The following is a 72,089-nucleotide window of genomic DNA, read 5'->3' on the forward strand; positions in this document are numbered from 1 at the left end:
TAAGCCTTTAGTGTCAAGAGCCAAGAGGTTTTTTTTCCACCTTTCTTTTTTGAACTGATCTGATAGAGAATTTGTCCTATAAATTATTTCTCATCGTATGTATGAACCCTATATTCACCTCTTGTGTAAAAAGAAACAAATTGTTCTTTCTTCTAATTAATATGTGTGTTTTATTAAATGGTTAATAGGATGCATGCAAGTATACACAGAAATACACACAAGAACACACACAAAGCAGTGCCTGATTTTGTAGTGATTTTCACATTGGAAAGTCTTGCATGTTTAATAAGCCTCACTGTAGAAAAAAAAACCACCTAGCTTTCGTAGTCTTCCTATGCTTTCTTACTGATGAGTTATAATCCTTTGTGTCATCTCTTTCTATTCCATCTTGGAAGATTGAAATAACAATGAGAAAGCAGAGGATTATAGCTAGTTTATTAGAATGGTCTTATGGGGAGACCTATTTCCACAGTGATTACAACCATTTTATTTTTAATAGTTATACACTGATTGAAAGAGCAATAGAAAAGTGGCAAGCACAAGAAAGCTATCTTAGCATATCTAAATGATTTGTTTCTAACTTGACAGAGTCTATGGAAAATTGATATTTAAATATTTATTGGTAACAAAAGCGGCTGGGGATATTTTATTAAGGCCAGCTGTCATTAATTTTGACTGTTCCAGTGTTTTGTGCAAAATATATTCAAGTATCTGAAGGGAAACTTTTCAGTGACATGTTTATTTAAGAATAAACATTAAGTAGCATTTCATTGAATTATATGTATTTAATCCCAAATTGCTCACTTAGAAGAAGAATTAGAAGCAGTCAGTCTTCTATAAACCAGCCTTAGCTAGAAGGTAATGAATCACAATTGGTGTGGGAGACCCCATGATCTAGGTGTGCATTAGATAAGCTTATGAAATAGTGTAATTAAATTAAGTAGGTATTATTACAACAGTGGTGGTGACAAACACCACTGTTGTAGTCTTCTTGGCAGCTGAAATGATGGGTTTCGAGACCCCTTGGAAATATGAGATCACAGGAAGTTGGCAGACACTGTCCAAACATTGGACATTATTATTTACAAGGCTGGAGGAACCCTAGAAGGGATACTGGCCAACTTGTGAAGCCCTTCTCCCACTATGTCACTTTGGAGCTCTCTTAGGAGACTTTCCAGAAGCCATAACATTATTGCTGGAAGGAACCTTGGAGGTTTTCTAGTCCAATCCCCTGCTCAAGCAGAGGACCCTATACCTGTGATGGCGAACCTATGGCACGCGTGCCACAGGTTGCACTCGGGGTCATATTTTCTGGCATGCGAGCCGTCAGCTCTGGCACACATGCGTGTGGCAGACAGCTGATTTTGGGCCTTCTGGAGAGCCGGGGGAGGTCATTTTTGCCTTCCCAAGGCTTCAGGAAAGTCTCCAGAGCCTGGAGAAGGCAAAAAAATGGGTCCAACAGACCTACCGGAAGTTTGGAAATGATTCAAAGGGTGGGACGCAGTGAATTGTGTGTGGGGGCACAATAGCAAGCACACACACAATTTTGGCACGCCTTTACAAAAAGGTTCGCCATCACTACCATTTCAGACAAGTGGATGTCCAGTCTCTTCTTTAAAAACCTCCAGAGATGAAGTACCCACAACTTTTGAAGGCAAGCTGTTCCACAGGTTAATTGTTCAAGTTTAGAGGAAAACTAGGAAATGCAGCCATGCCGGGAGATGGGAGGAGGAAAGAATTCATTGTTTCTTTTCTTCCTCTTTTTTACAGCCAGGAAGAGGTTTGGGGCTTGCTTGGTTTCTTGCTGTGAGAGAGAGGTGGGGGACTTTGATCTTTGATTGGCCTTCAAATTTTACTTTCCATTCACTGTCCACTTCTAGCCTCTGATACATTCACTCTCTGGAAAAAGTGCTTAAGCTAGAATCAAACCTCAGTGGATTCATGCTGCTACCCTATCAATGTATGCAAAGCTACAGCTACATCTCAAATGTACCAAGAGTGGAAAAGTGATCACGCTGATGAGTTAGATAATTATATAAGCAATCTATCATATCTCTGGCACCAGAACATGCAAATAATGCCCTACCTTGCAATATCTTGCAGAGATCCATCTTTTCCAGCACTCTATTCTCATTTGTACTGACCTGCTGTGTGAATCCTCATGCAAATTGTGGCAGGTTTTTTCATGTGACCCATGGCCTGGCATTATGAGAAACAGAGCTAATCCTCCTGCAATAATGAGGATGAAAGCCAATATGAATATAAGAAGAAGTCAATAGGCATTTTCTCACACTTCCAAACCTGTTCTACTAACTATTTCTACTATATCCAAATGCACAACCTGGCACAAGGCAGGTACTCATTATATTTCCTCTATAAGCAGTTGCTATCAACTTTATTTACTGGCAATCACAGCAATTCATATTGTATCTGATTTTCTCTTTATACGTATTTGATCTAGTATTAATCCAAAGCCGCGACAGGAGGGATGAAAGTTTCAGACGCTGTAATGATTCCTTTCCTCTTATTTAAGTTAATTTATGGAATCAGGAGCCTATTTCAAATGTCAAAGTGCAAAACAAGTACAGGAGCATGTGTGACAGTCTTGCTCTCTCAGCACACTTTAAACTTTCCTTTGCTGAATTAAAGCTATTATAGTCACGCTCAGTGGAACCTGGGTTCCGTCTTACCTATGAACTAGACGTCTGGTTGGGCAGGAATCCCGATCACACTGAGGATTCTAGTTGCAATCTTTCTTCAGACATCCAGGTTTAACATGAAATTTCAGGTAGGTAGAAGAGGCTGCACAGTATGTGCATCCTTCTATCTTCATCCGTCCCGACACAATCTTTTTTCAATCATAAATATACATGTTATTATATGACAATAAAATATAAAGAAAAAAATATTACTCAATACCAGGTGAAACTAAAATACAAAATTCATCAATATTAAATAAATATCAACTTTTAGTATAATTGTTTGTGCTTTTGGTTTTTTTAATGTAGATAATTTCAATTTCTTTCTCCAATCACTTATTCAATTAGTCTGTTTTCTAGGTTCATATATACTAATGAACAACTAATTGAATAGGCTGGATTCAGACAAACATGCTAAGAATGGGGAACCTAAGCTTGCCACATTTTTTGAATGTAGCTCCTAAATTTGCAATTGGCCTGGTTAAGTTGTTGTTTAGTATCCAACAGGGCTACATGAAGACTATTACTTTCTAAGGGTAGAGCAAATGGTTATATCATTTCTTTATGCACAATTTTATAAAACATATTAATAAATCCATTCATTAAGCAAAAAGTTTTCAACATAAGTACAGTAAAGCTGTTATAGTAACTATAATAGCACTATGTTTTTCACAATTAAAAACTGTGAGTCTTCCCATTGGAAATGTAACAGGTTTATACAAACAATTGTTCCCCAAAGTAGTCCAGAATCAACAAAATATGTATTTTATGCTCATGGTACTCATAGCAATGAACTGTCCATGTAAAATTAGGTTTGTTTTATGCATATAACTAGACTAGTACACTCTTCTTATTGTGTCCATGGATAAAATGATATGCACTGCTTTTGCTTTCTGTCTCCTAGGGGGCCTAAATGTGGTTTATTAGGCAAGGATTACTGGCCTAAAGTGATGTGCAAATGTGGCCACTGTGCTTGTGTTCCAGAACAACTTCCATTTTTATCGCATGCAGTTATACATTCCTGGACAAACAAAACATCTGTTCCCTGTCTATTGCTGGAACAGTGGCACATTCCCTCAAATGAAAGCTTTTTCTATTCAAAATAATCCTGAGCAAAGACCCTTAATAGTTTAAAGCCAGTTATTGCATCTGACATTTTCAAGCACACTGTGGGTACTCAAAGAAAATAGCAACAGAGCCAATCACAAAAGACTAGTTTACAAGAAAGCAAATTGATAGGAGTGTTCTCAGTGCACACAGAAATATACCCTTTGCCTCCAAGTTTCCAGATTTTTCAATCCCCAGTTTACACATTTTTATTTGTTTCTGAGCAGGTGAACATAACTATAGACCAGACATGGGCTGCAGCCACCTTCTAAGAACACAATGGGACCTATACCACTTTATAATGCCTTGGTAAAATCACACTTGGAATACTGCATCCAGCTTTGGTCACCACAATGTAAAAAAAGATGTTGACACTCTGGAAATAGTACAGAAAAGAGCAACAAAGATGATTAGGGGACTGGAGACAAAAACATAAAAAACTGTTTCTGGAATTGGGTATGACTAGTTTGATGAAAAGAAGGACTAGAAGTGACATGATATGAGTGTTCCAATATCTAAGAGTGATAAAGAAGAGGGAGTCAAGCTATTCTCCAAAGCACCCAAGGGTAGGTCAAGAAGCAATGGATGGGAACTAATCAAGGAGAGAAGCAACCTAGAACTAAGGAAAACAATTAATAAGTGGAACAACTTGCCCCCAGAAGTTTTGAATGCTCCCACACTGGAAGTGTTTAAAAAGAGATTGGACAACCATTTGTCTGAAATGGTATAGGGTTTCCTGCCTGAGCAGGGAGTTGGACTAGAAGACCTCCAAGGTCCTGTCCAACTCTATTGTTCAGTATTCTATATGGAATACAAGAACACTCTGGATCTTCTTGCTTTTTTATTTTTTTTATGTGTTACATATTTAAAAATCAAACCCATCTGCCATGGGTTAGCCAGCTATGGCAATTATCTAGATCGATTAGTTCTGAGATAATTGCCAAAAACTTAACTTTCAACCTTGGTCCATATTTTTTAAAAAATTTAAAAGTACAACAGCAATAGCACTGAGTCTTATATACCACTTTACAATGCTTTACAGTCCTCTTAAAGCAGTTTACAGAGTCAGCATATTGCCCCCAACAATTTGGATCCTCATTTTACCCACCTCAGAATGATGGAAGGCTGAGTCAACCTTGAGCCTTGGTAAGATTTGAACTACCAAATTGCAGGCAACAGTAGTAGCCCGCAGTACTGCACTCTAACCACTGCGCCACCACAGGGTAAATGATCTATCAGATGCCAAAAGAGTCATCTTCCAGCGCTTTGATACCCTTGGGAATCACATGAGATATTCCAAGTTCAAGAAGAACTCTATAAATATTTCCAGTGGCTATTACTTTCTATTTTCTGGCATTTCCATGATCACCCTGACCCATTTATTAGTAATTTGTTAATCAAACAAATATTCCAAACTTGTTCCTATGACAATATCATGAGGTCCTTTGGCATTAAAACATCCAAGAACAGTAACTTTAAGCTCTATAGGTTAACTTCATAAGCACTGTAAAGGAGCTGGGAACTTTACTCCAGTTGCAGAGATGCATCTGGCAGTTTTAATTTTTAAAACTTTTTTTTCCTCCAATAGTCACAAGAGATGTAACAGGAGATGTAACAGTGGTGATGATGACAGTGATGACACCAGAGGGAATAGGACTACATTGCATTGCAGGAGACTTTTTATTTTGTGTTTTGAAGTCTTGGGGTTTAATTGAATCATGTACAGTCTGTTCAAATGACTAATGTTGTATATGTAGCTTTCCCATAATGAATCAGAATATTTAACTTTCTTTGAGCCAGTTTCTCAGCTCATCTAGAATATATATGATGCTGTCTTGTGTATTTCCCCTATTCTCATAAGAAATTATAATCACTTCCTCTTCCAAAGTAGTGCCGACAGGTAAACAAAGAAGGCTCGGCCATTTGTACTTAATGTTGTCTCTCATACACAGTAGCAATCTTTGATAGAATAAATTGTGCTTGTTAAATTATGTTTAACTATTTTCCAATGCATAATCAAATTGAACAGGATGCAGAGCTGGCAATCTTTAAACTAGTTTTTATATACCTAGTTATATTTACTTTCCTCTAGAGTATCAGCCAGAATCAATGCACATAAAGCACAACACTACAACATCACGTGAGGAATGTTAGCTCCTATGTAGCAATGGTACCAGCAAAAATCAGGATGGTTGCTCTCACACTGTCTTGTCATTCTGCAATGACTTTGACTTCGGCCCACAGTGGAAATAAGTTTGCAAGTTAAATTCACTTAATTAGAAATGAATGAGTTAGACAATAATCATCATTTTGCCTTGACAGATTAACCATAGTTCCATGACTCTATTTGCAGTATTTCCTTCTTCGAATTCAACAACTATATTTACATGATGTAGCTGCACAATCCTTCTTTACATATACCTTGTCAATAGCAGTAGACTTATATACCGCTTCATAGGGCTTTCAGCCCTCTCTAAGAGGTTTACAGAGAGTCAGCATATTGCCCCCAACAATCTGGGTCCTCATTTTACCCACCTCGGAAGGATGGAAGGCTGAGTCAACCCTGAGCCGGTGAGATTTGAACCGCTGAACTGCTGATCTAGCAGTAGCCTGCAGTGCTGCATTTAACCACTGCGCCACCTTGGCTCTTTCAAGGGGTTTCCCTTCCCCTTTTGCCTATGGAGATTCTCAGTCATCCAGGTCATGGTTGTCCCAAGGGTGCTTTTTCAAGAGGCAACTGGACTTTCTGGTTTTTCTTTGAAGTTTTTCTTTCTGATCCAAGAAGCTTCATCAGTCTCTATTCTATATTCCAGAAATATCTCCTGTGTTTTTTAACTGTTCTCATTCAATGTAATAAAAGAGAATTAGCCACAAAGATTCTTCTTCTTTGAAAAATATCATTTTGACTTGTCCACAGATTCTGTAAAGAATTTCAAATTTAGTCTCAAGTCTGCTAGATATAAACAAATATTAGCTAAGACTAAAGCTATGAGATACCCCCAACTTGGCAAAATATGTGGGAAAATAACTCCAGGAAGTTGGATTAGAATGCAGATAGAAACCTGGCCAGACAAATTGACAAGGAAGCTGAGCTGACCAATGGGAAGATGTAAGCAGACAGATAGACATCAGGTGCAAAATACAAGTAGGCCAAGAATTCTGCTTTTCTCTAAGAAAAGAACCAAGTCAGAAAAATTATAGCAATAGCAATAGCAGTTAGACTTATATACCGCTTCATAGGGCTTTCAGCCCTCTCTAAGCGGTTTACAGAGTCAGCATATTGCCCCCAACAATCTGGGTCCTCATTTCACCCACCTCGGAAGGATGGAAGGCTGAGTCAATCTTGAGCCGGTGAGATTTGAACTGCTGAACTGCAGAGAACAGTCAGCTGAAGTGGCCTGCAGTACTGCACCCTAACCACTGCGCCACCTCGGTCACCATCTTAATGGTCTGGGCTGAGGCCTACAGTAATCTTTGAGGAAAGGATGGTCAATTTTCCTCATGTGGTTGCTCAGCACTTGTCCATTTCATGCCAGTGTTATCAATACTGACTGGCAACAATTCTTCAAGGTTTCAGGAAAGAGTTATTTCAATCTCACTTGAAGATCCCAGACATTTCAAAGATGAATTAGTGTGTTCTTTTCTCCTTTATCAGAAACCCTCTTTCATTTGTTTCATTTCCAGCATGAGGATCACCCTCCCTGCTATTATCTTCCAACTTGAAATTTGCATGCAAATTATGCTTATTTTGGAAACCTCTCTTGGATTTGTACAGCCTCACCTATTCTGGGTCTCCTACTAATTAATCCATCTTCATTACTGCTTTATCAGGGCCTTTCCTGTCCCTTCTTGTTCGTCCTCTCTTAACATCTCTCAGGAAGATATAGCTGAAACAGCACAAGTAGTAATTTGCGCCTCAGCAGAAATATGGTTCAGCAATCCCTTTTCTCACACACTCACTTTTGCTCATGTGCATCTATCTCCACATCCTTGCATAATATTTAATGTTTGGTCAACCATAATTTACTGTTCTATACTTCTTCAGTCTTTTGGGGGGGGGGGATCTTATTTGACCCATGTGTCAAGAAGACATGTCAAAAATGTGGTTTTCGTGTCCATTATTTCAATATCTATTTTAGGTTATTCTAGATGACTGTTACTGGATATAATTACCAAGTTATATTGAACAGAGCCAAAAGGCCTCACTTTAAATTCCAGGAGCCATTATATTTTTAAATTGAAAAGGGTTTTCCCTATCACCACAAGAATAAACTGCTTGCAATGTTCTGCATCTAGATCTTCATCATGCTTATTTAATATTGCTTTGATTATTGGTGAGATCAAAAACCAGTACAATCCAATCTGTTTCATCCGAATGAGTTTGGAAACATGAAAACTTTGCAGAAAACCAGGCAGTTCTATGAAAGTATGCACACATAATTGAACCCACATATTATGCCTATGACAGATATATAGTTATTACCAAGTATTATTTGGCATTGGGGGATGGTGGGAAAATATTAATAATCTGCTACAGGATGACAGTGCTTTTCCATTACTGACTACCTATGAGAGTTGTGTAACAGGGAAGTAAGTTTCTCTGTTTTTTGTCTAGCAAAATTACATTCTTGGCACATTAAATTTAACTTTCCTTTGCCAATTACCTTGAGGGCGGTAGCTTAAAATTACTACATTTGTTCAAAATGGAGCCTATCAGCACCACTCCCTCCTATCAGGTAACTTTACTTTCTAGTTTTATTGGGACATTTACATGGGAGTTGCCCTGGAAGATCCCTTTATCATAGCTGGACATCTCCATTCCAGCTTTTCTGAATGGTTGGCAATGGCATTAGCAATAAGGGATTGTTGAATGTTCTGTCTTCTTTCATTTATGATGAGAAGCAGAACTAGTGACAGGAATAAGGGAGATTATTATCTACTTATTGTGTAAACAAAGGTAGACTTATAAAGTTTCTACTCCTCTTGTCAGAAAGGTAGGGCTTCCACTGTCACCAACAACATAGTAAAGCCAGGTACTGTAACATTTCTACAAGTTGAAAAGACTGATAGAGATAATGTAGGCAACTGCTTAAGGCAGGAATCCCCAACCCCCAGTCTATGGACTGGCACCGGTTTGCAGCATGCCAGCAACCAGGCCATGCAGACAAGTGGAGATCCATCCATGGGATGGAGGCAGCATGCAAAACTAGGCCCCCTTTGGTCTGTGGAAAAACCTTTCTCCATGAAACTGGGCCCCGGTGCCCAAAAGGTTAGGGGCCATTGACTTAAGATATCATGTTTTGCCAAAAATAAGATATGGCCTTATTTTCTTTTGATCCCCGAAATAAGCATTTGGCCTTATTTCAGGGAGATATTATTATTTTTGAGGTGCAGGAGGCGGCAAGCGTGGTCATCTCATGGCTGCTGCTGTCTTGCAATATTTTGTGGGAGCGCCTATTTTTGGGGGAGCGCTTATTTTAGCGCATGCACTCAAAAGCCCGATTGGGCTTATTATCTGGGGAGGTCTTATTTTCAGGAAACAGGATATCAACCTGTATGACAATATACTGTACATGTTGCATCCAATTCAGAATATAGGCAGGGTCTCAGGAAAATTGACTTTGGCACTAGTATACTCATATTTTCCCCTGCAATTAATCAAATATATTATGGTGAAATAAGTTTGTCTCAACTTCTAAGTTTTCCTTGGGTCTTCAGGAAAATGAACATGCAACTAGATGGAGACAAATGGCCCTATTATATTCTCATCTAAATTTATAGCTACAGTGATGGATAAATGAGTTTGCAGAATTTCTCCAGGTGAACAAGGAATTCCCCAACAGGTATGAGAGTATGAAGATCCTCAAAATGTCTTCCTTTTGGAATGGAAGGAGGCCATTCATTGTCTTCCCTTGGGATTGAATGGAAGCATAGGAAAGCAGGAGATTTGAAAACTGCTGGGAATATATTATGTAAGACAGGATGTTGGTACATATGCCTTGATAATTAAAGAAGTGTAAAAACTTCCCACTCCTTCCCATGAAAATATCGCCAATTTTTTTTGTCTCCTTTGCAAGAAATTTCAGAAGCAAATTTTGTTTCGTCAAATTGAAACAGAACTGATAGGAAATATTCAGGTAAATTTCTCTGTTCAACATCTGCCATGGGTTAAGCAGCTGTGGCAATTCTCTGGATTGATCAGCCCTGAGATAACTACTAGGAATCTAATTTTTAGCCATGGTCAATTCAGTAGAAAAGTATTTTTAGATTTCACCTTTCAGTTGCAATTAATATTCTCAAGATCCTGAACTGGACAGCATGCCAACTGGGGTATGTCCCTGAAAGTATGGGTGTGAATAAAGAACTGCATAACTGTATTAAACACTCTACCATCAAGTCCATATAGCCCCTGTCTTTTGTTTTCTTTAACACCCAACATTTGAGTGAGGAAGTCTAAAGAAAAGTTTTACATGTGATTACTTCAGAAAGAGTGCAGTTCCTTGGAAGATTCAGGAGCCTGTTCTATTTGGATCCCTGCTGAGTTATAGTTAGGCTTAAGACCTAAGAAAAAAAGCTATAGCTGTTAATTCATTTCCCATCCATCTTACCATGAGGTGACTTTAATTGAGTGTTCTCATTATCATATACAAGAATGTGATTCATAGGTTTTAAAACATGCAAATGATAAGGATATCAAGGATATTCTTGATGACCACTTTAAAAATGCCATGGCCCACTCAATTCTATTGAAAACAATATAAGGCCATCCAGAATTTAAATCTCATTTGATTTTCTTGATGTTTTTATGATCAATGGAACATCATCACTCCACCAAATAATTTGCATAACAATTATATTTTTTATAAAATAGAATATTTGTAGTTCAGGATTGAAATGAGGGGTCCTTGGTACTCTGTGACCTTGGTTGTTTTCCTGCAGCTCTTTCTTTCTTTCTTTCTTTCTTTTATTATTTATTTATTTATACATTTTATCGACTGCCCACCTTCCACAGGGGCAGAGGGAGAGGGAGAGGGAGGAGAGAGAGAGATAGAATACATGAAGTTTATGTTTATATATAAAACATCAAGTTTAAAATCCAACTAAAGATAGGGAAGGCAAGAGTAGATGGGTTCTATTATTACTCGATCAACCACCTCCACTGTGATACTCTCCCATTGAGGTTCCAAGCTAAGTGGCACACCCAGGATGGTCGGGGCTGACCTCACATTGGGGGTGGGGGGCAAGATGTTCCAGAGGGCAGGTGGAATGACAGAGAAGGCCCTTCTCTCAGACCCCACTAGCTGGAATAATCAGGCCAACAGGTATTACAGCATGTCTCCTCTGCCAGCCCAGATGGAATGGGTCAATTCTAGTGGGATGATATATTCCCTCAAGTAGCATGGATTCATGCCATAAAGGTCTTTAAAGGTTATTACCAACATCTTGAATTGCACCCAGAAGCAGACTACCAATGTACCCATGGATCAGTGGTGTTACATGGGCCATTCTTCAGGCCCCAAGAACTGCCCACAGTGTTGCACTCTGAACCAGCTGTAGCTTCCAAATGATCTTCAAGGGTAGCCTCATGTAGTCTAACCAAGAGATGACTAGGGCTGAATGACTTAGCATAGGGAATCCTGATCCAGTCATAACAGGTGCACAACCCAAAGTTGTGCAAAGATTCTCCTAGCAACAATGACTTCTTTGAACTGAAGTCATGAGTCTGGGAGAACCCCCAGGTTGTGGACCAGATCTGTCTGGGTTAGTGTCATCCCATCCAGAGGCAAAGATGACAAAGTCCCAGATCACAAGACCACAAATCATTTGATCTGGCCAGGATTCAATTGAAGCCTGTTGTCCCCGATCCAGGTCCTTACAGCCTTCAGCAATCATGAGAGGGCAACCATGGAATCACTTGGTCACCAGGAGTGGAAATATTATCCCAACCAGGCAACATCATCAATGGTAGGCTGGGGTTTGCGTCCAATTTTTTTATTTATTTTTTATTTATTATTTATTATTTTTGAAATAAATAATTTACTTAAGAGCCTAGGTAGTGCAGTGGCGAGGTGGTGCAATGGCTAGAGTGCAGTACTGCAGGTTACTTCAGCTGACTGCTAGCTGCAGTTCAGCAGTTCAAATCTCAACGGCTCAAGATTGACTCAGCCTTCCATCCTTCCAAGGTCAGTAAAATGAGGACCCAGACTGTTTGGGAGCCATATGCTGACTCTGTAAACTATTTAAAGAGAGATGTAAAAGCACTATGAAACACTATAAGTCTAAGTGCTAGTGCTAGTGCTATTATATTGTAATGACTTGCCCTGTCTGTGTTAATGGGAGTGGCCTTGGTGATTCTTTGGTTGGGCTGTTTATTGTACTGATTTCAGACCTCCACTACAAATCCTTAAAGAGGTGATCCCATAGGTGTACCTTTGATTTATTGATAGGTTTGTTCATTGAATTAAAAGTATGTGGTTAGGCAGAGATTGATAAAGTTTATTATTCTGGGTGTTTAATTTTGGTTTTAAAAACTTCTGTCAGAATTGACATCTCAAAAGCCTGTGTCATTGAAATTTACATGCCAATTTACATGTCAATTTCATTTTTTTTTTAGCAATGCTTCTGAGGCTGGGAAAAGAATGACTGTATTAGAAATAGCCTTCAACTTACAACTATTCCTTTATCGAGGGATTGAAGTTACGATGGTGCTGAAGAAAGTGATTTATGACCATTGTATGCTTCTCCTCCTCCTCCTCCTCCTCCTCCTTCTCCTCCCCCTCCTCCTCCTCTCCCTGCTTTTCCAGCCATTAGATGGAGTAGGAAAGTAGTAAAGGGAAGTAGAAGACAATGGCTCTTTGCTGCTTGTTGACCTATTCTATGAGAACTAACATCAGACCCCCTTCCTCCCTTCTTCCTTCTATTGGCAAGTGAGTCTTTTCAGTAAAAGTAGCTATCCCAAAGACCCGCTTCTCCTCTTTGTCTCTCACTGCTTGAGAAATGGGCGAGATTTTCTGGTGTGCTGGGAGAGCCTCAATTCACTAGCTGCCAAAAGGTAAAAATCCAGGAGCAGTAACCTTAGGTAGCCTTGGGAGCTGGGGCAATCCCATTTCATATTATTTTCCACAAGGCTGACCACTCAACACGACCTGTAGCCTGCAGAGATTTCCCCAGTTTAGTTGCTTACCATTTTTAAATGATCCTTTTGGGGATATAATCTTTTCCCCCTTTTCTTTCTTGCCATTTTATATGGGTCACTTTCACAACTGCCTTTTCTCCTCCCAGGTGTGTTGGTCATCATCATTGTTGTTGTTGCTGCTGCTGCTTTTGTTATGGAATTTTTCGTAGCTAGGGCCACAACAGTTTTTCTCCCTCATTCAGTTCTGTAGTTGATTTTTGTACCTTTCTTAATTTTTCTGAGTTTCATTTCTGCCTCTCTATTGCCAGGATATATTTCTTCCTTGTTGGGAGGTACCATATCCTTATCTTCTGCTTCATAAATTCCAAAGTGTCTAATCATTTTATCTTCTCTTCAAAGCTCCCCTCTCAACTTTTTTAATAGAATGTCTTATATAGTACTGCCTTCCCCCATTTATAACTTTTTTACAATTGAAGATCTTTGTAGCCAGTCTATTACTCTCTGCCTGTTTGTACCAACCTTTAATTCCATCATGACCATTCAAGTTCCAATAAATGGTAGCTTGTCCACGATGATGGCAATAGGAACTTAAAGACCTTGGTCTGATTAGGGTTCTTCCCTCCATTCAAATAAATGGATAGATTTAAAATGGGTTTAAAACTTTGACTTTTTAAAAATACCCACCACTCACGCTGAATGTTTTTATGCTGTGCTATGATTTTTGAGCTGTTTCATATTCCTTTTGAATACCTGACTTTTAAATATTTGTGCTTTTCATTGACTGTTTCCCATTTCTTGTTTTTAATTCCGCCTTCAGTGCTTTTTGACCTCATAATCTTTCCATGCATGACATCACAATTGATTGCTGTGGAAAGGCCCTCAATATCAAACAAGTGTCATGGGCAAAGGTTACCTGCAGAAGAGAGATAGACATTTCATGGGGAAAAATCCATTAATACATAAATATAGTCTGATAGGAAATACCATAGTATCTTTTTTCAAAATCAGCTGCATAACTTTAAAGGGAAATATTCAAGTTAGATGAGACCCTATCTATTTCCCTTATCTTCCCTTTCAGTAGTAATTGAAGATTTATACACACAAAGAGAGTTTATGCACATAGACACACACACACACATACACACACAAACACACGTATTGCCTTATAGAGTCTATTGTGCATTTCAAAAACTAATCTGAACTAATCCAATCCAATTCTGTTTGCAATTCTCCCAATTCTTTACAAACATTTTTTTAAAATTTAAGCACCCTATCCCCAGTGATATGGAAAGATATGCAATCCTTTCATAAGATGGAGACATTTTACTTGTCTCACCTCGGGGATCAGGGACAGTAACCAAATGTTGTGCATTGCCACTTCATAATCCTGTCAAAATCTGTCCTTTTGCATTGACCTAACTATGTTTCTTTTTGCATAGGGAAGCAATAATGGTATTCTTCCAATTTCAGTCATAGGCTGAATACAAACAGGCTGAATACAAAGATGTAGTAATTCCCACAGCTGCTGCATGCCTTTAGTTACACCATGTACTTGCTATTTGTTTCTCCTCCATCCTTCAACATATAGCAATAGCAATAGCACTTAGACTTATATACCACTTCATAGTGCTTTACAGCCCTCTCTAAGTGGTTTACAGTGTCAGCATATTGCCCCCAACAATTTGGGTCCTCATTTTACCAACCTCAGAAGGATGGGAAGGCTGAGCCAACATTGAGCCATTCAAAATTGACTTCCTGGAGTCAGCAGTGAGTTAGCCTGCAGTACTACATTCTAACCAACTATTCTCCAAAGCACTTGAGAGTAGAACAAGAAGCAATGGGTAGAAACTAATCAAGGAGAGACGAAATCTAGGACTAAGGATAAATTTCCTGACACTTAAAACAATTAATCAGTGGAACAACTTGCCTCCAGAAGTTGTAAATACTCCAACACTGGAAATTTTAAAATAAATATTAGATAACCATTTGTCTGAAGTGGTGTAGGGCTTCCTGCCTAAGCAAAGGGTTGGACTAGAAGACCTCCAAGATCCCTTCCAATTATGTTATTCTAACCATTGTGCCACCTCGGCAGGTCCAGTTTGCTTCATGTGCATGCTCAGTTGAGTGTAAATGAGAAATGATTCAAACCCAAGCTGGCAATGGCAGCGGCAACCAGGGAACTGGTTCAGGGGCATGGCCAGCCTGCCATCCCTACCAGTTCCAATTTCTACCTCTGCACCCACCTCTGTACCTCGGCTCTTATATCACTATAATTTTCATTCAAGTCCCTAAATTCCCTTTCTAACTCTCACTCAAATTTTTTATCCAAAATCATTTTATCACTCTTATTCCATTCACTCTCTGGAGATGCCCTGTTCAGCTCTCTTCATTCACTTCCATTTTTGTAAATTCCACCAAAATCAGTATTTTCCCTCTCCTTTTAAACCTCCTTGCTCTCTTTGGCAGTACTTTTTTTTTGCAACTATCTCGTTCTTTCCATACATCTGCTTCAGTGTCTTTTTCTCATCCTAATTTTTTTCCGCATTCTATTATATGCATCTTTCTCAACTACTATTAGTTACTATTTTTCACATCATCATTCAAGGGAGCGGGAGGCGGGGAGATAGGACGGATGCCTCCTGCAGCAATGGAGTGCGAGGAGCCCATATTTTCAACCTAAATTGCCTCCTGCAGAACCCTGCTGGCCATAATGGGGCGTAGGGGAGCTCCGTTCCCTGTTTTAGTTAGCAGAGTGCTGCAGGAGGCCATTCAGGGTGAGAATGGGGTGAGGGGGTTGAATGTGCCCCCCCGCATGCCCCATAATGGCTGCCAGAGGCACTGCGGGCCAGTCTTTTGCTATTTCCAGGCCAGTCCCCACAGGCCAGATTTAAGCACCCCATAGGCTGGATGCAGCCTGTGGGCCTTGAATTTGACACCCCTGATCAAGAAGTAGTTGTGACTTTAGAAGGACCTCTAAGCCCTCCTCTTTCAGGGAAAGCATGTCCCCCCATTCAGAGTCCTATTGAAGCTGACAATCAATCAAAGGGAGTGAAAGGTTACAAAGTGCAAGGTGCAAAATGTGGTAACTACATAAACTCCACGTGAATAAGTAGCTGAGACCATGTGGCACTGACTGTGATTCATTCACAGAAGATTAATAGACATGTCTTAGGTGTTGCTTATTACCTCTGCAGTGGTAAATTCTCTCATATTTCTGCACAGATTCTTCCTTTTAATCACCTTCCCCAATCTGGTGAATCTGACTGTAGGTGAATCTGCTACAATATCCAGAATTGAGGACAAGCATCTCCTAAGATAATGGATAGAGGAAAGATTGGAATCAGCATAGGTGTCTTCATTACTGAATCACAACTTGGTATAAGAAGAGACTAAGAAGAATACAGTCTTGAGTTTTCTTGGTAGAACTTACTCTCCAGAGAAGCCCAGCTAAAGCCTTCCTTGCAGGCATTTAAGAGGCAACTGAAAACCTTTTCAACTTAGTTTTAGATATTGCACGCTAGTTTACTGCTTGCTGTGCCAGCTCTGCCTCTTAGCTTTTGTTGGTGTTTTTTTTTCCTGTTCCCATTCTATATTATTGATATGCTGCCTTGGGCAGAATCTTTCTCTGAAGAGCAACTAATACATTCGAAAATAAAACGAAGTTTTTAATGCACTAGCTATTAACAAAGCCCCAAGAAAACTACAAAGCCGAAGCAGAGTAGTGAAATAAGAAGGACATCTGCCAATTGTGTTTGCCTGATTAGAATCTTAAAACAAGATGAAATGGATGAGTTTTGCCCTGCACAATAGCTAAGGGATGCTTCCAAAATTCTTCCCATCTGAATTTTCCTCCAATTTTTCAATTCTGATTTAAAAGAATCAGAATCAGATGGGAACTATGGATTTAAAATAGTCTCATAGTCAAATAATTAATTCCATTATTCTTAACATATATTTTGTCAACTTTGCCAACAAATGGTTACAGAGAATTTTGTCACAAGACTCTAACTATTGTAACTCCATATAAAGTTCTGCATGAAGCCCATTTAAATATTTTAAACATTACATCTCCATGATCACTAGTCCAAAGATAATTTCCTTTTTATTTAACACATCAACCATTCATCTATTAAATGAGTCTTTTGGGCATCTTTCTAATCATTCCGCTATAATGAACTGAGCCTGATATAACATGGCTGGACTGCAGGTACAAGCTTGATACCTTGCCATTTTGCTTTGTGGCCAATGGCCACCTTGGAACTGATCAGAGTGAGAATTTCACACTGAATGCAGAAAATCAGTCCTTGTTGTTTTGCATGTTTTGCATGTCACATTTTCTATTATTAAAAAAAAAATAAAGGAAATCTGTGCTCTCCTTAATATATGATTTTTAGTGTCATTATACCTACAATATAACCTTTCCAGTAAGACATATTTTAAACAGAATATGGATAATACACTCATTTTCCCAAAGGTATACTACCTGGCAAGGAATTCTTAGGTCAGGTATTAGCAAAATGCATGCAAGTGCACTGTTGAGATCACCATGGGACTCCTATAAGTAAATCATACAACATTGTTCTAAAAGGAATTTTAACGCCTATGGATAATAATAAGAAACAACTACTCCTCTATTACTAAACTAGTAATCGTTTCATCTGGCAAATTGTTTTATCAGTCATCCCTGCTGTGATAGTAATTAAATTCCACTGTGGTTGTTACAGAAGGGCAGTGGAAGATACAGGAGAATTATATCAAAGAAAGAAAAAGAGAAAGTGGTATATCTCTGAAAAAACTGAGAAAGACCATCATCAATGGTCACATGTCTATTATAGAAATAGAAATAGCACTTAGACTTATATACCACTTCACAGTGCTTTTACAGCTCTCTCTAAGTGGTTTACAGAGTCAGCATATTGCCCCCAACAATCTGGGTCTTCATTTTACTCACCTCAGAAGGATGGAAGGCTAAGATAGACATAGATATAAGCACATAGGCAGATCATAATCCAATAACAATGACTTGGAAGGGATAGAGGAAAAAGGGGAGATGGACTTTAAATTCAAGAATATTGAAGGAAAAAAGTTTCCAGTAATATATGGAAAAAGAATTGACATATTTCTTCCAGGAAAATAGAAAGGAAGACACATCATTACAGAACATAAGGGATACTTGTAAAGCATATATCAGAGGCCTTGCAATGACATACTTAGGGAAAAAGAATTGGCAGAACAGACAAATTCAAAAGAAATTGCAATCAGAGTACAAAAGTTTGGAGATGGAGCTGCAGAAAAACCCACAAAATAAAAAAATAAAAAATATGATGGAACTGCAAAAACATAAATTGAACCTGATAGAAAATGAGGACTTGGCAAATAAAACAAAATCAGCAAAACAAAACTTTTTTGAAAATGCAAATAAACCAGGATGTTTGCTGGCTTACAAGATGAAAAGGGGAGGAGAAAAAAGACTGATAAGTCAATTGGTGAATGAAGAAAGGAACATACAACATTTAAATGAAAAAAAAAGAAAAATAATTGAGAACTTCTACAATAAGTTGTATCAACCTAAAAGGATTCCAGAAGGGAAAATAAGACAATTTTTAGAGAAAACTAGAATAACCAAAATCCCAGAAAAATTTAAGAAGGCACTAGAAGAAAGAATTACAATGATGGAAGTAACAGAAGGCATCAAAAGGCAAAGGAAGAGGAAAACACCAGGACCAGATGGATTACCGGCAGAACTGTACCAAACATTACAAGAAGTGGAGACTCTAGAAAGAGTGCAGAGAAGAGCAACCAGGATGTTTAGGAGACTGGAGACCAAAACATATGAAGAACGGTTGCAGGAACTGGGTATGTCTAGTTTAATGAAAAGAAGGGGAGACATGATAGTAGTGTTCCAATATCTCAAGGGTTGCCACAAGAAGAGGGAGTCGAACTGTTCTCCAGGGCATCTGAGTGTAGAACAAGAAGCAATAGGTGGAACCTAATCAAGGAGAGAAGCAACTTAGAACTAAGGAGAAATTTCCTGACAATTAATCAGTGGAACAGAAATTGCCTCCAGAAGTTGTGAATACCCCAACACTGGAAGTCTTTAAGAAGATGTTGGATAGCCATTTGTCTGGAACGGTATAGGGGTTTCTGCCTAGACAGGGACTAGAAGACCTCCAAGGTCCCTTCCAACCCTGCTATTGTATTGTATTGTATATTAAGCAATGTAATATTGGAACTATTCAATTACTTACTAAGGGAGGCAAAGATGCCAGAAATATCGACGGAGGCATATATAATGCTTATGCTAAAAGAAGAGTCAGATCCACAACAAATAAAGAACTATAGACCTATTTCACTATTAAATGCGGACTATAAAAATTTTCATCAATAATGGCAGAAAGAATGAAGAGACTTTTAAATGAATTTATACACATAGACCAAAATGGATTTCTCCTCAAGAGACAGATCAGAGATAACATGCAAATTGTATTAAATACACTAGAGTACTTTGAAGCCCACCCCAAAAAGCAAATTGCATTGTTGTTTCTGGATGCTCAAAAGGAGTTTGATAATGTGAACTGGCAATTTATGATAATGCAACTTCAAATGATGAGATTTGGTAATGGATTTATAAATATGATTAAAACAATATATAATAACCAATAGGCAAAGGTAATGGTAAATGGTGATATGACAGGAAAGATAGTGATTACGAAGAGAACTAGACAAGGATGTCCATTATCACCATTATTATTTATGTTGACACTAGAGATTTTGAATAGAGAAATACGACAAAATAAAGAGGTAAAAGGTATGAGGGTCAAGAAAGAAGAGTATAAATTACAAGCATTTGCAGATAATTTGGTGTTTATTATGGAGGATCCAATAGAAACAGGGCCAAAACTAGTTAAAATAATAGAAGAATATGGAGAGGTAGCGGGCTTGAAAATTAATAAAGATAAAACAAAAATTCTGGTGAAAAATATGACAGAAAAACAGAAAAAGAGTTGATGGGGAAACTGGATATACAGGTGGTGAAAAAAAGTGAAATATTTGGGTATTCAATTGACATCAAGGTGTGTAACACTAACGGAGGATAGATGAGAAAACAAATAGAAATAAATCTGGAAAGATGGAAAAACCTACAATTATCATTGATGGGAAGAATAGCAGTAGTAAAGATGAATATATTATCAAGATTGCTATACCTATTTCAAACAATACCGATACAATTAGACAAAAAAATCTTTTAAAGTATGAATAAAATAGTGGAGAAATATATATGGCGGGGGGGGAGCAAGAATTAGTATAAAAATGTTGCAAGATGCAAGGATTCAGGGTGGATTTGGATCACCAAACTGGGAATTGTACTATCAAGCAGTGGGACTACCTTGGATGAAAGAATGGATTTTACTGAGAAATACAAGATTATTGACATTGGAGGGTCATGATTTGCAACTGGTTTGGTATGCTTTTTTGTGGTATGATAAAAGTAGGGCACATGGCTATTTTCAAAGACATTATGTATGGAATGGATTATTAACAATATGGGAAAGAGTGAAAGGGAAACATTATATAAAAATACCAATGTGGCTTTCAACAAATATTGAAATATCCAAATATTAGTGGTATGAAAAATATTATTAGATATAAAGGTATCTTAACAGAAAAGGGGGAACTAAAACAAAAATAAGAATTAGAAAAACAAGGGATTGATATAGGATGTTTTTCACAATTGCAAATACAATCAAGATATGAAGAGATAATAAAAAAGATATTAGATTGTGCAGAGATGAATAGGTTGACAATGAAAATAAAGGATAAAGAGCAATCGGAGTACTTCAAGACATGGGGAAGATCTTATGATTGGCTAGAGAAAGCAAGCTAGAAAATAAAGTAGGGAGAAGATAAAGTACCCAGACAATGCACTATTAAATGGAAAAGGTGGGGAGGAAGAAGGGGAAAACAGAAAAGAAAATATTAAATATATAAGTATATATTTAAGAATGAGATATAAAGGAGGGGGAAACATAACTAGGATAGACTAGCTAAGGTAAGGGAATATGAAATGATATTAAACTCTTTCTGGGTTGGCGGAAATACCATCCCAATGAAACATAAACTGAGTTTTGAAATATACACCAACAACAATTGAAAAAAAGGGAGAGAGGAGGAGAGAATGAAAGGAAGATGGCGGAAAGAAGAAAGAGGTAAGGAAAGGATGATGGAAGAGAGAAACAGAAGGAGAGAGGGTAGGAAGAGGAGAGGAAAAGTAGGAGTAGGAAAAAGGTAAGGGAAGAAGACGGGGAAGGAGAGGAGAAAGGAAGGAAGTAGAGAAGGGAGGGAGAAAAGAAAGGGGAAACAAGGTGGTGTTACAACAGGAAGAAGGGATGGTAAATAAAGCAACCCAAACTGTATATTATAATGTATTAAATGAAATAATAAATGTATAAGAATGATAAATGTAAAGAAGAATAACAATCATGTGAATGTATACTTAAAATGGTATGTAAGAGAATAAAATATAAAAAAAATCTTTGAAAAAAAAAGAAGGCTGGAAGGCTGAGTCAAACTTGACCCTGGTGATCTTTGAACTGCCAAATTACAGGCAGCCGGCAGTTAGCAGAAGTAGCCTGCAGTACTGCATTCTAACCACTGAGTAACCATGGCACTAGTGAAGTTATTGGTGTTGCCTTATATTGAGTGCTAATTTCTTAGCTCTATTACAATACCACTGGAGTGCAGCTCAGTTCATATTCAATCATAAGTGCACCTGAAAACCAGGATCTTATCCATACAACCCTAGGATTAAGTTTAAAGTTTAACTTTACTAAATTCAATACAATTTATTTTGGGTCAAGCATGCCCAGAAATTTGTACCAAACCATCACAATCCAGGGGTGTCGAAACTTTTCGCAAGGAAGGACAGATTTGGTGAGGTGAAAATATGTGGGGCCAACCATTCAGCCTCACATTCTTTGAACCATTAACATTAAATGCAAATGAACTATTTTATGAAATACTAAACAAACAACTCTGGTGGGGAGAAGAGGCTGCGGGCTGCACGAAATTTGAAAACGGGCCTCAATTGGCCCCCGGGCCAGACTTTGGACATGCCTGATTAAATCCATTAAAATTTAAGATGATGAAAACATGTTTAGCATGATGCTGGGCAGGGAAAAGTTAACAGTGCTTATCAAGCAACAAACACTGCAGTTTTAAAAGCACAATGGAAAACCAGGAATTCAGAGGATCAAAGAGTTGCTATCCATTCCTCATAAATGCTGCAGTTACTAAGTTGCCATGAATGGAAACCCATACATAGTACATAAACATAATGTTGTTTACCTCTTTCACTTATGATGATATTTTGAATAAATATAGTTATAAACTTGCATAGCTTTTGCACAGGGCCGTAAAAATGGAAGCATATATATTACATTAAGGAGGAAGGAGCTGTATCTCATTTAAAACACATAACCACATAATTTTGTAGATATGTATCTATGGAGAGATATATCTATCCATGAACAATGAAATTGCCCCAAAATTAAAAAACCTTCTGGCAATGTATCTGTAAACACAATCAGCCTATAATCCAATAAAGAGATTCTGTTTTGAATTAATGTGAATTACTTTTCTGTTCGGCTTTATACATCTAGAACTTTTCATTTAAACTATTATATATATATATATGAATGAAAATGCAATTTTAGTTGACTCTCCACTCTAACTTGGACTCTTTGGAGGGAGGGAAAAGAATGTATGGAATTGCAGAATGAACAAATATATTCATACACATACCTGCAAATATAAAGAAAAGAAAAGAAAAAAGAGAGCAAGAGAAGAGAAACCATTTATCTTGTCCGAAATACATAGCATTTTTAAAAGAATCCATTACTTCAATACTTTTTTATGATTCTGATAATGAGATTAAAAGCTGTGTGGTTAAATGGAAAGTGCAATGATTTTATATACTAATAAAAAGTAGAATGAGCCATTTGTTAAATTTAGATAATTTAAAACAAAAGTCTGCCAATGACAACCTTTTATTTATAATACATTAATTTACTATTTAACAAGGATTTTTTTCCTCACGTAAAAGCTGTTATAAGACAAATTCAATTCTTTGAAATGTATCCAGAAAAAGGTATAGATTTGAAGGTATATTGAATTCGTAATATTTATTGTTTGTTTGTTTATTGGATTTATATGCCGCCCTTCTCCCAAAGGACTCAGGGCAGCACACAACAAAAAAAAAAAACCACATATTACAAAAGTCAAAAAGGAAATTAAATAAAGTATCCAAAAACCAACCCAATTAATATTAACAATAAAATTGTAAAAATTAGATTAAAATTAACAATTAAATTAATCATTTATTTTATTCTGTTCAGGACAGACCAGCTTGCTGGAAAAGCCAATTTTTTAGGGCGCTTCAGAAGGACCGGAGGTCACGGATTATATGAAGCTCTGGGGGCAGCTCGGGAGGGAAGGTACTCCCACAGAGAAGGTTCTCCCCCTGGGGGTCGCTAGCTGACACTGTCTGGCCAATGGCACCTTGAGGAGGCAACTCTGTGGGATCACACTGGAAGGTGGGAGGCTATTGGTGGCAGTAGGTAGTCTCGCAGGTACCCTGGGCTTAAGCCATGGAGCACTTTAAAGGTCATAATTAATACCTTGAATCGCACCTGGAAAACAACCGGCAACCAGTGCAGGCCGCCTAAAAGGGGTGCAACATGGGAGCACCTAGGTACCCCCATGATAATCCGCACGGCCATATTCTGGACCAGCTGAAGCATCTGGGTGCTCTTCAAGGGGAGCCCCATGTAGAGGGCATTGCAGTAGTCCAGGTGAGAAAGGACGAGGACATGAGTGACTGTGCAGAGAGCATCTCGATCCAGGAAGGGGCGCAACTGACGTACCAGGTGAACCTGGTAAAACCCCCCTGGTCACGGCTATCAGGTGTTCTTCTAAACTAAGACACGTATCCAGGAGGACTCCCAGATTGCGGGCCCTCTCTGAGGGGGCTAAAAATTTTCCCCCTATCATCAAAGATGGAACAAGATACACAAATCGGGATGACGGAAACCACAGCCACTCAGTCTTGGAGGGATTGAGCTTCAGCCTGTTCCTCCCCATCCATATCCGCACAGCCTCCAGGCATCGGGACATCATGTTGAGGGCATCATTTGGATAAGATCCAAGAGCCAAGGTGGCACAGTGGTTAAATGCAGCACTGCAGGCTACTGCTAGATCAGCAGGTCAGCGGTTCAAATCTCACCGGCTCAGGGTTGACTCAGCCTTCCATCCTTCCGAGGTGGGTAAAATGAGGACCCAGATTGTTGGGGGCAATATGCTGACTCTCTGTAAACCGCTTAGAGAGGCCTGAAAGGCCTATGAAGCGGTATATAAGTCTACTGCTATTGCTATTGCTATTGGATAGAGATGAAAAGTTGGGTATCATCAGCATATTGATTATACCAAAACCCCAGATGATCTCGCCCAGCAGGAGAACAGGAGGGGTGAGAGAACAGACCCCTGGGGCACCCCACAAGTGACCCGCCACGAGGTCGATCCCTGTCCTCCAGTCAACCTGAACTGTGACCAATCCGACAGGTAGGAGGAGAACCACCATAAAATGTTGCCCCCCACTCCCAACCCCCCGAGTTGTCACAGTAGAATACCATGGTCAATGGTATCAAAAGCCACCAAGAGGTCTAATAGAACCAGGACAGAGGAGCAGCCCCTGTCCCGGGCCCATCAGAGATCATCAACCAACACGACCAATGCCATCTCCGTGCTGTACCCGTGCCTGAAACAGAACCAGGTAGGCAGCTTCATTCAGGTACTGGGAAAGCTGATGTACTACCACACTCTTGACAACCTTCACTACAAAGCGAAGGTTGGCGACCGGACGATAGTTGGCTAAAGAAGCTGGGTCCAGGGAAGGATTCTTAGGGAGGGACCTCACTACCGCCTCCTTCAAGGCGGTGGGAAAGAATCCCTCTCTCAATGAAGCATTGGTAATTGCCTGGAGCCAGCCTCGTGTCACCTCCCTGGAAGCCTAAACTAACCAAGAGGGACATGGGTCCAGCACACAAGTGGCAGCACTGAGTCTCCCCATAATCCTGTCCATGTCCTAATGGTCACAGGGTCAAACTCATCCCAGATAGTCTCCACAAGATTCATCCCCATCGACTCGCCCAAATCTACCCAGTCAGAGTCCATCCTGTCCGGATCTGAGCGATTTTATCCTGAAGATACAGAACAAATTCTTCAGCCCTACCCTGCAAGGGGTCTTTCCCAGTTCCTTGGTTAAGTCAGGAACGGGTCACCCTAAACAGGGCGGCTGGGCAGTTATCTGCAGACGCGATAAGAGCGGAAAAATGTTGCCATTTTGCTGCTTTTATCACCACTAAGTAGGATTTAATATGAATTCTTACTAGTGTTCAATCAGATTCGGACCGGCTGGCCCTCCAACCACTTTGTAGGTGTCTTTTCCGGTGTTTCATCTCCCGGAGCTCCTTGGTAAACCAGGGAACTACCCGGGATTGACACCGAGTCAGAGGCCGCAAAGGCACAATGTGATCCAAGGCCCCAGTGGCTGCCCTATCCCAGGCTTCTGCTAGGGCTTTGGTCGAACTGTGAGCAAGGGATTCAGGAAAAGTCCCAAGCTCCATCAGGAACCTTTCGGGGTCCATCAGGTGCCTGGGGTGGAACCATCTAGTCGGTTCCGCCTCCCTGCAGCAAGGGGTAGCAGTATGGAAGTCAAGCCTGATGAGGAAATGATCAGACCATGACAAGGGTTGGATAGAAATATCCCCTAAATCTAGATCATTCATCCACTGCCCAGAGACAAAAATCAGGTTGAGCGTGTGTCCCCTGTTATGGGTGGGGCCTTGAATTAACTGAGTTAGGTCCATAGCCATCATGGAAGCCATGACCTCTCGAGCTGACTCGGATGTCTCGCCAATGGAAGACGGATTGAAATTAACCGCCAATCTGGCTAACACATTCAGCAGCTCCGGCAGGGCCGATGAAATGTAGCAGGGGGACAGGTTCATAACAAAAAGGCCCACCTGAACTCCAAGGCCCCATTTCACAAAAAGGGACTCACACCCACCTATCTGAGACACAGTGACCTCCTGAGGTCCAAGACTTTCCCTAATAACCACCGCCACACAAACACACACCCCTGCCCTGGCCTCTCAGCTCGTGAAACACCTGGAAGCCTGGTGGGCATAATTCACTAAGGGGAACACCCCCCTCATGGCCCAACCAGGTCTCCATAATGCTCATTATTGAAGGAACAGGTTTAAAGTCACATTTTTCAGGATGGTTGATTATTTGTCACAATAATCTTTGTTGTGTAGTTGTCAGTGCCACAAATTTCATTCATATCCCAGCCCAAATTATCAAACCTAAAGACTGTTTTTAAAAAAAATATTTTAAAGTAATATAATTTAAAGAAGTTTTTTCTCAACCAGTAATTTTAAGGCTTGTGGACTTCATGCTAAGGTCAAGAAACACTGATATTTTCTTATATGTAAATAGGTTTGTGAGAACTGTCTCAGGAATGCACTTTGGTTCATAATTTGTCTGTATCTTCCTTTTAGAAGCCTAATCCATTCTCTTAGCCACAGATTTTGTCCCAAAGCTACTGAATAATGTAAAAAAAACTGTTTGTTTTAAAGAAAACTATAAAATTAATCAAAACAGTGAATTGCAGATAGGATAGGACAGAAAAGAAAAGAAAAGAAAAGAAAAGAAAAGAGAAGAGAATATTGGCCAAGTGTGATTAGACACACAAGGAATTTGTCTCTGATGCATAAGCTCATAGTTTACAATATGAACAACAAGTAATAGGTCATAGATCATAAATATAAATACCTGTCTTATATTAGATTGATGCCACTATCAATAATTTAAAGATTTACATTTCTAATATGTCAATTTCCATTTATCACTCATTTCTTATTCAGTATGTATTCTTAATATGAAATAGTTCTATAGAATCTCCTGCTTGAGGAGGTCTTAGACTAGAAGACCTCCAAGGTCCCTTCCAACTCTGTTATTCTGTATTAAATAGGAATATATTGTGTAGACATTTATAAAAAGAGGAAAATGCAAATTATCACCTTGTGAGTAATGCAACTTTATTATGGCGATCAGTATTAATAACTCAACATATTGGAGCTGATGAAGTTCCATCTAGTCTGTCACTATTGTCTTAATAATTTTGACTATTTTTTAAAAAATAAAAAAATAATATTTTGCCTGACTGCATTACATTAAAAAGTCCTTATTCCTTTGAGTTGTCCTTAAATCATAGACAATAACAGGACCAGGCAAACAGAGAAAGATTTGTTATGGATATATGTAACAGGATTTAAGTTAATGGAAGTTCTTCTTTCTTTAATCTGAACAATTCCTTTCGTCAAAATCTAGTACTATTTCATGCTGTGGCATCAAACCCTTTCCAACCATTTGGAATAGTGTGGGGGTAGAAAAAAAGAGCAACTTTTATTAGGGAGCAAAAGGAAAAGATTTTGGTTAATCTAAAAAATAAGTTTCATGCAAGGCTTTGAGCCAAACAGGAGAAATTGAGTAGATCAGAAAGATAACTTTATTGTTTACTATTTATTGTTACAGACAAATAGGAAACCCAGTTGAATGAAATGCAGGTAGTTGAATGAAAAATCACTCTTGAGATAAATGGGAATTATGCTGAGGAAAAGGAAGCAAGGAAGATGTTACTGAAGTTGGAGAAGATGAGATGAAACCTCTTGAAGCAGCTGGACCTGCCATTGAAAATACTGTTTGCAAAAGTCTCTAGATGTCTTAGGTAAGAAAGGTATGCATGTTTGGTTGATGTGTCCAAAAGGGGAATAAAGCAGACATCAAAGGCAGTTTCTGAGGAAACAGTCAGTGGAGAGGGAATGAAGCAAGCATTAAACCCTGTTTTTGTCTGAAGAAGAAAAAAATACACAGAGAGACAGATTTGGACACAAACACTGAAAGGCCTCTGACAGGGATATATACCTTTTCCAGAGAGGGGCATGTTGTGTAGGTGGCCGCACTTTGAAAAATTTTGGGGCTCAGATCAAAATAAATTTGATTTGATTCAAATGTAATTCAAGTTTAACTAATGTATCTGCTTCTAATGAATTTAAGCATTTCCCTCCCCATTACATTTAAAAGTACAGTTTGGCAGCTATTTTTGGAAAGCTCTGGAGACCAGACGTCAAACTTCAGAAGTTCTCAGGTTCATAATTTGAGAAAGCTTTTACGTCTTTCAGAATAGCAAGGCAATCCTGAGCACAATGGCTTCTGAGGCATCGTGTAACCTGAAAATTCAAAATGTGCAGCAAGGCATGGTGGCAATGGTCGGAAGCTTAATTTCATATATTGATTTGAATTAACTCGCCAACTCAACTGCAAGCTTAAAGTTTCTTTTTTTTTTCATTTTCTCCACACTGCTCATGATTTTATAATTGATTGCTCTCCTGATGAATTCCAAATGGGTTATCAAAAGAGAGAGAGGCTGTGTCTTTTTGCATTCACCATCTAGATTGGTTGCAGGCCTCTGGGAGTCTGTGGTCAAATCTAAAGCCAGGGAGAATTCCTGTAACAAGTACAGTCAGAAGGCATAGTTTATTTACACAGGGAAAATTATTGAAATCATGTTGCTCAAGACTGGCCAGGCCTATTTACAAACAGTAATTCTGAGATGAGCAATATACTGGGACTCTCCACTACATCTTTAAAAGCTCCAGACCTATTCCCCCTTCTCCATGCTAAATCTCAGGCCCCATGAGACATGCCACATGAAAGATACATTCCTTTCTTGTTAAATTAAAATCTAATCATACTGTACAGTAAACAAGGCACAAAGAGCTCACTCAAAAATTACGGGATGAAAACCAGCATCACAAAAGGACAAACTCTCCCTTCAGATCTATCCTACAGATCTCTCACAAATGCAATCAGTTAAATGTTTGCACACTCGAGCACAGCCACACCGCTAGACTTTTGATCTGCTCGGGATTTCAACTTTCCTCCATAAATTATGGAACCTTAGATCTATATGTCCTCCATGTTTGCCATGGCAGGTCTCCAAAGAGAAGATGGCCTGGGAAGCAGTAACTATCCACCCACCCACCCACCCCCCAATTCTCAAATTGTTTTCTCTTTTACTGCCTTGTGCCTTGGATATGGAACCAATTAAATGTGCGCCAGCCCCATATAGCCAAGTTTGAAAGGAATAACTTTCACTCTTGATCCTCCTCAGACATGTAACCAATGAGAGGCCATCTGCTTTCCATGAATGTTCAGCAAGACAACAGATCATGACACTGAAATCTCTTATGGTGAAAAAGTGAATTCATGGCTGTAAGTTGAGATCTTAGACTTTGGGGTTGCAGACTCAGGCCAGTGAAAGCCTCTTACTTGCCACAGACAGAGATCATGCTAAACCAAAATTCTTTAAAATTCCACCAAATAAGTATTCCGTTTTTCTTTTTAAGGTCTTCCTGCCAGTAGGAAAGGCAAAACAAATGAAATCAAAGTAGCTTATTTCATAGTTTATTTAGTAAGATAACCAAAATCTATCCCAGGGTTTATCCTTTGCCTCTAACGTCAGTTTTTTAGAATGCCAACAAGCCAGGCTCCCATTTCGGACATCATGTTCAACAAACCACAGAAATCAAATCTATACTTAGTTTGATTCTGGGTTCCAAAGCAGTTTCAGGACAATTTATTATAAATATGCCTACAACTCTGGGGAAAAAATATAAAAACGGTAGGAAAAAAAAGCTAGAGGATGATGATAAATATCACTAAGAGCTAGAAGATAATGACAGTAACATTCTGGTCAACTATTGCTTTGTGACAGGCCACATGGACAACGGCCATTTTGTGAGTAGGAAAGCCTCTGTCCTGGTAGCCAACCATTTTGTTTGAACACCCAAAGAATGTTTTCTAATTGTTAAATGGTACCACTGGTACCAAATATTAAGAATTTCTTCTTTAACTGGCTAGCTTCAAGGAAGAACCCAGAAGGAGCAACTGAACAGAAATTCATCAACATATAGTATATTAATGCTAATTCTGACTTATAGAATCCTGGCCTCAGTTATCGTATCGCTTCCATTGTAGTGTTGTTCCCATCAGTAAGCTGAGAACTCAGTTGTACAGTGAATGTTTTACATAGCGTAAGCTCCAGCTTCAATCTCCAATTTCCAAACAGACCTGGGAAGGTCCTCCCTGTAGCTTTTGACAGCTGCTGATTCATGCCCTGAAGAGAAGCTACTGACAAGCTTTTTGGCTAATAGCTCTCACACTATTGTTAGCAAGTACAATAATACTACAAAGTCAATGTTGTTGGTACTACAAAGTCCATCCTGTGTGGCCTTCACATGCAGGCTCTGTAGGTACATAAATGACATTTGGAATAAACTTAACACGGTTCTTATTCAACAGGTCTTTGGCTCAGAATGCATTTCAGACTGGCGATTTCATTTTCTTGTAAAATGTAACTTTAGTTGGTTTTAATTGTTCCTTATTTTTCCATCTCCCAGAATGGGGCAATCAATCAATCTATCAATAAATAAATAAATAAATAAATAAATAAATAAATAAATAAATAAATAAATAAATAGATCCTAGCTACATGGACCAATCATCTGGCTTAGGATAAGAGAATTTTATAAAGTAAGATGAAAAGCAAATCGAAACCTTCTGCATTCTCTTCCACCATTCCCATTAAATTGATAGAAACAAGATTGCTTTGAAAACTTGAAATGAGAAGAAAATTTGGGCCAAATTCTCATTGGTTACATGTGCAGTTCAAGTGTCTTCTTGTGTAATATGCCTGTGTATAATTTCCCACTTAGTTTGTACTCAATACATTCCCAGTCAATCCTTGTATCACATCAGAGCAAGCACATATGCCACTTAGTTCAGCTAACGAAAAATACAGATTGATGGTACTATTACCAAACATCAAAATAGTCATCTGGCAAAAAATGGGACATTAAAGGGAGGTAAAAGCAGGGGGAGAGAGGAGGGAGATATAAACAAAAGCCAAGAATTTATATTATCTATATCTATCTATCAAAAGGGAAATACTTTCCAGAGTCCACTGGAAAAGGTATTGTAGGTAATTAGCATGAACAAACCCAAAGACAGCAGCCTTTGATTGATACAGGTTTAGTATAAGATGTATGCAATGTCAGAAGAAGATAGATGGAAATTAGAACCCCAGCAATTCCCTCCGCTAATTCTACACTGTGTCTGCACGGTGTCTCTATTTCAAGATCCAAATTGGGTTGGTCACTGGGATCAGAGGTTTACTTTTCCAAGCTTCAGGGAACTTCTCTCATCCTGGAATATGTGCTTTGGGCTACTCTGTGTGTCGTATTTATGTGGTGCCTTTCTATTGGTGGATTGGTATGTTGATGGTCAGCGATTGGCCATCAGTCAATTGTCTGTATTTCATTAAATGTTATCTCTCCAATGGGCAGCAATCTTCCACTGAATTGAACTGAACTGAACTGAATTGAACTGAACTGAACTTGTTGAAACATAGGAGAAGGCATGATGGAATAATTTCTCCCCTTTTTTCCTATCAAGAAGAACAGGCTACTGAAGAAGAAGCAGATTGATAAAGCAAAGAGAACAAACGGCACTTTTCTCATACTAAGTTTGAAGCACCTACCAAAAACAAGTTCAAAAGAAGTGTAAAAGAACCCTTGAAGGATCCAGAGGATTGGAAATTGATTTCATAATTGAAGTAATGTACAGGAAACATAAGTTCAGAGTTCAGTGTAGGTCTGGTTAGGCTCTTTTCAGATAGTCAATGAGACCTATTTTATTTATAGAATAGAATTCTTTATTGGCCAAGTGTGATTGGACACACAAGGAATTTGTCTTATATACCTATTCATGGCATTTGTATCTGACCTTTCTTCAATGTAAGTAGAAGTTAGCATCCATATTTACTTAACTTCAACTAGTATGGTAGAAAGAAACCTTTAAGGCTCTATAGAATGATGGGTTGTCCTCTGCAGCAGACAGTAGAATACCATCACTATTTCCCACCAGAACATTACAGAAAGGCACATGCTTGAACTATTGATATCTCATCCAGTATGGAGATACTCAAGTTTCTACTCTCTTCAGTTTTGGTAAGAAAGATGTGAAAGAGCTACAGTACGTTGAGATATGCAGGAATAATATAGAACAAAAACAGATGCAATTTTTGTGACTTTCCCCCCAGTATATTGACTAATCACAGCAATAAGCATTCAAGGTAAAAGTGACCCTATATTAAAAGCAAGAGTTATGTATGATGAAAGTCAACCCAGTGGCCACGTTGTTCTCAAAACCCTACATATAGTGGGCAATGCATAAAAACAATGGTATAAATTTGACAACTCAGTTTAAAGCACATAGGAAATGACTTTGTGCTGTCTGATCATTGGCCGAGGATTAAGAACACTGACTGACAATCAGGAGTCTTTCCAGGCCTAAATGCAAGGTGTATGTTTTATCATGGAACTATAGCCCTATGGTTGCACATCATTAACCCTTAATGCTTCAGGTATGGAGCCAGGGTAGCTCAGCTACCCATGATTTTTCATCTACAGCTTCTTTCCTGCCTTAGCCCATTTTGTGGTTATAGGGGATTATTATTGTTATTGTTATTTTCTTCTTCATCAACATCATCATCATTAGAAACACATTAACTGTGAAATATCCCATCCAGCATGTCCATGAACCCCTCTACACACACACACACACACACACACACACACACACCAGATTACATATGCATACTGTGGCTGTGACAATGTTAAAAGTCTGGGAGAGCTGTAAGTCTTCCATTAAGGGTGCAATGTTGTAAAGTTCGTAAGTCAAGGATCTCTAGGGGAAATGAATGGGGACAATGCTTTATTGATCTGTTTGCTGCGTCTTGCTCAGTGTTTTGGAGAGATTTGTAAACAACTGTCTACCTTTACTTTTCTGCACTTACAAACTTAAACATTAAATTACTGTAAATGTTTTTAGATTTTTTTTTATGCTGCTTTGTTTCCTTGGCATACTTTTAGGTATACTGAAACAAATGCAGTTTATAGTATGTCAATCAATGCACTGTTTCCAGATCATAGGAAGTAGGAAGTGTAGTATAAAATGTATTGATCAGGCAATGCATCAAGAATCTTGTTTAGTTTTGGGCACCATATTTTAAGATGCAAATGCAGAGAAGGGTAGCACTGATGAAATTAAGACATATGAGAAAGACTAAGAAAACTGGGCATCCTTAAACTTTAGTATAAAAAAATATTACAGGGGAATATGGTAGCACTTTCCAAATCATATCAAAGCATGATAAAATCCTTTCCACATCTTTCATTCTATGATTTCATGAACCTGTTAATAATGTTAAGGAAAAACACTAATAATAAGAGGACACTGTCAATGGAAGAGTCATCATTCACTGAATCCCTTCAACTGGATATCCATCTGGTTTTAACTTAAATTCCTTTGTGGAGGAGGAAAATGAATCATGTGGTCTAATATTGCAGTTTCTAGCTTTATGCTTAGTGTACCTTTAGCAGAATTCAAGACAAAAAATTAGTTTTCATTTTTATTTTTTTTAAAGTAAAATAGTAGGTAAGTTCACTTATTTGTTTATATTCAAAATTTGCCATAAATCTGACAGCTAAATGATGGGCATGAACTGTGACTAGAGCTAGAACCTACATAACTTTTATATTCAGTCTCTGGCAGCTCCAATTAGAAGATCAAACTTAAATAATTTGGACACTGCCTGGACTTTGAAAACTGGGAAACAATTTGGGACTTTTCATTTCCCAATCTAACCTTTCCAACCAATAGTAAATAGCTCCAACCTAGCTTCGTTTTTTTTAGATCAGCTAAAGTTGGCTGGATGCTGCCTCAACCAAGGAAGCCTACACAACCTGTCTCATAGCCAAGGAAGCAACAAATTTCAAGGTTGTTTATCCCAGAGAGAATAGAAAGTGCTGAGAGCACTATAGGTCTAATTTCAGACCTGGAAGCCATCTTTTACTTTTTGGATTTCAAGCCTGCCACACTTTCTACTCTGGGAAAATGGGAGGAGGGATTATACAGAGTATAGGTGATGTGGAGCCATAATACATTCTTTCTTAGAAAGTCAAGGTCACTTTGTCTCTGCATCTGGATGATGTGAATAGGAGGAATCTTTCTTGTGGCAATGAAGGATTGGACAATGTAATAGACTTGTGGGTGTTGGCGCAAAGTCTTGAACTTTCAACTGGGTGGGAAACCCTGGAAGCTTTCAGATTTGGGTTTTCCCAAATGTGCCCAACATGATATCTCTAATAAAGTGGAACTTTGAGGAAACTCGCCTTGGAGTTTTCTTTCATTCCGTGTGGTTTCTTGGAACCCTGACATTAATCCAAATCTCTTCTAAAATACTCTACCAGCTCCCCTGAACCTCGGGGTACTATCTGTGGTCCTGAGCCCCAGCGTTGACCCGAAACCTTGACACCCCAAAAAGTGAGAAACTTAAATATGTCAGGACTATCAATGGGGACCCATGAAGTAAGGCCCATCTTCTATATTAAGGCAAAAAGAAATAACACATTTCATTGCTTTAAGGTTGAGGTAACATCTATGGCTGCTTACATAAAACAGGAAATACAAACTGGACATTGGAGATATCAAGAGGAAACAAGTACTGTATATAGGCAATTAGAAGTACTGAAGCAAATATTTAGTCATCATTGACTCATGAGTTAAAGCACAGTGTCAGGGTTCCAAGTAATATACCCATAGCAAACAGAACTCCGAGGCAGGTAGATTCCTCAAAGAACCATTTTGTTAAATATATCATATTGGCACAGGCTGGTGAAAACCGATTCTGGATGTTTCCGCAATTTTCATCTAATTAAAAGTAAAAGTTTTTCCCCTTCCCCAAAACAATCAGTCACATGGTGCCATCCGGTTGCCTGGTGACTTCACTCCTCCTCTCTCCGACCGCCTGTAGGAATGTCCTGGTTCCCAGAAGAAGGTATTTTGTTTTGGCTACAAAAACCCCAGCTATCTCTATTCCCCCTCGACTCCAATGTGACAACACTAAAGCCTCAAAAATGGCCTCAGTCAGGTCAGCTTCAGTGGTTGACACACAGAATAATCAATTACTACTGCCTTTAGCAACAATAAATTGTCAGCTTCTGCCTTGCTGTTGCTTCAGCTGCCATGAAACGGGAAGGGGGGGGTTGGTATTTGGGAGGGTTAATTGATGTGCTGGAGGAAGGTTCTAGGATGTACCAGTCGTTGGGATTGCGCATGCCTATGTGTTTCCCGCCTGCATCAACGGCCTAGACATTCCATCGTTCGGCCTGTCTTTTTGAAGTTATCTCACACCTGACACTTGAAGGACTTATGATTGGCTGGAGCATATGATCCTAAGGGGGGGGGGAAACGGGCTATTCTATATATCAATTGCTTTCGCGCCTAATTAAGTAGACTTTGCTTCGCAACTGCTCGCTTACCATTTATAATTAGTACAAGTACTTTTGATTTCCAATCCATGGAATCTCTTAGTCTTCTTTCCTAATTATGAGTGGAGTGATGCCTGGACAAGAAGCAAAGTCTGAAAATAAACCCCTTTCCAGGGATTTTTCGTCTACCGAGAAGGGAGATAATGTCTTCTCCGATCAGAGAGAGGAGGGGGCCGTGGGAGGTGCGGACTCCCGTGAACGAGGGCCTCCCGACCTTTCTCTACACGAGCCCAGCCCACCTGACTTATCCTTGCACGAAGATTTATTTCAACTGCAAATTTCCAGCCAGCCTGACCCTCCGCCCCCACCCCGATGGTCAACTTCGGTGGGACAAAGAGAGACAGAGACAAGCTGGAATGCTGGGCTCACCCAAAGACCACCCCGACAAGCTTCACTGGAGCCGGGTGCCGTGAGAAAACCCAGACGAGTGAGTTCCCTGACTATTGGAGCCACAGGTACTTTGGGGACAGAAGGGGAGGTGATGAAGGAGAATGCAGAAGCTACCAGCTCCAGGGACCCATGAGAAAACCCCAGCGCAGTCAATTACCTGATTATTGGGGGTCAAACATATTTGGAGGGAAGACGGGGGAGGAGGAAAGAGACTGGAGAAATTGGCAACGTTACCCACGCCCGACATCTCGCCCTCCCCCTCGGCCTGCTTCACCCCTGCGGCTAGAGGTTTGCTGATCAAGGAGGGCCTCCCCCCCGACGACATCGGATGGCTAAAATCCCTCCCTTGCCGTCCGTTACCATGGTGATTCTGCTAGCCTGCCTTCTTTTCTTATGCAAGTGTTTAACTACATGGAGATTTATGGCCGGGACTTTGAAACTGACATCATGAGAGTCAGGATGGTTCTTTTGTCATTAGATGGTGAGGCGGCTACATGGTCAACTGCGTTGCATGTTCTGCCTCCCCCCTCTTGGGGAATTTCAACCACTTTATGGAGGCTTTCCGCCAACGTTTTGATGACCCCTTAACTGAGAAGCGGAACAAATTGAAGTTTTTAACCTTTGAACAAGACGATAGACCTGTCGCCCAATACATCCAGGAATTCCAGTGTCTTGTCCCAATACATGAGAGGCTGGGGGGAGGACGCCCTTCTGGACAGATTTGCTGAAGGATTGAATGAAGACATTATCAGCAATGTGTCACATCGTAACCTGCGAGATGTTTTAAATCACTTGGTTGAGCATGCAGCGGACGCTGAACTCGACCTAATCCGTTATGCTAGAGAGGAAAGAAGGAAGCGGAAAGAGAGGCTGCCAAGCCCTTCCCCCTCCAGCCACTCAATCGCTCTTCAAACAACGAGGTGAGGCGAGGGGGCCCTCTTCAGGCCTCTCCAAGCGTGTAACATGCTTTCGTTGTGGAAAATTAGGGCACACCGCTCCGAATGTCGCGCTAAATTACCTCTCTCTGCTCAACTCCCTCCCAAACGTGAGGAAAAGTCTGGCAGAGGCCCTGAAAAGAAGAAGAAGGAAACAGCTTTCGCTGGGGACTCCAACCCCCCTCCTTTGGTCCAACCATTAGAGGGAGATGCGGACGCTAACTCCTCTTCTTCGGAAGATTCCGATGACGACACATCGCCTCGCTGGGTGAGTTCACACAAGGGGCCCCTGCTAATCCCTATTGAGTTAAAAGTTCCCCCTGAAGGGAAACCTGCTACCCTCCTGGCTTTACTTGATTCAGGCTGTTCCCGATCCATGATCAATCCCGCCATGGTGGAGAAATTAGGCCTCAAATTACGCACTTTAAAAACCCCAATTGTATTTTGCCAAATAGACGGCTCCATTGCAGGGGGGGCGCCCATTTTTTTACTGAGCCTTTGGAAATGAGGATGGGTACCCATACTGAATTAATCTCTTTTGTGGTCGCACCTGGCATGGACAGGCCACTCATTTTGGGCATCCCATGGCTCCGGAAGTGGAACCCTCACATAAATTGGCGGACAGGCCGCTTACGCGTTCGTCGACGAAGGTGCCTCCAGTGGGGAGGGCTCTCCGGACCAACCTATCACTGACGCCCCTGAAGTGGCCGCTAGAGGGCAGGAGAGAATTGTAGGAGAGGAGAAAATTCCAAAAGAATATCTGGATCTTAAGGATGTTTTCAGCGAACAATCTTCGGACATTCTGCCCCCCCACAGGCCTACTGATTGCTCCATAGACATTTTACCCGGGGTTAAGCTCCCTAAACCCCGGATTTACTCCATGTCGCCCAGGGAATGGAGGAAGGAGGAGATGCGTTCTTTCATTGACAAAATTTGAAACGTGGTTTCATTGAACCAGCCCGCCCCAAAGTGGCTGCCCTGTACTGTTTCGTGAGAAAAAAGATGGTTCTCTTCGTTTATGCTGTGATTTTCGAAATCTTAACGGGTCTCAACTCAGAACCTCTACCCACTCCCATTAATGAAAGACTTGTTGGCACAGCTAGGGAAGGGCCGCATCTTCACTAAATTGGACCTGCGAGAAGCTTACTATAGAGTACGCATTAAGGAAGGGGACGAATGGAAAACTGCTTTCAACTGCCCTCTTGGTTGTTTCCAGTTCCGGGTTATGCCTTTTGGCCTACAAGGGGCTCCTGCTGTTTCATGCAACTTATTAATGAGATCTTGCACGATCATCTCTACAAGGGCGTTATCGTATACCTGGACGATATCCCCTTTATACCCGCACTTACGACCACCACGTCAATCTGGTGCGCACTGTTCTGAAGAAACTCCGTGCCGCTGACCTTTATGCCAAATTGTCTAAGTGTGAGTTTCACCAAAAAAATTGACTATCTGGGCTACCGCATCTCCCCTGATGGCATTGAAATGGACCCTGAAAAAGTGAAGGCGGTCACTGAATGGGACGCGCCAAAACTCGTAAGCAATTGCAAAAATTTTTAGGGTTCGCTAATTTTTACCGTCAATTCATTCCCTCTTTTGCTCAGATTGCGCTCCCTATTACTAATTTGCTCAAGACGAAAGGCGACCCCAAGCCTAAACCTAATAAGCCTTTAGACTGGAACATGGAATGCCAGGCGGCATTCGAGAAACTTAAACGCCTTTTTGCCGCTGAACCCGTTCTTAAACATCCTGATCTCGACCGGCCTTTCGTCGTCCAGGCTGATGCCAGTGATGGCGCCGTAGGGGCCATTCTGCTGCAAGCCAACGACCAAGGTAACTTGCAGACTTGCGCATACACCTCCCGTAAACTCACTGACACGGAGCGGCGTTGGGCGGTTTGGGAGAAGGAGGCTTTTGCGGTCCGTTGGGCCCTCGCTACTTGGCGCCATTTCCTAGAAGGTGCTAAACACCCATTTGAGGTTTGGACTGACCACAAGAACTTGGAAGCGTTGCGGACGCCTCGTCGTCTCTCCCCCAAACAGATGCGATGGGCCCAATATTTCAACCGTTTCAATTTCACTCTAAAGTATATCCCGGGGGGAAAGAACTTCATGGCGGATGCTTTGTCCCGATTACCTCAATAATTGCTCTAAACTGAGTATCGTTCAACCCCTACTGGCAGCTCCGGTACTCCACGTCAACAGACCCGAGCTCAGAGGGAAGTGCCTCAAGATCTTTCTGACCTAAAAAAGCTCTTCCTCACGACGACTGGTTTCTGAACCATCGGGACGAGTGCACCATGCGGGACGATTTACCATGGATTGGTGCTAATTATACATCCCCACATCCTTACGACTGGTCGTCCTTCGTCGCGCTCATGACTCCAGATTGGCGGGTCATTTTGGGTTCGTTAAAACTTTGCACCTCGTGAAGAGACAATTCTGGTGGCCCTCTTTAAAAAGGACATTGAACTTTATGTCGCCAGTTGCCCAGTTTGCGCCACCGCCAAAAAAACCGCCGGGAAAACCGCAGGGACTACTCCAGTCTGTCGCTCGCCGGTTGCCCCTTGGAAGGAGATTTCTATGGACTTTATTGTTGAGCTCCCTGAGAGCCAGGGGCATACCGTCATCTGGGTGGTCACTGATTTGTTTTCCAAGCAAGTTCATTTTGTGCCTTGTCACAAACTTCCTTCCGCCAAGGCATTGGCTAAACTGTTCATTTCGCACATCTACCGTTTGCATGGGGTGCCCGACCGTATTATCTCCGATCGTGGGGTCCAATTCACATCTAAATTTTGGAAGGAGTTTCTCAAACGCATTGGCTCCGCCCAGGGCCTTAGCTCCGCCTACCATCCTCAGACTAACGGCGGCTGTGAACGTACTAATTCCGTCCTTGAGCAATATTTGCGTTGTTTCATCAATTATCAACAAGACGATTGGGTTGACTTGTTACCACATGCTGGGTGGCCTACAACAACTCGGTTCACTCCAGCACGGGGTTCACCCCTTTTCGGGTCGTTTACGGCCAAGATTTTGTTCCTATTCCCGAATTGCCTACTGACCAGCCACAAGTCCCTTCGGTTGCGGACTGGAGTGAGCGTCTCAGTCGCATCTGGCCTCTGACTCTTTCCACTTTGGACGCTGCTCATAAAGCCCATAAGAAGCAAGCCGATAAAAAACGCACTCAACCCTATGAATACCGTCCGGGGGATTTGGTGTATTTGTCCACTAAATTCTTGCACACTACGCAGAAGTCAAAGAAATTGGGACCCAAGTATGTTAGCCCTTTCCCTATTGTGAAAGTCATCAATCCTGTTTGTTCGTTTACAATGCCCAAACACCTCAACCGAATCCACCCGGTGTTCCACATCAACCTCATCAAGCCTGTTCGGGTTTCCCACTTACCCCCCCGTTGAACCTCCGCCTGCTCCGTTGCTGATTGATGGGGAACATCATTTTGAAGTTCGTGACATTCTTGATTACCGCAGGCACCGTAATCGCATCCAATACCTGGTGGCTTGGAAGCACTTTCCCCCCTCCCACAGGAATGGGTGGATAAATCACACGTTCGTGCTCCCGTCTGCTACAGAATTTTTATGCTTATCCCGACAAACCTTGATTTTCTCTTCTTCCCCTCCCTCTTCTTTTGGTGTTGTCGTTTGTCTATTTTGTTTCTTGTTTCTTCCAGGCCTAAAGCCTTTTCCGGGGGACGGCCGGATGTCAGCTTCTGCCTTGCTGTTGCTTCAGCTGCCATGAAACGGGAAGGGGGGGTTGGTATTTGGGAGGGGTTAATTGATGTGCTGGAGGAAGGTTCTAGGATGTACCAGTCGTTGGGATTGCGCATGCCTATGTGTTTCCCGCCTGCATCAACGGCCTAGACATTCCATCGTTCGGCCTGTCTTTTTGAAGTTATCTCACACTGACACTTGAAGGACTTATGATTGGACTGGAGCTATGATCCTAAGGGGGGGGGGGGAACGGGCTATCTCTATATCAATTGCTTTCGCGCCTAATTAAGTAGACTTTGCTTCGCAACTGCTCGCTTACCATTTATAATTAGTAAAAGTACTTTTGATTTCCAATCCATGGAATCTCTTAGTCTTCTTTCCTAATTATGGAGTGGAGTGATGCCTGACAAAAATAAAATAATGTTAATGAAAACTGTATTTTTCACTAAAGGTTATTAGAGGGGTTAAATATAATCTCATATAGGTACTATTTGCTTTTACATTGTGCAATCTAGTGTCTACCAAGTATTAGGATCACCAGTTTTTAATTACAAAGTCTAGATGACCACATTGCTGACATCTAATGATTATTCAAAAAGTCCAGTTCTTTATATCTCAAATTCAGCGGCAACAGAAAAGTTTTAGCTCTAGATCTCAGTTCTATATCTCAGTTCTTAAAACTGTATGTAATGCCACTATTTCTGAAGGAATGAGTATAGTTAATGTCAGTTGCATCAGTTTATATAATTTGCATAGTCATATAATTATCCAAGGTATGTAATTCAGATTTAACAAACATCTGAATTTAACACATAGCTCTTCCCTCCAAATAGCTTATTCAGTTGTAATTTATTGCACTGGCAAAAGAACTTAAAATGGGGTGCTATATTTATTACTTCATTCATTTATTTTATTTGCATCCAACCTGCATTATTTTTAAAATAATTCAAGGTGGTGAACATATACAACAGTTTCTTCCTCCTATTATCCCCAAAATAACAGCCCTGTGATGTGGGTTGGGCTGAGAGAGGTGACCAACCCAAGGTCACTCAACTGACTTTCATGGCTAAAGTGAAACTAGAATTCATGATCTCCCACTTTCTACCCTGGTACTTTAACCACTAGACCAAACTGACTCTTATATATGAAGAATTTATTATATAGTTCAGAAATTGTATGTGACATTGTTACTTCACTCCTCCTATGTGATAACAATATCACATACAATTTCTGAACTAATAATAAAATTCTGATGTTACTTAGTGTTTGTATGGCATACTGTTGTCAGTGAGATCTACCTGCTATGTTGCAGAGTAGTCCTGAATTGCTAGTTTGTTCGGTTTCCCACTTGTGTGCTTATCCATGGTGTACGACGGGGCAAACTGGCTTTCACCAACTGGCTAGTGGAATTTGGGTTGATGACATCTTCTGAGGCCTCTTCTGCCAATCTTGCCTCATGTCCAAGCAGGTCCAGCATCAGCTCCTGTTGTCCTCATGCAGCTAGACTTTCCCACTGGGTTGCTAGCTAGATAACATTATCTACCTTCAATTAGGCTTTCAAATTTCTGTGTGGATAGGGTAGGAGTTAGGGGAAGTGACAGAAGCTCACCTCATCCCATGGTGTTACCAGGACTCAAACCACCAGAGTGTCAACCATTTCTGGTCAACAGATCCAGCGTCCTTAGATCATTGTGCCACTACACTTCCCATTTACATTATACTTCGGTTAGATAATACCTTAACCTGAGGTCTTTTTTTATCAAACCTCCATATTGAAGTTCCACAAAACAGTAATCAGGAACATGGACTTCAAATTTTCTTTTCCTTGGCATGTTTTTGCTTATTAATGGTAGGTATGCACTTGAGCATGGTTATGGCTATTATTTCATTTTAAGGAGTGACTGAAATGGCTTCTCCTTTCTCTAACAAAATCTGCAGGCTCTGATTATACCCTTGCATGTTTAAATATAAAGTCTGTTTTTGTAGTCTCCACTTCTATTCCCATAAAAGAGTTATACAGAAGGCTACACATGCTGAGACACTAACGAAAAGTTATTCTGCATAAGAAAGTATGTAAGGGCATGGCCTGCCTGTGCGAGGGCTTCTGGTTTGCCTATGCACAGGATGATCTCTAAGAGACATAGACAATCAAACTGCCTTTCTGCATGCTTGCTTCACCTATTTTATAAACCAAGCAAACTTTATAAAGATGACTTCCAGCAGAATGCAGATTTGGTAGCACAGTTATTGGAACACTTGGAAAATGGGGGATGTACAAAGAGACCAATACTAAGATCTCTAGCCACAAAATCCAAGTCTGCAGTGGAAAAAAATGTTTTAGCTTGATGCCAGAAGGTAATATCATTTCTTTCTTCTTTCTTTCTTTCTTTCTTCTTTCTTTCTTTCTTCTTCTTTCTTTCTTTTTCTTTCTTCTTTCTTCTTTCTTTCTTGAGTCAGTGGGAATCCAGCAATGGCATGAATAGTCTAACAGACCTCCAAAAATAGAGTCAATACAGATTAAGTTGCACAGCCCATAATCATTCTGAAAAAATGGCTTTTAACATAAAGAGCAGCTGGCAGAATATTTAGAAATGTTAACTTAATTCATATTTGGCCAAGCACCAAGAGACCCATGTTGCCACTGTCATCATTTCCACACTGACCACTTCACCAGTGGCTCAAGGTTGCTGAAGAGATTCAGGCCTCATAATTGCATGATTAAAGCTCAAATCGGTAGTTTTACTGGTCTGCAAATTCAAATGGAGTATATAAAATTAATATCAATATTTACTGAAATTGTACAAGTAGGCGCAAAATATGTATCACTTAGTTTTATCTCTGTATCTCTTATATAGATATTAAACTTCAGTCTCTCTTCTCTATGGCTGTAATAATACTATTAACACACAATAAGCATCCTATTAAATTTGACTCTTTACTTTGGGGAAGAAATATTCATTTATGACATTTAATTGGAATTGCTACTACAGATCTGTATCTGTGGCTGATAATATTTCTCCAGGAAAAAATGCATAGTTCATGCATTTTAGGGTGAAGATTCAGCCAAGTGTGATTCTACCAGCTTGACTATAGAAGAAAATAAGGGGGCCTTGAATGTAATGTTGATAGATAAGGTGATAAACAATGGCATTGAATGCAGCTGAACAAATATTAATTAAAGGTGTTAAATAAGACAGAAGGTTGGTGAATATTTCCTTCCTTGAAGAAGGCCAAGCTGACAGTTTAGTCCAATGTATTCACAAATTAGCTTTGATTTCAGTGGATTTTTTATCTTGTGTGTCTGTGTGTGTGTGTGTGTGTGTGTGTGTGTGTGTGTGTGTATTTGAATTATGTTTGAATTTACAGCATTGAATCAAGTTTACCTTTATAGAGAAACAGATGCTAGGGATACTGTCAAAATGTTTTATAGAAATTGAGAAGAAATTTCTTTGATCCACATTATAATGCATGTTTTCTCAATTTTTCCTTTTCAAATCCATTGGCAAATTGAAATGAATACATACAAATATGGGGAAGGGGAGATAGATTAGATAGATAGATAGATAGATAGATAGATAGATAGATAGATAGATAGATAGATGATAGATAGATAGATTGATTTACTATTCCCAAATCCCAATATATTTCATACTGCCTAAAAATTAAATCTGTAAAGGAATTTAAGATGCTTTCGCTGATCTTTAAAATACAATTATTACAATTCTATTAAAATATTTGTTAATTAAACTGATGACCTTCCTTTTCTGTTTAAATAATCTATTCTTTGCTCTTCATCACATTACTCAGACTAATAATAAATTGTCCTTCTACACATGCAACATTTACACACCATCACTCCTGCTTTCAGGGAGTTTGAGAAATCTGCTACCCTTACTAATGTCTCTAAGGATTGCCTGACACATAGCAGGTTTTTTTAAAGCATTCAGCTTACAAGAAATAATTCATACAATGGCTATCATTTGCACTTATCCTCTTAATGCTTGAGGTGAAAGAAGAAGAAGAAAATCAGATTGGGAAGATTATCAATTTAAGAATTATTTGTCTCGATTTACCCTTTCCTGGGTGGATAGCAATCACCAATTTCTACTTTCAATGGAATGGGTGAGTGGATAGAGCCAATGCCTGCTTCTGGAAAGCGGATGCAGCCTGTTTATTTTATGACTGCATATAAATGCAAACAAATAAAAGTTATTGTCTCCAAATAATCCTCCATATTCTGCTTTCCATTAAGCTTTCCCATTCAAATAATTCAAGGGTGTTAAACATTCTTTTACCCAAGAGACCTTAAAGAACGACACATGATTTTCATTATCAAATTAGATCTGTCATCATAGCGGGTTTGCTGAGGTCTGGCAAGATTTCTGTCAGAGCTTCAAATAAAAAGTTAACTTTATCCAGCCTTATAGCATCGTTCAGTCTGGGAATGGCTGCTGAAGACCATTGACAGAACAACCATGCCTGGTAACAGAACCATTTCAGTAATCAATCCCACCACTTAAAAAGTCTTCCCTATCAGAAGGCATTGCATATATCACCTCTACAAATACACAAGCTTCCACCAACAAATTATCATGTAGTTGGTTGGAATGTTATATACTAGCAACTATGGCTAGGATGGCAACTAACATTGGATCAGATTTGCTTAGGCTTCAGTAACATGCAAAGTGTAGATATCACTGGTTAAATTGCATATTCTAGTGATTAGCAATAGCAGTTAGACTTATATACCGTTTCATAGGGCTTTCAGCCCTCTCTAAGCGGTTTAAGAGTCAGCATATTGGGTCCTCATTTTACCCACCTCGGAAGGATGGAAGGCTGAGTCAACCTTGAGCCGGTGAGATTAGAACCGCTGAACTGCAGATAACAGTCAGTTGAAGTGGCCTGCAGTACTGCACCCTAACCACTGTGCCACCTCGGCTCTTCTCTAAGTGAACAGAAGGAGATACAGTCTACACTACTGAGTTAAAGATATCATATTTCTGCAAATTCTGCTTACTATTATGGGCAATTGTTTACTGTTTCAAAATAAGGAAACAGTGAATATGTCAAATGTATACTGTAGACACCTTTCCAGTTGATTCTGTGCTACTTTTTTAAAGTTGTTAATAAAGCCCACTGTTTTCTTATTTTGAATCTGTAAATTAGCATACATAAATAGTAAGCATGGTTTCAATTTTGTAGAAGGATGTGGTGTTTCACTGTGCTATGCAGAGAATGTGTTAACTTCTCTTCACTTGACTGGGGTGCTTAAACGTTTGCATACAATTGTATCAGCATTTTATAAATACACAAAATGCTGCTTTAGTTTTCATGGAAATATAATCATATATCAATAGCATAGGGGAAAAAATGGAGCGGGTATCTGCTCTGTTTATCAGCCACATGCTTCTTGTTGATGGGCAATCATTCTAATGATTCTTTATATTAAAATTGGATAGCCCTTGCCACTAAAATCCATGTTCTGTATGTTAATATAAAATCCATGTTCTATAGGTTAATATATCTGAAGTCTCCGAATGCTCTTCAAGGGCTGCCCCATCTTCTCCAGTGAGTCCTTCCTTCTCATTAGGTGGCTTCTCATAGCTCATAGGCTGCTATATGAAGGTCAAAGTCTTCATTATATAACATATCTGCATACAGTTTATAATTCTAGTTATATCTTCTTTTGAAGAAATGTCACCAATCCTATTTGAGAGCTGTAAGACCTCTAGATATTTCCAATCTAGACAGGGAGCTATCACATAGTAGCTCCTACTAAATCTCTTTTGTTTTGCCACCTGGTCCAAAATACACAGTATACTAGAGGCTTTTCCCTACTACTGTGTTGAAATGGTCTCCACCCATCCTTGAGTTGGCCAAAATTATATCAGCATGAAATTTGTAGTGTTCATTGTTGCCACTAAGATTCTAAGATTATTGAAGCAGAGCTGCCGACACTTTTTCCACCACTTTCTCCAAAAGGAAGATTGAAGAGAGAGCAAAAAGATGGAAATGATCAACAGGGCTGGAAGCCCAGAGAGGCCTTCTTTAAAAGGAGGCACATAACTACCTATTTTAAATCAGATGGCATTACTCTCTCCCTCAAGTAGGTATTGACAATTTTCCTGATCCACAAATCACAACATTGTGGTCATGGAGGGCATGGATCTAGGCTACAGATACAGGACTCATGCCACAAAGAACCCTATCCATTTCATTGGGTAAATTTATAACATGTTTTTGTTGTGTTGTTCTTATTGTTGTTATTGTTGTTATTATTAGTTTTAAAAAAATGGAAATTACCCACTCATTTGAAATTGGGTGGCCTGTATTTAAATAAATAAGATACAAAAGAATAATAAAACTGAAGCTCACTCCCTAGGTTCTGACATCTAACCTGTAGGAATGTGCTTTATCATCTAAAAAACATACAAAACCAGCTGATCAGATTGTAGGCCCATATTCTGTCCATCCTCTTCCAAAAGAGTCTGAGTAATTCTGAATAACTTTGCTGAGATTCCACAGATACAATAAACTTGGAGAAGAAATGATGCTTCATTTCACTTCACAAGACTGTGTAGTGTCAGGCCTGCCTCCGTTCAAATCCCAAGAAAGAAAAACCCCAACTCCATTGAAGAGGTACTTTTACTGAGTTTGAAATGACAGCAGCGAAAAAAAGCAAGATCTGAGCCAAAAGGCACGAAAGTTACATATTGAAAGTTTCCCCAAATCCCTCCCCAAGAACACAGGCTGAATGTCCAATCCACATCCTTCATAGTGTCATGTGGAGCACATCTTCAGGTGTTTTTGTCCATCTGGAGTTCTAGGACAGTTGGCCTTGACTGGGTGTAAACAACTCCATTCAGCAATGCAGTAATTCTGAAGAGCAAACTTCCCTTTTAGTTCAAATGGGCCTTCATCACAACAGCACACTTCCCAAACCCCAATATCATGCCCCCCCCATTACTATGGCAGTAGCAAGCAAGCAGCAAAGGGAAACCCCATGCTGGAGATCCGGCTGACATGTAGTCTCAAAAATTGACTCTTACCAGTGCTCAGGCTTATCCCCTTCTAGTTTGCTGTCATCTTCATTTTAGGAGTATATCAATTGGTTCCTCTTCCTATGCTTTCAATAAACCAGGAAGTCACTTAGAATTGATATTGGACAGAGAAATTGTGGCAGCAATCTCACCCAATCTTCTGAGGATTTGTGTATTCCAGACATTCATCAGGTATAAGGTGGTGTATTCAGTTTCAGTAAACTAACATTTAAAAAATAAATGTAACTAAGGAATAAATTGCTTGATTTGAATATAATTCTAAGATTATGCATGATCAAACTTTCCATTTATTTCTTATTGATACTGTTATATTGAATATATAAGTTGGGTAAGCCCAGCTAAAATGAAACTAACCCTAACTGCTAACTCCAACTGTTTTGGAGGGATACTTAGAACATTCATATTTGGGTGGGCTTTTTCAAATATTGTGATTGGTTTAAGGCCTTGTGGGCTCAGAGTATAAATTATAGGGATTTGCCTGCTGTTCCTCAGTTCCAATTTTAAGTCAATAAATGTTGTATCTTTCTGGTCTGTTTCTTGCCTACTGCAGCCCACTACTATAGTGGCAATGAAGGTGGGATGTCGCAGAGGAGAGAGCTGTCACTAACCAAAGACTGCAAAACATTCTGTGTCCGTAAAGCCTTACCAGCCACCTGCGGACACACTGTGGACAACCATTAGATGTCAAGGTCCTCTTTGAAAATGATGGATGAAGGAAATAGAAAGGGAACTCATCAAATTTACAGATGACACTAAGCTCAGGATCCAAAAGATCTTGACAGGCTTGAACAATAGGCCCTATCCAACAACATGAAATTTAATGGGAAGAAAAGCAAGGTTTTACTCCTAGGCAGTAAAAATACATTAAGTGAAACCTGGCTCAACAACAATAACTGTGAGAGGGGCCCTGGAGTCCTAGTGCACGATCACTTAAACATGAGCCAGCAGTATGTGGCAGCAGCCAAAAAAGCTAACACAATCCTTGGTTGTATAAACAGAGGAGTAGATCAAAATTATGTCACTTATTAGTACCACTTTATAAAACCTTAGTAAGGCCACACCTGAAATACTGCATCCAGTTTTGGTCACATTACAAAAAAGATGTTGAGGCTTTAGAAAAAATGCAAAGAAGAGCAACTAAGATGATTAAAAGCCTGGAAACAAAAACATATGAAGAACAGTTGCAGGAATTTGGTATAGCCAGTCTGGAGAAAAGGACTAGGGGTGACATGATAGCAGTATTCCAGTATTTGAGGAGCCACCACAAAGAAGAGTGGGTCAACTTATTTTTCAAAGCACCAGAGGGCAGGACAAGAAACAATGGACGGAAACTAATCAAGGAGAGTTGCTACCTGGAATTAAGGAGAAACTTCCTAACAATGAAAACAATTAACTATTGTTCTGACCTAGGCTTCCCCAAAAAGCTTGACGCAGAGTCCTGGTCCCGACAAAACCCCATTTATTAAACGAATGTGAATTCCTCTCATTCACAGTCAGCAAGGCCTGGCAAACAGTTTTTCAAATGAATATTTATAACTACAGATCTTATCTATCTTGGAAAGCTGCCATGTAAAAATTTTCCAAATGCAGTGCTATGCAAGGAAAGACTGAGCACAGAGTTTCTGAGATTCTCAGACAGATCTTCACACTCCTGAAATGAATCTAACAACTGAACAAATGAATTGTTTCCTGCAAAATCCCACTCCCCTACACTCCTTTTATTTCCTATGGGAGGGGCCAATCACCTTCCACCTATGACTTTACTCTCAAGTCTACATTGATTTCTGGGTTGTTCTTTCTTCTGGCAGTTCTGCACCAGAAGACACTGGGAACAGTCTCTAGCTATTCCTCTGCTTCACTGCTGACTAGCTCTATAGGCACCTGATCACTGCCAGACGGCCTCGGCCCTGTCTCTGCCTCTAATGCAGAGCCCTCATCTGAGCCTTCCCCAGCCTCCCGGACTGTCCCATGCTCTCCACTCCAACCTCCTCACTCTGCTGCCAGTTCTGCTGGCCACTGGTGGGTCACAACAGGAACAGCTTGCCTTCAGAAATTGTGGGTGCTTCCTCACTGAGAGTTTTTAAGAAGAAACTGGACAGCACTTGTATGAAATGGTATAGGGTCTCCTACATATGCAGGGGGCTGGACTAGAAGACCTCCAAGGTCCCTTCCAGCTATTCTATTCTATATAGATGTAAGTCTCCTAATGCAGCTTTTTCAACTAGATGCACTCAAGATCTGATCAATTTAAATTTCAGAATCACTAAACTAGAGTGGTAGCGAGGAATTTTGGCATTTACAGTCCAATGATCTGGAGGATCTTTAGTTGGGGGGAGACTACCCAAAGAAAGCAGTCTTTCATGAATCTCCCTTTCTCTTATCCTCTACCCCAACTTTCCTTACCTTCTTTCTCTTTTGCACATTTTTTAAAAGCTGCTAATCAATTCATTCCATCATACAAATCAGATAAAACAACTAGCTACAAGGGAGAACACATGAAATGTGACATGCCAGCATCTGCTCTTCTTAAGCGCAGGGCTCTTCAGGTTTGATCTGGGAGGGAGGAAAATAATAACATAAGAAAATTAAAGAACTCTCTGTCAATAGCAAGCTATCAAAAAGCAGATATAAATCACATACTGCTATTCTGAAATCAGGCTTAAATAGTTTTCCTATGCCGATAGCATCAGAAAGATAAAGAATGAACAATTAGGTTGGTTCAATCGTAATTAAATTCTGTGCTTGGAGGACAGTAGCTATACATAAAACACAAGGTCCTGGTGATAAAAGCGCTGCTCCTAAATACAGACCATTGAGTCAATTAATGTTTACTGAAAACGCTTGTCATCCAAAGAAGGAGCTGAGAAAAACGATCAACATCACCAAAAGATTGTGACACCCAATTTGCATCCAGTTCCAAGTGCCTGTTTTATTTATTTTCAATCAGGACCAATCAGAAGAGAAAATAATCAATGAAGTCGCAGTCATGAGTAGTCTGCAGCCATCTGGGGGCCCCTAATATTTCTCGGCCTGCATCGGAGGAAAAGGAGATTCTTTTTCCAAGAGCACGGAGGAGCTCCATATGGTTGAGATCAAAGGTGTTGCTGGGTGCATGGTTTCTGCTTTATTGCCAGGCACTGCTGTTAATTAGAAAACAAGATCAGAGGCAGTATTAAAATCCAATTAAATTGATATGAACAGATTGCCAAGTGATGTTCACTAATGTATAATTGAGCACCATGCAAATTTCGGTGGCTGGCTTTTGTTTTCCCCCTCACTCTGGAATGAATGATGAAGCTATGAAGTTTTTTTTTTTTTCCCCTCGTAAAAGATAAACAAGTTAATGCACTGATCTAGGGGGTATTGCTTCAGTGATTGATGAAGATGAGCATGCAATATTAAAGCATGACTTTTGGGGGCTTCTTTTGTCATCTTATTTCATTGATGTCCTTCCGCATCCCCTCCCCACCCCTGCTTTCTCTCTGTCTCTCTCTTTCTGCATCCAACATGCCAATCAGGGGGCATGTTTAGACTATTCCACATTCCATCATTTCTGAAACGGACGACATTCCTTTGTAGAAGGAGATTTGATTCGAATAATTTCAAGCAGTATGAGTATTTCCGATGATGTTGATGCTATTACCAGCAGTTATGGTCACTTCCTCCTCTCTAGCATACATAGACTAGGCTGTATATCCTTCAGTAGAAGCAGAGTCCACTCTTAAATTTAATTACTTATCTGTGTAGATTTATATCGGAGTAGCTTCAAGCAAGACTAATATATAATTACTTTCCCCTGTGGTTTGTATAGTTGAGGTGCATTGTTGAGGTGAAGCTAAAGTAAAGAAAGTATATTTAACTAACCGAATAGGGTACATGAAGAACAGTTCACTGATAAAGTTGAAGTAAGATGAAACAGGCATTTATAAATATCTTAATTATTTTATTCTTCTAAATCAGGCATTAATAAGGGATTATTTCAACTATCTCTTTCATGACTATAGGTTTTTCATTTAAATGGAAAATTTACTGATTTCCATTTTGGATCTTCTGTCCCGTCCCGGGTTTTAAATATATACCATATGTTTGCACTATAAGATGCTCCAGACGATAAGATACACCTAGATTTTGGGGAGGAAAACAAGGGGGAAAAATCTGCCTCTGCCTCCCAGCATCCGTTGGTATTCAGCTGGCTAGCATCCTTGTAGCAAACAGCAAACAGCCTGGTCAGCTTCAGCACATTGTCGCAGCCTGATTTAGCATGAGCAGCTGATTGGCTGTTGGATCGGCCAATCAGATGTTCCAGGTGGCAGGGATCCCCGCCACCCATCACCACCGCCATTGGCAATTGCTGCCATCTATTGCCATCTCTGTGTGTCTCGTTTTCGGCCTCCATGCACCACATTTTTGGCCTCCATGTATCCCATTTTTTTACCATCCTCATGCCCTAATTCTGTCCTCTGCATGTTCCATTTCAGCCTGATTCAGGCAGTGGCAATCTGTTGCCACCACCTATTGCCACTGCTGCGCCAATTGCCATTGCTTGCCACTGCTTGCTGCGGAATGCTGCCGATCTCCACCACCAATCGCTGACACCGATCACTGCCACTGCCATTCATCACTGCCAATCACGGTGATTGGTGGTGTGAGGCAGCAGAGATCAGTGACAGCAGCGGCAATTGCTGGCGGCAGTTGGCAACAGTTGCAGTGGTGATTGGTGGTGGCAGCAGCGGCAATAGGCAGCAGTGATGGTGGTGGCAATCCCTGCAACCTGGAACAGGCCAAAAACAGGACGCAGGAGGCCAAACCAGGGCATGCAGAGGCCAAAAACAGCCAAAGGTTGGGGTAATGCGAGTGGGTGGTGCTTCAGCAACATTCACTCTATAAGATGCATAATCATTTCCACCCACGTTTTTGGGGGGGGGGTGGAAATGTGTCTTATAGTGCGAAAAATACAGGTACATGATAAAGAAGTTTAAATGAGCGCTGGGAACTTAAAAAATGATTCAACCCAAGAAATATTAATCATTCTTTTTAATGGTTGGACATATCTAGCTAAAATTTGGCATTAGGATGATGGGAACACCCAAAAGACAAAAGTATGCACTTTGTATTTAGTTCTAATGATCTCCTGTGACTTCAGTCTGATCTAGCCAGCCACTTCAGGCCATCCTGAAGGACTGGAAGAACTCATCCACTTATGAGGAATAATATTATTCAGTGACAAGGAATCTTAGCTTTTCTGGCTAGTTTCTGCTATAGGATTAAATTGTGTCTTCTCATATTGCTCAAAGTATCTAGCCACTGTTCAACTACATTATGTTTGATTACTTTTCTACAGTATATTTAACCTGTTACTTATAAGGTTGGTCAGTTGAAGATTCTGCTCTCTTAATTCGATGATAATGATACTTGAGAATCAATTGCCAAAAGCAGTTAGTGGGCAACAGTAATGTCCACTAACACCGTTGAAGAGGCTTCTAAAGGATTGTGAAAAAAAGTGACACATAGGAGATAAGCAGCTCTATGTCACATGGCTTAAGCAGAACAATTGGTTGCATTGCTAACCCAAAAGATACGGCAAAGTAGATTGGCTGCCACAAAGAAACCATAAAGTGCTTCTTTCTCTTGTTTTCTAGTCTATGGATATTTTGCTTACACTATGCTTGCTATATGGACAAAACAGTTATATTATCTGCAATTTATATATGAGATTATGGAGCTATTTGCTCTTATCATGATAATTTGCCAAAATAAGCATCTTAGCCAAAGGACATTTTCTCCTGACATTATCATGTCAATAATAGCTATCAGCGTAGTCCAGATCCTAAACATGGCCATCTGTCCTGAATAAACATAATGAAATACAATACAATAACTGACATTTAAAGAAAGGTACAGTCCTTTCTAAATTCACCTTCCATCTGTTCATTCTTGGAGGAAGGGGCTGTCCTTTTACATGATTCTATAGTCACTAAAAGATATCCTTGCAACAAATAATATTCAAGTTTAAACCAGTGTGAGATCGCAGTAAAAGAACTGGATAATTACATATAAACATTATTGGTTTTCAATCAAAATTGAAAGTTCAGAATCTGAAAGGCAAACATTGGATGTTCACGGATTTAGATTTTTCTGAAGTTGTCTTGAATAAAACCCAGGATACTAACAAAGTCATGAGAAATGAGAATGCAACTTCATTCTTGAAAATAAATGCAATTAATATTATAAGACATGTCAATAGAATTTCAGGCTATCAGTATGGTTGAGACAAAGTGAAAAGTACCGTAGCTGGCATATCAGTGTATTCTGTCCATTTCGTTTTTAACTCTTATCACATAGGGTGGCATCCTGATCCTCTTACCACTAGGAGACTGAATTTGCTTAAGGGATGCTTAAATTAGTGTAACAGGAGAGACACGTTTTCCTATTTTCCACTTTCACCTGCCCCACACATACACACACAAACACACACAAACACATACACACACACACACTACACAGAGCAAAATGAAGAACACCCTGTTAAAAGAGTGCTATAATCTGAGGAGAGAGAATCAGCAAGATTTACCTGTCCCCATATCCTCCCTCCTCATTCTACCAGCAGGATTTTCTACAGTAATACAAACTTTATTGTGAATGGACATAGATGATTTTATTTAAATTTATTGTGCACCCAATTCTGGTGTACTCTGGGCAGTGTACAAAAATATGAAGAGAGCTAAAAACATAAAATCAGACAGACAGTCCAGGATTGTTGTTCCAGATTCTATGGGCTGTGACCGAGAAGGCCTGCTTCCAGGTCCCATAAAATGACGGTATTTAATCTAGGGGGCCTGGAGCATACACACTCTGCTGGAATGTACAAAATTGGTAGAAAGGATAGGAGATAAGCAATTCTCAGATCTCCAGACCTTATGCCATATCAAACAGAGCTTCCATTTATGTGACAAAAATCAGAATCCAAGTCATAAATAAAAAAAACATTAGTTTATTAGCAAATAGTATTTCATAGTATCAGCACAACACCTTTAACATTTATTTCTTCTTTCTATCTATCTATCTATATCTATCTATCTATCTATCTACTATCTATCTATCATCTATCTATCATCTTGCGCTCTCTCTCCCTCTCTCTGTATCTCATAAGTTTGTATAACTACCAATCTCAACATATGACTCTGTGGTAGGATTATTAATATACAAAAGCATCCATAAACGTTGAATCATCCTTAGATAACTGAGATATTACAGTTAAGGTAAAGTGAAATATCAAGAAAGCAAAATGCTTTTTCTAAAGTAGCCAATAAATGGCTACAAAAGACTGACTTAAGCTACTTAAAGCAGGAGTGTAAAAACTGTTTTCAGACCAAAGGTAGCCTTTACAACATAACCACTGGAAACTTGCATCTCAGTGTTGATGAAGGTACGTGAATTGTGAGGAGTTCTTGCATCACACTTTCATTACTTGTTCCCTTTTGCCATCCTGCTGGTTGCCTAGGCTTTGCAACTAAATACAGGTCTGCAGCTGCCCTAAAAACAGGGATGGAAGACAGGATATTCTACTGAAAAATATAGCTAATATTCTTAAACAAGAAGAAAAAAACAAAGGCAAAAATCAGTATTAGATTTTTCTTTTAAAAATAAATGAAATGGTTATATAGTTGAAAGGTTACCACAAGATTTGGCACAGACATGAAGGGGACACTGCAATATATTACAGAATTATCAGGAGGGGTGGGTGTTCAGGTGTCCCATGGATTATAGGTTACCTATCTTTGATCTAAAGTATTTTCAAGGATATGTCTTTATTTATTTAAACCATCTCCCCAAAGTGATTTTGAACCATGTATAAGAGTTAAAACCACACCAATTATACTTTTAACAAAAGCATATGTTCAAGGCCGTAAATGCAATCCAACTCATAAGGAATAAAATAACCCCATAATGAGGAGAGTTAAACTAACCTTGCCTCACCTCACCCACCCCAAACACACTGGGGAACTTCTAAGTTTTTAATATCTTATGAAAGGCTGACACAATTTAACTATAATTTTATCTTGACTGGGATTTCCATTTTTATTGTCTTAGAGATATTTTTGGTTAGGGATTTTAATGTTTTAATGTTGAAAGCTGCCCAGAGCCATTTTGTTATGAGATGGGTGGCAAATAAATTCAATAAATAATAATAAATAAACATGGCCAGAGCCATTTTACACTCCAGCGGGCTGTTGCTCCATAGGGAATGCACCACCACAGAGAAGGCGCAATTCCTGTATCCAGCAAGATTACACTGTTTAATGGAAGGGATCTATTAAGGACAGTGTTTCTCAACCTTGGTAACTTTAAATCCTGTGGACTTCAACTCCCAGAATTGTGGAAGTTGAAGTCCACAGGACTTAAAGTCACCAAGGTTAAGAAACACTGTATTAAGATCTGGTGGGGCAAGAAGAGACTATGAGGGATAAGCAGTCCCACAAATAAATGGCCTTATGCCATGTAACGCTTTCTAAGTAGTCCTTGAATTTCATCCAGAAACTTATTTGTAGTCAATATAGTTCACAGAAGTATTATATGGATCACAACAAGAAATACCCAAAACTGTCAATGCTGCTGCCTTCTGGATCAGTTGCTGCCTTCAAATGCTCTTAAATGCAGTCCCATTAGTCACCTCCTATTTGGATTACTGTGGTAAATGCTCTTAGAACATTTTACCATATTAGTAGGTGACTAAGGCACGAATCACTGTAAGCAAGGCCTCCTAATCCAGGGCCCAGTTGATAAACAAGAGAAACCTGTACAAAGGTCCCATGAAGCCATGACTGCCGTTTGTTCTTCAGACCGAAAGCCAAAAGAATAGGAGGACCTCCAAACTGAACACTAACTCTGACTGGAGAAATCTGCCCCGAAGCAGAGTTAAGGCTGGAAAATCTACAGCACCTTAATACTCCCTGAGATTCTGTCATGCCAGGGTTGAGCCAAAGCCTCTTGTTCTCCACCCAAACCTCCACAGTTTCTAGGTATTAGGCTTCATGGCATCACCTAATCAACTCAGAGTAATCTTACCCACTAGTTTCATATAAATGACAAATAAGACCAGAGAAACAGTGAATCCCTGGGTTGCCCCTCAAAATAGGGACCTTGGTCCTGATCTCTCTCTGTCTTACCAACACCAACTAAAACTAGCCCTGGATAAAGGAGGAGAACCACCATAATACCATGCTTCTCATTCTCAATCCCCTAAGCTGGCCCAGAAAGATACTATGATCAATAGTAGGGAAGGTTTTAAAGTCTAGTTTTGAATGTACAGAGACTGTAAGTTCTTTTAAAAATGAAATTATATGCTTTGCAACCCACTGATTACTGATCACGGTAAGTGTTTATTGCACCATAAAGTTGGGAGGGGCTACTTAAGGCACTGACTAAATCCCCTGCACAGTGCAAAGAATCCACATTGAAGTATTCAGAAAGGCAAATCTGCTTAACCAGAGTCAGTACAGGATAGCTCATCCCCATACTTGGTCAATCATTCTATTACCAGACTAGTTGTGGTAACATCCAATTGAAATAAAGGTTTTACAAGGACTAATCTAGCTAGATTACTGTCCATTTTTAGAGTTGTGTATGCATTGGAGCTAACAGAATCACAACAATATGATGAGTAGTGTGATCAATACTGTAGTGTACGAAAAGCTGATTTCTGTATTCATCCGATCTTCTGCCAGGACAGAAAGTGAAGTGCAGAAGAAACAAATGTTTATTTTCATTTTCAGTCATACGTTTTCTGAAGCCCCAAGCAGGGAGCTGAACTATACGATGTCTGAGATAACTCCCAACTCAGTGATTCTATGATGCTACATGATTTTGGATTTTTGTTCCCATTGACTTTAGTTAGAAAGAAAATAGCTTAGATTGCTCTAGAAAAACATTATTTTCCACTTTCTGGGGATAATAGAATCATGAGTTGAAAGTTGTCCAGCTTCCATCTGAATTTATTCAAGATACTTCAACTGGATACATCCTCGGAATGTGTTCTTACTAGGAGAGGAAAAACCTCTCTTCCACCAAGTGAAGGTCTCTCCCCATAGTCAGATTTCTCTCCATTCACAGAAGATTTGAGTATCCTTTGTTATCATCACTTGACCATGCAACTGTGCCAGACCGAAAATATAACTACTTTGAAACGGAGTGCCCTGGTTAAAAATATACAGTATTTCCAAAATGTTAGAAAAATATATTTCAGTTCTGACAAAGGTGTATAAGGTAAGAGCAATTATTAAATAACTCTAAGACCCATCCATCTAGAAGTATATTTGGAAAGAAGCAAACAGTTAGAAATAATCTTGAATATATGAAATACAACAAAGCAGGCTATTGAGAAAGGAGGCTTGAAAGCTGAATGAAGTCTCATTAAAGCATATTGATGCTTATTGTTTTATCTTTAATTAGCTTCAAGGCCATCTTCAAGGTCAAGTGTTTCTCAAGGCGGTTCAGAACAATGAAGACCATACAGCTAATCAAACAGCAAACATTGTCACAATTTCAAACTGTTGCATTTAAAACTTTTTACCCAGAAGATAATAAAAATCAAAACATGAAAATATATAAAATGTAAAGCAGGACAAATAATTATTCCAGTTTTTCCTAGAAATGTATAGTGATGGTGGATCCTACATGATAATCTACTGTAGCACAGATATATTAGATGGGTTTCAACTCCTGATCTTAAAATGTAGAGGAATTAAGGAGATCCATCACAGCCTGGTTCCAAATATTTAAGGTTTTTAAAGATTAAAATCAGCACTTTGAATCAGATTCACTAACATACTGGACCCAGTATAGTGATTGCCTTCACCCACCAATACAATATGCTTCAGATTAAGTTCTCAAACTATTCTAAAAGCAAGCCCTATGTAAAGTGCAGTACATTGCTCCAGACTACGTATTATTAATACATAAACAAGTGAACAAGGGTTCATATCTGTGTATACAATAACAGCCACTGCAACTCTGTATATTAGCATAGAGCCCAGAAATTCTCTGTTATTACTTTTCTTGAGAAATGCAGACATCTAAAACCAACTGCATTCTTTCTCCATATTTTTTTTAATCTCAAATCAGGCTGGGCTGTATGGTTGACATGGATGTCATAAAGTTCTTTGTTGAGTGACTTTGTTAAATAATTAGCTCTGAGATTTAAATCAGAGTCAAAGAAATGAAATGAAATTTACAGATCCAAACCTTCAGCATCCAACTATTAAAACAAACTTATGGCTGTATTGTTTCTAATTTTTTAATATAATGGATTAAATTTCCATTTATAGTATTTCCTACTGAGAGAACAAAACCTGCACAATTCCACATAAATGAACATGGGGATTTTTAAGCTAAACTGCTTAAATTCTGATGTTTTGAAAAACTGAAGTGTCTCTAATTTTTTCTTTGGTTTTAAACAATACTGTATTAGGTGACATTTAAGCAATATTGTTTACAACCTTGCTAAATTTGAGAGTAAGACTCTCCATCTCACTAGCTTTTCTGTACAAGAATATTTGTAGATACATTTAGCAGAAGTTAACTATTGCCATTGCCACCACCAACAACCCAATGTCCAGCATACTTGTGTAACAAAGAGAAACATATAGTAACAACCAGCATTATTAAGATTACCAGAGGAACACTGCAGAAATCCAGATGGCCACCAAGAGCAGGAAAGAGAAAAAAAAATACCCAAAGGAATCCACTGTCCTGCCATCTGGTGGTCTTCCAGACCTTTTGCAGTCCCAGATAATGATAGCATTAAACAAACGTCTGGAGAAAAAAGGAATTGCATCCCAATATTTTATTTCTCTGAATCAAACGTCAGATAAAAAATATTTGTGGAAGAGATATTGGCTTAAAATTTCATTTTGACAGAAGGCTAACTGCTGCTCATCTTCCAAAACAGAACCCAAGAAGCTTTCCATTGCAGTTCGAAATCAATTATTATCTTCTGGTCTGAAACAACTCTTGAAAATTAAGGGCAACATTTTGAAGACAGAAAAATTATTAGTTTTTTTTAATGGTCTGCTATTGAATGCAAGTCTATTTATTGCCATCTCTATCATTAGCATCTAAGGAAAAGGCTCCAGGCTCAATGTCAGGTTTACAGCGTTTCATTTGTCTAATACAAAAAGTATCATAGGAGAATGGTGTCTCTAAAGTATATTACAGTTGAGAACAGCTTGCATATTGGTACAAAGTTGACCTAATCTTAGCACAGCATCAATCACAGATGGAAAAGGTAGCCATTAAGTATCCAAACTATACAATATGTGATAGGACACAGCCTTCACATATTCATCAGGTGCCTCCTAGTTATTTTAAAAGGCTTTATCCATATTTTAACTTTCAACATACATTTAGCAAGCAAAACAGAATTAATAGTCTTTTTTAGCTGGCATGCCTTCCTATTCAGGATACATTCCAAATGACAGTTTCTCACTTATGATTAGATGCTATGATGAACATTGTCCCAGAGAAGACTGGTTCACATAACTGAGTAAATGCTCAATAGCTCAAACAGAGGAAAGTATATCTCATATTCTTCTGTTTTACACATTTAATTGTGGTAGACATCTCATTTCGCTTTTGTGGTAGACAGAAACTTGGGAACAAGATGGAGACCACAGCTCAGTGGCCTACATGTCAGACGCTTATTCCCCAACAGGAGTATAAATAGAGTACTCTGAGCTTCACTGTACCTGTCAGATGGCACCCTTCAATGACAAGAGCCAATGCTTCTCTTCCATGCTCTTGAGGTCAAGAGAGGAAAATGAGGAAAGGAAGAAAACGAGGACCACATAGCTATTTCTTATGTGGGGCCTGGTCCCCACAAAGATTTTCCCCCAACTTCCCATCACTATAAAATACCTTATTTTTCGGAGTATAAGACGCATCTTTTCCCCCCAAAAAGTGAGTGAAAATCTGGGTGTGTCTTATACACTGAATGTGACCCCATCCACCCCACTAGAGGCCAAAAACACAAGGCATGAAGGCAGTGGTGATCTGTGGCAGTCCCTGCATCCTGGAACAGCTGATTGGGGGTATCCAGCAGTCCAACCCACCTGCCAATCAGCTGTGCTGAATCAGGTTGCAATAAGTGCTAAAGCTGACCTGGCTGGTCAGAGTTTGCAGCAATAATCACATTCAGAAATCACAGTAACCGATTCAGCAAGATTCAAAATAATAATAATATACAAAATATACAAATATTAGCAAAAGCAGGTTTTCCAAGGTAACAGTAAATAAAAGCAAGCGGTTTCACTTTTAGTTCTTGGCAGAGGCATTTTTCCTGCCCAAAAACTAAGGTGCGTCTTATACTCCGGAACATCTTATACTCCAAAAATATGGTATTCCCTCCCAAATAAGGAATGAAAGAAGCCCTCTAAATATGTTGTGGAAGGAATGGTATAAGAAATCAATGAAAGGACAACCTGTCCCCTAGGTAGCTCCAATGAGTCCTATTGGAGTCATCTTTCCTGTCATCATTTTTTACATGCTCCTGCTCCCTTGTTCCCCCTTTTGGACACAGCCTGGTCAAAAGAAGACCAATGACTACAAAACAGTGTCCTCAAGGCCCAATCCTGCCCAATGATCCAAATGCATATTAAATGTATAAATTATCTTAGTCAACAACTTAGTGCAAATGTTAAACAGCATGGAAGTTAAAATGGAATCTTGTAGATCTCCAACATGGAGTTGAACATAAATCCTCAATACCACTTCTATAGATTACTATCTTCTTACTATCCAAGGATCAGCCTAATTCCCACAAATCTACCCCCACCTAACTTGGACAAACTCTCTGGCCGGACATTACTGAAGTTGTTATGAAGTCCAAAATCTCCGGTACAATTACTGTCTGCCTATTCCTCTTCTGGCAAATATTGTACCCCATGATAACACAGCAGTCTCAGTACTAATAAAGGAGAATATTTGTAGCTCAGGGTTAAAATTAGATGTCCTTGATGCTGTCTGAGCTTGGTTCCTTCCTTGCAGATGTTTCATTATCCAAACATCATCCATGTTAGTCAATTAGTCAAATAGAGGCCTAAAGTTAAGGTGACCAGATTTTCAGATTGGAAAAGAGGGACGCCTTTGACCTGGGGGGGGGGGGGCTTGATTTTAAAAAAAAATTTGTCAAAAGGTCACCCCAGGACACTGAAACCAGCATAAATACGAATCTGTTGCCAAACAAAATTTTGATCACGTGACCATGAGGATGCTGCAACGGTCGCTAAGTGTGAAAAATGGTCGCAATGGTCGCTAAGTGTGAAAAATGGTCATCAGTCACTTTTTTTCAATGCCATTGTAACTTTGGTCACTAAATGTTTTCCCCCTCCTCGAGACTCCTCACTTCTTCCTTCATTCCTCTTGCTTATCTACCTTCACCTTATCTGTCTTCTGCTCTTTCCCTCTCTTCCTTCCTTTCTCCTTCCATCCTCTCTTCTTTCCTCACTCACTCCCTTCCTCCTTTTTTCTCTTCCTTCCTCCTTCCATTCTTTCAGCTTCATTTCTTTTGCCTATCTACCTTCTCTGTCTTTCTGCTCTTTCCATTTCTCTCTTCCTCTTCGCTTCTGTTCCTTCCTCCTTCCCTCCTTTCCTATTTCTTCCTTCTTCCTTCCTTCTGCCTATCTACCTTCACCTTCTCTGTCTTTCTGCTCTTTCCCTGTCTTCCCCTTTCCTCCCTCCCTCCCTTCTTTCCTTTCTAGTTCCATCTTTTCTTCTTTCCTCTCTCCCTCTTTTTCTTTTTTTCCTTCCTTCCTCCTTCCTCTTGCCTATCAACTTTTTTATTTTTTTTTGTTACATAGACGACACATACCCACAACAATAAAAACAAAACAAAACAAAAAGAAAAAAACCCATCATCACATATAGCATGTCATTTGGTTACAAGTGTTTTAACATTTATCATTCTTATACATTTATTATTTCATTTAATAGGTTATAATATACAGTTTGGGTTGCTTTGTTTACCATCCCTTCCTCCTGTTATAACACCACCTTATTTTCCCTTTCTTTTCTCCCTTCCTCCCTTCTCTACTTTCTTCCTTCCTGCTCTCCTTTCCCTTCCTTCTTCCTGTACCTTTCTCCTACTCCTGCTCTTCCTCATCCCCTTCCTACCCTCTCTCCTCCTCTTTCTCTCCTTTCCATCCTCCTCTCCTTACCTCTTTCTTTTCACCCTCTCTCCCTTCTCTACTTTCTTCCTTCCTCCTCTCCTTCCCCTTTCCTTCTTCCCTTACCTCTCCTTTGCTCCTGCTCTTCCTCATTCCCTTCCTACCCTCTCTCCTTCCTTTTCTCTCCCTTCCATCCTCCTTCCTTTCCCTTTCCTTTCTCCCTCCCTCCCTTCTCTACTTTCCTCCTTCCTCCTCTCCTTCCCCTTCCTTCTTCCCTTACCTTTCTCCTACTCCTGCTCTTCCTCTTCCCCTTTCTACCCTCTCTCCCCCTCTTTCTCTCCTTTCCATCCTCCTCTCCTTACCTCTTTCTTCTTTCCATCTTCCTTTCATTCTCTCCTCCTTTCTCCCTTTCTCCCAACTCCCTTTCTGGGAGTTGAAGTCCACACACTTTCAAGTCTCCAAGGTGGAGAAAGATTGATCTATCTAATTAATATAATTATTTCTCCCTCTCTTTTTCACTCTCTCTCCAGCGCACACACGCAAATGCATAGGGCAGCCCGCCTCACACACAGGTAACTCCGGGCGGCTTACGGGAAGAGGACAGCCGACCACTCACCCACGCGGGGGGGGGCAGGATTTCGCCAAGAAAAGTTAACTTTCCTGCGAAAGGGGCCGGCAGCCTCTCAGCTCTTCCCGGCCAGGGAGACCTCCCTCCACTTCCACTCCTGCGACCCTCCTCCCGCCTCCTCGGAGCTTCAAGCAAGCTAACTGAGAAGGCCGGGGAAGAAGAAGAAGCGGTGGCGCGAGGTCAGCGGTCCTTGGGGGTGCGGTGGAAGCCCTGCGAAAGTGCCCCTTCCCCAGCCCGGCTGCCGTTTCTGCTACTGAGGGCGGAAGGGAGGAGGAGGAGGAGGAGAAAGATAAAGTGAAGGCACGATCCCTGCTGCAGCCGAGGCGGGAAAGGTGAGTTTTGACAGGGCTTCCACAGCGCTGTGGAAGCCCTGCCAAAGTGCCCCTTCCCCGGCCCGGCTGCCATTTCTGCTACTGAGGGCGGAAGGGGAGGAGGAGGAGGAGAAAGATAAAGTGGCAGCACGATCCCTGCTGCAGCCGAGGCGGGAAAGGTGCGTTTTGACAGGGCTTCCACAGTGCGGAAGGGGAGGAGGAGGAGGAGGAGGAAGAAGGAGCGGGATGAGCAGCGAGCGGAGCCTCATTTAAAAGCAATGACGGCTGTGGCCGCTCGTTCGCTCCGCCGCTCTTGCGTGGAGGTCTGAGGAGGCAGAGGGGTGGGAGGGGCGCGAAGGAACCAGCGCGGCAGCGGCCGTGCTGGGTTGGTGCTGCCCCGGAGTCCACGGGTGGGCGGGCTGGCGAGCGGGCGCCTTTCTCGCACACAGGGAAGGGAAGGAGGGCTGCGGCGGCTGTTTTCAGTAACCCCGCGCAGGTTACTAATTCCCACCGGTTACTCACCAGTGAAGCTGAAGCAGCAAAACAAAGCAAACGCCCGCGAAATGAAATGGAGACTCCTGCGACTCACACGGCGTGCTAAGCGGACTCCAGCCAATCAGTGAGCTGGACTGGGATGGAAAACTTCCCGTGCGTGCTTAAAGTTTTCCATCCCAGCCAGCTCACTGATTGGCTGGAGTCCAGGCCAATCAGTGAGCGGCAGGCTGGGCTGGCTTAGATTTTTAGAAATAGATGAGGAAATAATGAGCGAGCTAGCGGCAGCTGATGGGTGGGGAGCCAGCGAGCGCCAAAATGAAGCGGGGGGTTTTTGAGAAGCGGGCGGGACGCGGAAAAAACGATGAAAAATCGTGCCTGTCCCGCCAAATCCGGGACGTCCTGGTCACCTTACCTAAAGTGCCACAAGATCACATGAGATCAGTAACATGCGATCTCACGCTACTGATCTTTCGTGATCTCAATAGTACTCTAGGCCTCTGTTTTTTGCCAATGGAGGCCTGGATGAGCAGCAAAAGGCTTTGCCAATAGAGAGAAGGCCTAAAACACTGAAGCTTTCCCTCCATTTGCAAAGCCTTTTGCCATCTTTGAAAAAAGCCTTTCTTGCTGAGAACGGAGGCTGGGAGGGACATGCGTGTCACTCTTGGGCTCTGTTTTCACCAGGAAAAATATTTCCTCAAGGCCTCTGTCAAATAGAACAGAGCTCTGGAGAGATGCGTATTTACTTTAGGGGCTCTGTTCTCTTTGGCAGAGACCTTGAGGAAGCACCTTTCCTGGTGAAAACAGAGCTCCGGAGTGACGCTTCCTCCGGGGGCTGTGTTCTCTTCAGCAAAGGTCTCCCCAAGCTCTATGGAATTCCTTGAAGTGGCACCCCATAGGCACATAAACACTTTTTGGCTAGAGGCCAAAAGCTTCTGGGGCCATGATCTCTTGGACTTCAGGCACCCATCCGCTTTTGCAGAGAATGGGTCTCATGAGATTAGGGTATCCAGAAGCTTCAAGTCTGTGCACAAAAGTTTTTGCATGCCAACAGGAGACTTGAAGCCTTTGGAGGAGATTTGAGGATGCCTGCTGCTCCAGAAGTGGTGGGCAGCCACGGTGAATCAGAGAAGCCGATCACACTCATCCTTCCTCCCTCTGCTCTCACTCCTCGCTGAGAACAGGCAAAGAAACAAAGAGGAGACAGATCTTCAAAAGGTAAGTGACCTGGCATGGCAGGATGGGGGAGAGCAATAGTGGGGACACCAGAGGAGGAAGAATGAGGTATCTCAGTGGGTTGGGGGAAGCCTTGTGTGGTCTGAAGCCAGTGGCCTGTTCCATCACTAGGCCCCCATGGCCTTTCTCACCCTGAGAAATCTCATGTGCACTTAACAAACTGGGCATTCAATTAGCGAATGTGTGGGCAATAGGAGAGAGTGATTATACCTACATTCACTCCTATGAATCCTTTGGTTATGAATGGAATGGGCAGGCTTCATTACATTCGTAACTCAAGCACTACCTGTAGCTTCTCTTAATTATAGCAGTATTGATGCTGCACAAGTGGACTGTGATATTATCTCACTGTAATATGTGGCATTATTTATTTGCCTCATTATCAAATCCAGATATATATATGGATATATATGTAATTATATGTATATATAATTCGTAATTTAATTTGTAATTTAATAAATTTATATGCCGCCCAATCCCGTAGGACAGATATATATATCTGTAAGTCCTTGACTTGCAACCATAATTGAGTCCAGAATTATAGTCATAAGTCATGGTTATCATTAAATAAGTCACCACATGATTGTGACCAATTTATGACCTTTTCTGCACCAGTTATTAAGCGAATGCTGCTGTTGTTAAGCAAACCAATTTTCTTCAATTAGCATATTTTGCTGGAAAACAGAAATAAATGCCGGAAACTGGTAAAAAAACAACAACCACCCACCAAAAAATGTGGCCACATCACCACAGAATGCTGCCAGTCACCATAAATGTGATCCTGTCGCCACAGGGAGTTTTATGTGTAGGTAGCCATTTCCAGACTAAAACAAGTATATTTTTTGCTTCCCAAAAAATATAACCCAATAATATTACACATTAGAATCTGAAGAGAATAATTACTCAGAGGAAAGCTTAATTAAGTCCTAAGCATAGTTTCCATGACATGAATCTCATTGTTTTCAGTAGGATTTCTGGGTAAGAATGCCTATATTGTTCAAATTGTTATTTTTTTCTCTCTAAATCAACATGTAAGATAAATTAATAAGAAAGAATCAGAAATCATTCTGTGTTAGAAACATTTTATATGTACTGGATCACAGCCACTGTTGTTTAAAGGTTGACATTAATTTTTACCTGCAGTTATACAGAAAAATTAACCACAGCATTAATTAATATGTTCTTTCTTTTACATTTGTCACTCCTACACTACCTAAGAAGGAAAGTTTTGCAAGGGGGGGGGGGAATTAAGCAAAGCCATTCAAACAACCTGATTCTCATTTCATTACAAGGAATCAGCTTCCCTCCCATATATAATTCAGACAATAAGTTTCAGTTAACTGAAAGATGAAGAAGTCACATGACAAATCAGGGACCAAACTCAGTCTCTGGACTCAGTGCTTGCCAGCAGCATCTTTCTACCACTAGATACAATTAATTAATTTAATTTAATTTTTTGCTGTTAAATGCCAAATTAAATTGAGTGAAATATATCTCTGTGTATTTCCTGCTTAAGTCATTTGCCACTGCTTACTATTTGCCAATTTTACTTCTCTTTCACCCCACCCTCTGCTTCTGGCACTAAATAATTACAAGAATAAACCATTTATGTCACCCTGCTTCTCAATGCATACTTATTTAAAGCGTTTTTTTTAAACTGTTACTGATTTCATTTTGCTTGGTCCCTCATCAAAATTATTTCAATAACTTTCCAAAAATAACAACATTTACATTATCAGAGATTGGAAGTAAGGCCTACAAAATTTAGAAGTTTCCTTCAATAGAATCTGAGCAAGTGACATGTTTTACATCAGGAAGCAGCTTCAATCATCCAATTTGGATTTTATGCTCCCTATATAAGTCGGAACACATGAAAGGGTGGTAGTATCATTTTTTTTCTTCACATGTCCATTGCTTCATTCAACTTTCCCTCATGTATTGGATATAGAACGTATCCTATGGGGAGTCAAGTCTACTCATATAGGTTCTCCATGAGTTGAAGAACTATGGAGGTACAGTAGTTTTGCACAGCCTTGTTGTTATTGTTAGTTGCAAAGTCATGTCTGACCATCGCGACCTCATGGACAACATTCCTCTAGGCCTTCCTGTCCTCTATCATCCCTGGAGTCCATTTAAGCTCAGTGACTCCATCCAGCCACCTTATTGTTTATCGTCGCCTTTTTCTTTTGCCCTCAGTCTTTCCTAGCTTTAGGCTCTTCTCCAGTGAGTCCTTCCTTCTCATTAGGTGGCCAAAGTATTTAAGTTTCATATTCAGGATTCGGCCTTCTAAAGAGCAGTCAGGGTTGGTCTCCTCTAGGACTGACCGGTTTGATCACCTTGCAGTCCAAGGGACTCACAGGAGTCTACATAGGTTAAAAAAAATCCCATTGCAGGGGTTACTTCCCCAACAAACACAATTGAACCACTCAAAGGGAATCAAAGAAAGAAAAACCTACGACCATCTCCTTCAGGTGCATCTAAATTTGCTTCACTCAATTGAACTATCTTGTACAGGCCCTAAAAACCTTTCATTTTTAAGTGTGCACAGGCCTGCTTTCAGCAGTATTGATATAATAAGAGAATAGAATAAAGTATGAAACATAATGAAATTGTTTTATTATGCCTTACACTTTGTCCTATTCTGTTCCAGTATACAATTTGGAAGTTACTGTACATTAATGGTGTTGTTTTTAAAATAACTAAATAAAGCAACATTTCTTCCTAGGGCTATGAGCCTCTGAAAATAATCCAAAGGCACGACGTATCACTCAACTTCATTCCCAGTTAGATGCCGGGATCATTGCTGGTCCAGTGGAGGCTCCTGGGGCCTTGCCCTATTATCTGGAAATGGTTTGACCCTGTTGCTCATGAAGAAGTGGACAGGATCCTAGGGAGCATGTGCAGAAGAACCTGTGTTTTAAACCCATGTCCCTCCTAGTTTGTGAAAGCTTCTAGGGAAGTGATATGCGAGATGGGTGGACTCTGACAGGGAAGATGGGGTAGTGCCCCAGCACTTTAAGAGGCTGTAGTCTACCCTCTTCTCAAGAAGCCATCACTGGATTCCATCCTTTGGATAATTTCTGACCTGTCTCCAATCCTTTTAGGGAAGATTGTTGAGAGAGTGGTTGTATGGCAGCTGTATGGCAGCTCCAGAGGTTTCTGGATGAAACGGATTATCTATACCCCCACCAATCAGATTCAGGCCTGGATATGGAACAGAAATGGCTTTGGTTGTGCTTTTTTATGATCTCTGGTGGGAATGGGATGGGGTTATACATCCATCCTTGCTCTACTTGACTCTCAGTGGCTTTTGATACCATTGATCATGGTATCCTTCTGGAGTGGCTTTGGAGGTTGGGAGTGGGGGTCTGTGTGCTATCCTGGTTCACTTCCTTCCTCTGTGGCCACTCTCAGTTGGCGTTAATAGGAGACAAGAGATCCACCCTTGCCCACTGCTTTGCAGGGTCCTGCAGGGCTTGGTACTCTCTCTGGTACTATTCAACATCCACATGAAGCTATTGCATGAGATCGTCCATCAATATGCTGATAATATTCAGCTGTGTAACTCAGCCTGTGGTGAGTTAAGCAACGCTATGACCTCCCTCCCACAGTGCCTGGAGGCTGTTAGGGGCTGGATGGGGAGCAATGGGTTGAAATTGAACCCTGTCAAGACTGAGTGGTTCTGGATTTGGGGTTCTTTGGTCCATGGAGAATTGCCACCTTTGGTCTTGGATGGAGTGGCACTGCCCCAAACAGACCCTGTGTGTAATCTGGATTCCATTACTTGGAGTGTGAAAAAATGAGTTCTGATCATTACATCTTCATTTTACTTTTGTCCTTCAAAAAAGCTTGCATTGTTTCTTAAAGGCCTTTGTTGTGAAACAAAACAGCATGTTCATCTGCCAAAATCTGAAAAGAGGAAAATTTCTTTGGAATAGGTAAGGCATGTCCTGATGAAACAGTCAACAACTTAAACCCTACTCTACCAAGTATGAACATCTCAAATCCAATTAATTATTCTATTCTTTGTCTCTGTTGCCTTGGACTATCTCTCTCAATCCTCAGGTTGTGCTATATGCTCTCAAGCTTCAAGGTCCTTCCTAGCTCAGCCCCCCTCCCCTTCAGAATCATGTTTGTCACGTATTCCTTTGACTGTCACCCCCACACCCTCTGCTCTGTCAGCACTGCCAGCTTCAGCATTTTGCTTGTTTGCTCTTCATGAAAATGTCTTTTGGTTCCCCCATCCCACCAGCCATCTTGATTGTTCAGGAAGCCATGGCCTCCTTGAACTGATCCATATGGCATTTGTGTTCTTTTCTTTTCTTTCTTTTCTTTTTTCCTTCCTTTCTTTCTTTCCTTTCTTTTATTTTTTTATTTTATTCTTTTCTTTCTTTTCTTTCTTTTCTTTCTTTTCTTTCTTTTCTTTCTTTTCTTTCTTTTCTTTCTTTTCTTTCTTTTCTTTCTTTCTTTTCCTTCTTTTCCTTTCTTTCTTTCTTTCTTTCTTTCTTTCTTTTCTTTCTTTCTTTTCCTTTCTTTCTTTTCTTTCTTTTCCCTCTTTTCTTTCTTTCTTTTCTTTCTTTCTTTCTTTCTTTCCCTTCCTTTTTCCTTTCTTTTCTTTTCTTTCTTTCTTTTCTTTCTTTCTTTCCTTTCCTTTCTTTCCTTTCTTTTCTTTCTTTTCTTTCCTTCTTTGTTTTGTTTCTTTCTTGCTTTCTTTTCCTTATTTTCATTTCATTTCTTTCTTTCTTTCCTTTCTTTCCTTTTTCCTTTCTTTCATTTATTTCTTTTCTTGCTTTTCTTTCTTTTCCTTCTTTTCTTTTCTTTCTTTCTTTCATATTTTTCTGCCACTGAAGCTGTTGACCAGGGGAACTCTTCCTACATGGCCATCAACTCTCAGAACACTTGGCACCAGATTATTATTTTTATGTCCAGTCAGAATGTTCTTTAAGGCATATTGGGACTGCAGACGTTCAGCTGGCCAATTAGAGAAGTGAGCAGTTTATAAATCAATTCAGAGGTTTTGGGGCTGTTGCACATATTGGGAATTTATAGTATTCTATTTCATTTTTTTCTAAAAGTTAAAAATATTGATGCAAAGAAAGTTGTCTATATTTAGGTTGGTACCCTTACATACCACACTGATCAATGTAAAGGTTGACTCAGCCTTCCATCCTTCCAAGGTCAGTAAAATGAGGGCCCAGATTGTTGGGGGGCAATATACTAGCTCTGTAAACTGCTTAGAAAGGGATGTAAAGCACTGTGAAGCGATATATAACTCTAAACACTAAATGCTAAAGTCAACTTGAAAATTACATACATTTCAAATGATTAGAATACATAAGAACCAGCCGTTGTTCACTGAGAAATAATGCACATAATGTTTCCATAGAGATATATCCCAGAATATGCCTATTACAGCCTTAACTGTATTTTACACATTGTCTGAGCAATATTCATAATCTCCGATAAGTCTTGTGGAATGTGTACTCCAGACAGACTGATAGAGCATTAATTGTATGCAGAGACATAAGACATTTGTAAGTGATATATTGTGAGCCTTGCATAAACTGTAGCTTTTCACTAGGTTTTTTTTCTCTTAGATCTTCTTGGGCAGTTTTCGTTGACTTTCCTGTTCAGCATTTTTTAAAATGTATTATTCTCCCCTCAACGTAGCACCTGCATGCTTCCAGCATTTGATGTATCATTAAAAATGCCTTCTCACATTTTGGCAAGTAAAGCCTGATAAAGTTTCACCTTTTGAAGAAATAAATGACTCAATTAACAAGATGAAAAACAGCAGCGTGGTAGCAGACCCTCTTGGTGGCCAAAAAAAGGGATAAAAAAGAATTATCCCAGCAGGGTGTTAATACAGGGAGCGCCATAACAATCAGCAGGCACCCAATTTGAGTGACAGCCACCCAGCAAAGAAGACAGATTTGTCAGCTTGCTGACCGCTGGCTCAAGTCCTTCTCACTACCCTAGGAATAAACTGTTGCTCAGGAATGGTGGGGCAAGCAGTTGCTTGTCGCTGCTAATCTAATTGAATTCTTCCATAAGGCTATTTTCATCATGTGCAGATACAGGGAAGTGCTTTTTCATGGAACCGCAAAGCCCCACATAGAGAATCAAAATGCACAGGGATATCTGCATGGAATCTCTTCCCCTCATCGTAACATGGATTTCTATAAGAGATTTGAAATCCTGGTAGGCTTTTGTTGGGAATTAGACATAGAATCATGCTTTATAAATGGTTACCCATTTCTGCAAGTCCTTGTTTCTTATCAATTGAAATGCTATTATGAACAGTCAAAATCCAGTGTCAGTATGAAACATAATTGGGCCAGATTTTAACAGAGAATAAAGTAAATGTTTTTGGCCAGGGGAATATAAAAAAGTCATTTATTCAACAACACACACACCCAATAAAAGAGAACACAGGACTCTTCAAGACAAGTCGTCTTTCAATTCACTTCTGTTGCACTTGGAAAGTCCATTAGATAACTCTGAATTTTCTTTTTTTTCTTTTATGTCTGTAGACTAGGGAGTCTACAGACCTAGAAGACAATGGAAAACCAATCATCCCTTGTCTTTCCTATTCAATCACTGAAATGAAGAATTGTTACTCAACTATTGTCCAATAA

This window comes from Thamnophis elegans, chromosome 1 (genome assembly GCF_009769535.1).
Source record: "Thamnophis elegans isolate rThaEle1 chromosome 1, rThaEle1.pri, whole genome shotgun sequence".
In the NCBI taxonomy this organism is placed as follows: domain Eukaryota; kingdom Metazoa; phylum Chordata; class Lepidosauria; order Squamata; family Colubridae; genus Thamnophis; species Thamnophis elegans.